The sequence below is a fragment of the Drosophila arizonae genome, chromosome 6 (assembly GCF_054131065.1).
Source record: "Drosophila arizonae isolate 15081-1271.41 chromosome 6, UAZ_ARI_1.0, whole genome shotgun sequence".
In the NCBI taxonomy this organism is placed as follows: domain Eukaryota; kingdom Metazoa; phylum Arthropoda; class Insecta; order Diptera; family Drosophilidae; genus Drosophila; species Drosophila arizonae.
In genome coordinates, this window is record NC_142926.1 from 864,125 (window position 1) to 922,594 (window position 58,470).

Genomic DNA, 58,470 nt, shown 5'->3' on the forward strand with positions numbered 1-58,470 from the left:
GTAAAAAACTTTTTATACCTTGAACCCATTTTCAATGCGAAATCAGGGTATAATGGTTTTGTTAAAAGTCTGTAACAGGCAGAAGGAGGCGTGGCAAACCCCACAAAGTATATATATTCTTGATCAGGTCGACAAGCTGAGTCGATTTGGCCCTGTCCGTCCGTCTGTCCATCTGTCCGTATGTTTGAACGCGTCGGTTTCAGAAGCTATAAGAGATAGAGACTTGAAATTTTTTTCCCAGGTCCGTGTATATCACGCGCATATCGAATTGTTCTCTAAATATCGATAACTGCTCCCGATATTTTATTATCTATTAAAACGCTTTTCGAAAACTAGTTATTTAATTATATCTGCTCCACCTTTAGAGCTAGAGCTTCCAAATTGTTGTATATTCAAATTAAATGTAGACTTATATGTATTTTCTATAATTTCGATTTTCGTTGTAATTTATCCCCCCCCCCCCCCCCCCCGATATCCACCCTCTCACCATCACCTATGTAAAAGACGTATTTCAAATACTAGAGACTTGTGCTTTGGCAGATACACGTACTTTAATGTTATATTAACGACCTGATAGTTTGATGATCATAGTTCATTAACAAGAAACGTTATGAAACAATTAAATTTCCATAGTAAGCCAACACTTCTGCCAATACGTGTTTATGCTTATGTGTGGGTGTTTCTTGTGTTTTATTTGTGGCTATTATGATAATTATAGTAGAATCCGATTATAACGACACTCAAGGGACCGTCATTATACCCGAAAGGCACTATAACCGTATAAGTTTGCTCATAAAAGTTTGTCGCTATAACCGTACAGACGCTATAAGCGGAGTCGTTATGACGGGAGTATACTGCATTTCAATGAATGAAACAATCTATGTGTGAAAAGTGTAAAGTTTATTAAATTGTAAGCAATACATATATTTTATGCAGCTATAGCTTTAACTTTTTATATTTACGTTAAAACTTTTTTAAATACGTATTTCCCTCAGTGTCCGTATTACGTTACTTTATTTTTAGCCTGGGCAATGCCTGTAGCTTTATGACGTTGCGGTATATTACTTATTTTTGGTATTTTCACATTTCCTACTAGTGGTCACACATATTCAAAGAAAAGAGTGAGCGAGAGCAACGATCGGTAGAAGTGCGTTTTAAATAGGTAAAAAGTACAAACTAAACTCATTTTAACAATATAATTAGAAGACTTGAAGCTCTAGAAAGTGTTTTAAGACTGTGTTCAAATTACGTAAGAAAATATCTTTTCACATGCATAACCGCAATTCCTCATGGATAACTTAAGTCTAACACATGTATATACATAAAAAAATATGCACATATTTACGTCTCTTTCATGTTCATAAGTTAGAAAGAAATGGATAGAATTTCAATAAAGAGTTGCCACGTTTTAATTATTTTATATAAGACAATAATATAACAATAATGCGTATGACAATGTCCACGTATTTATGATTGTAATTATTAAATAATATTTAAATATTTGTACAAGATTTATTGACCTGATTAATTTATTTATATGGAATATCCATAAAAGTGTAAACTCTTATAAAATGGGCAAGGTGGCAACATTGCGCGAGCAGCCATTTATGCAGTAGTAAATTGTCCCGTCCCATTGAGCGTGTGGTTTGATAATTTTCTCACTGAAAAATTAATTTTCCTAGTTGAATCAGTATTCAATGATTTTATTTCTATTATTTAATAGTTGAATTGTGCTTAAAAAAAATTGTCATAAAGTGTAATTTAATTTGTCTGTTCGAAATATAGTTAAATTTTTGTGCAGCACAAATTTATTTTCGCATGCAGATGTTCATCAAAAATTTTACATACATACATACTTTGTGAAATCGAAGTGGCTTGGCTTTTTTCATACAAACATACATGCAAATGTATGTGTGTATCTGTCTTTCTATACACCTACCTAACTACATATATGTGCAGAAAATATAATTTTAATCGATAAATTAAAAAAAAAAGTTAACTTATTAATATATTAATGTGCCATAGAATAGTATCTTTTAAAGTACAATATTTAAAAAAAAAGCCAATGAAAATTTGAGCATGCAGACAATATTTAATATGCGACCACTACTAATATAAATTTTGATTGATTTTTATATGTTGAAATGCATAAACAAAATATGTATAAAAGATCGCATTTATGTGTGAGTGTGCTGTAGCATATTTGTTGATTCTTTATGCTTATAAATATATACATATATATGCGAGTGGGCTTGTGCGTTTTTGAATGTTTTTTGTGTATCTGCAAATGTATGTGTGAACAAAAGTACAGAGTTAAAATAGGGTGATTGCGTCAATGACTACTGACCAGAGTTGTCATGTATGTTTATTACATCCGGACAAATGCACAGACACATGCATATGCCTATGATTACATTGTGTATACTTTTCTGCAGAAGTGTAAATATGTATTTTTTAATCAAAAAGTGCTCGGCCTACAGACAAAATTAATAACATGAGTTTAAGCATATGTAAATTAATATGGCAAAGAATGTTCTTATATACGAACCGCAATATTTTTTTTTCAGGCAATATCAACAAAGATCTGTGTTTCGGAAGCAGTGAGTATATATATATTTATATATATATATATATATATATATATATAGTTTAACAATTGAAACCAAGATTATTATCAACAGCCGTAAAAATTCATTTAATGACAATGACGATGATGACAATGCTAATACAAATATAGTCAAGACTGGATGTGAAAATTATAGGAATGCGGCACATGCTAGTCCAGCTAAATATCAGTTAAAACAATTGTACACAATGCGCGAGGCGCTTTTCTCCCAGGATGGCTGGGGATGCCAGCATGTTAATCAGGATACCAATTGGGAGGTACCCAGTTCCCCGGAGCCAGCCAATAAAGATCCATCGGTGCCATCAATGTGGAAGCCAAACATTAACAATGGCACCGATTTATGGGAATCGAATTTAAGAAATGGAGGCCAGCCACCTGCCCAGCAAGTGCAAAAGCCATCATGGGGCCACACGCCGTCGTCCAATTTGGGTGGTACGTGGGGCGAGGATGATGATGGTGCGGATAGCACAAGTGTTTGGACTGGTCAATCATCGAATAGTGCAGCTTCCAATGTTCCTGTGGGCGCCAACGTCCCGGGCGTTGGATCTTCAACGGCGCCCCAGTGGGGCCAAGGCGTCGGAGTTGGAGTGGGTGTTGGAGTTCCCTTAAATACAGCGGGAAATAATAGTGTGCCAACAACTGGCGCACTGCCTGTTGTCGCACCTGGATGTAAGTATGATAATATCTTCTTAAACGAGTTACATACATATATGGAGTTAATCACGATCAATATCCAAGGAGATGCCGGCTTAGATCAGGGCCTTTCAAATAGTCATTGAGCCTAATCTCCATGAAAGCATTAACATCGATAACAAACAATACTTATATACTTATAATTAACATGCTTTTTATAAATGTGAGGTGGATCCACTTACAATGGATCAAGTTAGATTTTTGTACTGGATGGATAAATACATCTAATGGGTTAATGTTGCAAAAAAGCTAAGTTGACTGGTTGGAATGTCGGCTATTTGAAGGGTTGAGGGGATCTCGTAGACGAGCAGACGCGACTAGAGCAGTCTTACTTGTTACTCATTGAGAATGATAATTTATTTCAAGTTTCCAATCAAAGGATTTCAAATAGGCGCCGTCACGATGAAGTACTTGGTTCCTATGCTGATTATACCTTGATTTCACATTTTCAATGGGTTCAGGGTATACAAATTGGGTAGCTTTTTCCATATATGGCTCTGGATGTTATCAGACTTCTAGTGTTTAATTCGTCTAAAACAATTAGTTCAATAGAATAAAGGTCATACATGTATAAAGGAAGCGTAATATTACTGGGTATATGATATGAGCAGGGCTCAGAGCATATACTACTTGCACACTCCATAATATTCCATGACTAGATTACTATTTCTAGTTAGTTTCAACAACTTACATACATTTTTTTTTCACATTTGTTGGTTTTGCTTTGGAAAGTTTATTAATATAATATCTAACGATTTGTAATAGGTGGAAGTAATGGAAATAATTTAAGTGGGACTGGAGCTGTTGGAGGAGGAGCTGGAGCTAATGTTGGTAATACTGGCAATGGCTGGGGAGATCCTCGTGATATGCGACCGTTAGCTGGAGCTGGTGGCGGTGGCCCTATTGACATTCGAAACGTCGATCCGCGTGACCCGATAACAATGCGTGGGGTTGGCGCACCAACTGGGGATCCAAGGGATTTACGCATGATTGATCCAAGGGATCCGATACGCGGCGATCCGCGTGGTATATCGGGTCGTTTAAATGGTACATCCGAAATGTGGGGCCATCATCCACAGATTGCCCACAATCAAATTCAAAATATCAACAAAATGGTTGGCCCTGTTGTTGGCGCTGCTGGAGCGAATATTACTAACTCAAATATTGGTCCAGCTGGCGTTGGCTCCATCTCAAGTAATATTGGAGCACAATGGGGTGCCGCGCCACAAGCTGTCGTTGGCGGCGGCGGTGGTACTGTTGGTGTTGGAGTTCCAAAGGACTTAGCGAAACAAATAACAGGATGGGAGGAACCATCACCGCCACCACAACGACGAAATATACCCAATTATGATGACGGAACTTCACTATGGGGACAACAGACGCGTTTACCCGGCAGCAGCGGCCACTGGAAGGATATGACGGACTCGATGAGCCGCAGTCATTTGATGCGTTCCCAAAATCCGTCGAGCCAAATTGTTGGCAGTAGTAATGTACCCGGCGGTGTTGGTGGGAATCCAAATAACACAATGGCTGGAGTTGTTGGGCCACAGTCCCGATTGTCGAGCACAGCCGGACCAAGTGGAGGAGTTGGAGTTGGTGGACAGCATGGCAAAGCGGATTCTGGTGCAATGTGGGTTCATCCAAATAATAGTGGAGCTGCTAGTGGAGGCCGAAATGCTCAACAACAAGTCAGCTCCTGGGGCGATGATAGTCACAATGTTGGTGTCGTTGGTGCTGGTGGTGGAGGTGGCTCTGTCGGCGGCAGCAATTGGGTCGATGATAAGCAGAACAGTTCACTTGCTCAAATTGGCGGAAATTCAACATCGTGGAGCGACTCTCCGTCTGGTGGCGTAGGATGGGGCAATAAACAAAACAAATTATCAACAACCGGTGGCGCCTCATCTGGCTGGAGCAATCCTAACACAGTTGGCGGCAATGTCGATGGTAATGATATATCTTCGGACTGGCCACATGGTGGCGCAATCGTTGGTAAAGCACAACAGCAACAGCAGCAGCAGCAGCAACAACAGCAGCAACAGAAGCTTGCTGGCATTAATGTTGGAGTTAGCATACTTAACACAGATATTGTTAAGCAGAGCAAGCAATACAGAATTTTGGTGGAGAATGGCTTTAAGAAGGAAGACGTTGAGCGAGCATTGCTGAATAGCAATATGAATATTGAGGATGCAGCTGAAATGTTGCGTGCCAATACAAGTTCGTCAGTGGCGGCAATCGATGGCTGGCGCCGTCACGATGAAGTACTTGGTTCCTATGCTGATCATTCAAATACTACGAATAGTGGTGGATTTCCGCAACGTTATCCAGCACAACCTTCAATGTCATTCCCTCCGGTAAAGATGGAGAATATACATCATTTTTATTTTCCTATTTGCTTATTTACCTTTGCTAAATTATAGAATAATCTTATGACGAATATGAGTGGGACAGCTGTAACTGGTGGCAATAATCCAAATATGGCTGCATTGCAAGTGCAAAAATATTTAAACCAAGGCGGTGGACCTCCACATGGTGTTGCGCTTGGGCCACAATCTGTAAACGCATCAAATGCATCGGTTGTTGGATTCTGCCAAAATCCACCGAATTCAGCGCCAGCGGTCAATATGGCATCAAATGCTAATAACCAACCATCAGGCCAGCATATTCGTATGCTTGGCCAGCAAATCCAATTGGCCATACACAGTGGCTTTATATCCAGTCAAATTTTGACACAGCCTCTAACACAAACAACGTTAAATTTATTGAATCAACTACTCAGCAGTATAAAGGTAATTTAACACCATACAGTATATCTTTTGTAAAATCATGTGACAATGATTTCATTTATGCCATTTAGCATCTTCAAGCAGCACAGCAATCACTTTCTAGAGGCGGCAATACCAATCAAATGGTTGCCAATTTAGCAATCGCCAAATATAAACAACAAATTCAGAATTTACAAAACCAAATCAATGCACAACAGGCTGTTTATATAAAGCAGCAGAATTTGCAACAAAATTCACAACAACAGCATCAATCCGGACATCTGAATAATTCTGGAAATGATTATTTAAGAAATCATGATGCGATCGCCACACTACAAGGAAACTTTCCGGAGCTTAATCTTAATAAGGTACGTTTGTAAATGTATAAATAATTTATGATTTGCAAATTATTTAAATTTTTTTTAGTCAAGTGGCTATCAGGGTGCGCCTAATCAGCAGTCCCGCTTAAATCAGTGGAAGCTTCCAGTATTAGAAAAGGACACCATTGCAGCAGATAGTACTGATTTTTCACGAGCTCCGGGTGCAACCAAGCAAAATTTATCTAACAACTCAAGCAACATGGGACCATTGGGTCTACAAAATGATGGGTAAATTGAGATGGAATATAATTTAATGAGCCTGTGCGTAATTGACGTTATTCTGATTTACCACGCTCTCTATAGTACTTGGTCTACTGGACGCAATATTGGCGATGGTTGGCCAGATCCATCAATTGATAATGAGAACAAAGACTGGTCAGTTGCATCAACAGCAGCTGCGTATACCGACTTGGTACAGGAGTTTGAACCTGGCAAGCCATGGAAGGTAACTGTAGACTTGATTTCTTATATCCAATAACTACCCAAGCAGAAATTGATTTTTTAAGGGTTCTCAGATCAAAAGCATTGAAGATGACCCAAGTATAACTCCAGGAAGCGTTGCTCGATCTCCATTGTCCATTAATCCGACGCCAAAAGATGCTGATATTTTTTCCAATACTGGCAAGAACTCACCGACTGATCTGCCACCATTAAGTTTATCTTCGTCAACGTGGAGTTTTAATCCAAACCAAAATTTTCCTAGGTATGTATTAAATGCATGTATCCTAACAATTCTGTATATATCTAACAATTCTGTATATATCTAGTTGGTCCGACAACACTCAACAATGTGCCACCTCAGAACTCTGGACGAGTCCTCTCAATAAAAGCTCATCCCGAGGACCTCCACCAGGCTTAAGCACAAATAAAGCGGGTGGCGTTACTGCTACTACAGCACCATCTCCTACGGTCGCCGGTAATTCCAACGGCTGGCTACCAAATCGAAGTGTACCCAGCACTAACACAACTTGGACTGGAGGCAACGCCAGTTCATGGAACTCGAGTTGGTTGCTTCTAAAAAATTTAACTGCTCAGGTATGTGAAAAATTGTTCTTGCTATTATGTATCTATATACATATATGTGGATCGAAACCGGTCGTGCATCTCCAACTAGACAATACTGATACTTGTATTTTAAAATAAATTATATCATTAATGTAAATAATATATATGCGAGATTTTATACCGTATTTATTTGAATTTACAGATTGACGGCCCTACATTACGAACATTGTGTGTGCAACATGGTCCACTTGTTAGCTTCCACCCATACTTAAACCAGGGGATTGCCTTATGTAAATATACAACGCGTGAGGAGGCTAACAAAGCACAAATGGCGCTCAACAATTGTGTGCTTGGAAACACAACGATTTACGCCGAATCGCCGAGCGAGAACGAGGTGCAGAATATACTGCAGCATTTGCCACAACAACAACAAGCTCCGTCCACCACAAACGCTGGCAGTGCAGTTGTTAACAATGGCACTGGTACCACTGGCGGTGGCAGTAGCTCTGGTGGCACAAGCTTATCTAGTGGTAGCAATAGTAGCAATGGCAATGGCAGTGGCGGCAACGGCGGCACCAACAGCGTATCAAATCCTGCCGGTTCGATCGGCGTGCCCAGCAGCAATGTCAGTGGTGCTGGTGGGGGCGCGGTCGGTGGTGGCAGTGCAGGTGGTAACAATAATAATAGTAACGGCAGTAACAATATGAATCAATCAACTATAAATGGTGCTACAACAAGTGGTAGCAATACCAATACCAAAAGCGTCGTTAGCAACAACACGACCAGTGGAAGCGTTGGAGGCAACAATATGACAACAGCCATGACTGTTGTTGGCCAATCAAATGTTGCCACTGCTGCGACCAGCGCCAATTCGACATGGCGCCAAACAACTCAAGCTCTACAGGGTCCAAATAGACCAGCCGGTAGGGAAGCAGACTATGATTATATATCTCAATTCGTTTGTTCCATTGTTGATGATTAGTGTGATGATGATAGTGATGATGACGATGATGATTGATTATAAAGTTATATGTGGCGAGACAATGGCATAGTTTTTCTGTCTATCCAAAATTCATACACATATACTAATATATATATATATATATATATATATATATATTTGGAAAAAGCTATGTTGTTGGAAGCGTATACACACACCTTAAAAGTGGATCGATCGACTGATAAACGAATGGACTTAGAATTTTTGTATGCCTGTAGATTTATTTTTTCTTCATCGTTCATAGTTCTTAGGGATGTATTTATGTAAGAAAAATTGATATATACATACATACAAACATACATACTTTTGGAAATGATACTTGAATTATATAATTACACACACACAAACTTTCCTTTCTAATCGTATACTGTGCAGAGTATATATATGCGATATGTTAAATTTTAATTTTTTAGAATAGCAGCAGTTACCCACAGTACTTTTATGTATATATATATATATATATATATATATATATATATATATATATATATATATATATATATATATATATATATATATGTGTGTGTGTGTGTGTGTGTGTGTGAATTTGAAAAGACATCCATTTGTATCTCTCGTTTGTTTAAGTATGTACTTCGTTCCATAAATGTTTGAAAATTTTATTATTTTCTTTGTATTTCGGAAAACAAAAATATACATGGAAAAGCAAGCACTCTGAAAATATTTAGCTGTGTTATATACATATAAATAGGAAGTATAATCAATTGCGGTTTTGCTTTCACTAAGCATTCCCACCGAAAAAATTCGGTTAAACATTACATAAACAAATTAGATCACAATAAAAACAAAAGTTAATTAGAAAATCAATTTGAATTTGACAGTGTATCTCTATTTGGGATGCATGTGTAAATCTATATATTACTGGGAATGTTACCCTCTCTCTATCTCTGTCAATCTTTCTCACACACCTTAAATTTACGAAATCTCAGCCATTTTGAAGCATATGGTCGCAACAGTTTTGTTGGTTGGAATTGACAAAGCTAAAATATCAGTTATATCATTGTATTATAAATAGATATAATTTATCATTTATATAGATTATCAGCCCTATTTCTATGAGCATTGCTTCCAAGAATAATTTTCTGAAGAATATTCGATCTATAGATTTGCACTGGCGATCGCTTTAAAAACTGATGCTTATAATGCTTCCAAAACATTCGAGATCAGATCAGATAAGTGCAGTTAGATTCGATACTATATGATATATGATATGGGTATCTGCTGGTCGGCCACCGACTATAGTTTTGTTACCTTAACTATGAACAACTATATGAGCTCAGAGACTTATACATAAGTGTAACTCAGATAAACGTCAACATTTATAAAAGGTATGTAAAAAATATGCAAGACTTCTTAAGCGAATAAATGTGATTGTTGACGGCTAGATAGTTGCACCGGTGTTCCTACGGTATGAATACAAAGGACCTTATTTCGAATTCGATAATTATCGAGACTTTCGATAAATGTTGTAAATTTGTATTGTAGTAGATTTATTTAGCTGTATGTGGTGATTAAATCTATCTACAAATATCCTTATCATATATATTGGGTTAATAATTATCATTTTATCAATTTTCCCTGCAACATCAAAACTGCCAATGTATGCAGTACATATTATGTACGTCTGTGGGCACCAAATAAAAGTATGTTTGTATGTATGTGCAAAGTAAAAAATTAAAATTACAGAGTTTAATTTAATTAAAAAAACAAAATTTGATTGGGTTTTTCGGAGATATTGATTGCTGTGAAGGTGTTAAGCGTTATTGGTTCACATATGTATGTGTACATGTTTAAAACTGTGATTTCAATCAAAATAAGAAAAACCAAAACGAGAAAAGAACAAAATAATTCTTTCTGTCATATGTATAGAGATAGAGATAGGAAAATTGCAAATGGACATATTTCAAAGAAGTAACTAATATATAATATGCTTGCATGAGTTCCATCACTAACAGAATAAGAAGACCGCATATTATGTGAACATTTGCCTACATACATATGTATGTGCGTATGTGTACGTGCGCTCACCACTAATGAGACAACAATATATAAATATGAGTATGCAGCGAGATTAAATGCTCATGTGTGTGTATATGTATGCATGTATATGGTCAGCAGTTTTATTTACATGTCTTACATGTGAATATATAATGCTCATCAGTAATAAGAACAGCAATGCTCACATTAATGTTATACACTAAAGTACATATGTGTGTGTGTATGTATGTATATACATGTCCAGCGTAACAATATGTAAAACCGACACATGTATGTATACTTACGAATATTTAACAATAGCTGTTCACAAAAAATAAAAAAAGCAAGGGATAAAATTTACCATTAATATGAAAATCCAGAATTATTTAATCATAGTATAAATGTGTTATCTGTGTAATTTGATTAAGTGCATACAACTATTACACAGTTTTAATGATCAGAAATATATATATATATATATATATATATATATATATATATATATATATATATATATATATATATATATATATTGTATCTTTTCAAATATATGTATATGTATATTCAGAGTCCAATGCACTTAGGGGAAATCAGTTATTTATTTAAGAAACAACAGAGACAATTTATCACATACATAATTCACATATATCTTATTTGACGTAAGTCTTAAATAAAAATATATATATTTAATCAAGTACAAATGATAATATACTAGTGGACAGCATATTTAATTTTGAGTGGCACCGATTTAAATCATATGGAAATGTGATCGAGGCTCTAGCGTCGATTAACGATACTATATGTGATGGTGTAATCGATATTCAAATACAGTTGGGATATGTCGAACAGGATTCTTCAGAGTACAAAAGGATTGCTCAACGGAAGCAGTGTTGCCAAATGTAACAGGCAGAAGGAGGCGTGGCAGACCCCATAAAGTATATATCTTCTTGATCAGGGCAACGAGCTTAGTCGATTTAGCTCTGTCCGTCTGTAATTCCGTCCGTCTGTCCGTATGTTTGAACGCTTCGATCACAGAAGATACAATGGAGGACAAAAGTAATTTGACAACGCATTGCAAAAACTCTAACCGCTTATTTCTGCGTGCTGAGAGAGGTAACGGTACCCAATATGTTTTTCAGAGAGAGCAAACATAAAAAGCTATAAATGACCAAAATATTGCAGTGATAACATAACTCATTATTTTTATATAATTATTTGCATGGCAGATTGTCATTATTTGGGTGGATAAAAGTATTTTGACATTCCCTTTCAAATTCATTTTCGGTAATTTGCTTGGATTCAAAAATACATACTTTTCTTTTTAAGTTATTTTTGGTGTCCTCTTTAATAATAGCCATTATTTGATCATAGTTTTCGGTAACTTATGGGCAAACAACGTGATTAAGCGAAATCATTAAAAAATTAGTCGCGAACGAAGAATTGTGCAGGTATTTCCGTGGAAAACCTTATAGCCTTATAAAATGCACCTCTATGGGCAATTTACAACTAAATTAACAAAAAATAAAAAACTGATTCACTCAAACAAGAAGGCCAGATCGGAAAATTCATTCAAAAAAACCTGTAGAAGGCCGCATCATATTGACAAATCTTAAAGAAAATGTGCGAATTTTCCTAAAAGTCATGTCGATTAAGCCCAAAAATAATCATAAATTATCAATAAGCAGAAAAACTATCACAAGTCGACGAAAGAAGACCAATTTTTCTACGTTATAGATCTACTCTTAATATCACTATAAAATAAACTAAAAAGGTATCGATTTGCTTCAATTCCTCTGGGGAAAAGTATTATGGATGGACGATAGTTCCTTTCGGTATCGATTTATAACAGGTTGCCAAAGAATATTCGCAAAAAAAGAGGCGTATGTACCCACGTGCTGAAGAATCGGTAATGCTCTGGGGGCTCGCATGTGTCAATAGCCTCTCCAATTTGATATTAATTACTGAAAAAATGAAGAGGGATAATTATTTACTTGTCCTGAATGACCACTCATCGAATTCCGGTTACCGGCTCATTGGAAAATCATGTATACTGCAGCAGGTAAATGCTCCATGCCACATGGTCCATATTATAACTGAATTTTCTGGGAATATTGAAGTCAATACATATGATTGGCCACCTCAGCGCTCTGATCTCAATATTATAGAGAATGTGTATGCTTACGCAAAAGTAAAACGTAGCTTAGACTTATCAAGAACGCCCGAGCAGACGGATTGCTGAGGTTTGAGGACCTTAGCAGGATTTTTCAATAAAACATTACAAAATTTGGTTAGATCGATCCCTAGACGCTTGCAGATAGTAAAGGAGGGTTTAATTCTTATTAATATTTTAGTTACTATGACCATTGTTAAGTTTTTGTCAATCTGCCATGCAAATAATTATATAAAAACAAGTAAGAAAGCTCCAGTCGAGACTGCTCGACTAGGAGATACCCTGAACTCTCCATGCTGATATTCTAATCATTCTGGACTTCTTTTATGCACACATACATACACATGCATCCACACGCACGCATAAGCCTGCGCTCTGCTAACTGCGCAGTAAGCAGCGACTGCGCTTGGGCTGCGCTGCAGTGTGGGCAATATTATGAGAATTTATTTGTTGAATAACTTCTTTTGTAGACAAACGATCTTAATGAAACTTTTAGAGCGTAATCATATGGTGAATATGTGTACATGCCTGAACCCATTTTCAATGGGAAATCAGGGAATAATGGTTTTGTTGAAATGTATGTAACAGGCAGAAGGAGGCGTGGCAGACCCCACAAAGTATATATATTCTTGATCAGGGCGACGAGCTGAGTTGATTTGGCCCTGTCCGTCTGTCTATCCGTCTGTCCGTATGTATGAACGCGTCGATTTCAGAAGATATAAGAGCTAGAGACTTCAAATTTTTTTTAAATGTCCGTAATTACAGCGCGCATATGAAGTTTATCATTAAAAATCGATAACTCATCCCGATCTTTTTTATCGATAAAAACCTTATCGAAAACCAGTTACAAAATTATATATTCTACACCTTTATTTCTAGAGTCTCCAAATTTTTAATGTATGCTTACATGCAATTTATACAATTTCGGTTTTTGTTAAAATTTACCCCCCACCCTTAAATTCACCCCCTCACCCTCACTTTTGTAAAAAGCGTATTTCAAATTGTAATTGCTTTGGCAATTACATGCATATCCATGTTATAATCATAAACTGAAAGTTTCATGAAGATCGTACGTCCACAAAAAAAGTTATTAAGCAAATAAGTTCTCATAGTAAGCGCTCACTGCAGCCCATGCGTGTTTATGCGTGGGTGCTTGTGTGTGTATGTGTTTGTGTATGTGTGTGTATGTGTTTGTGTATGTGTATGTATATGTTTGTGTATGTGTGTGTATGTGTTTGTGTATGTGTATGTATGTGTTTGTGTATGTGTGTGTGCATGTGAGTGTGTGTATGCGTTTGTGTCTGTATGCGTGTGTGTGTATGTATGCCTGTGTGTGTGTGTGTGTGTGTGTGCGTGTTTCTTGTGTAAGCTGAAAGACGCGAACAATTATTGAAATATCTATTGCTCCAAGGGTTCAGGGGATCTCGTAGTCGAGCAGTCTCGACTAGAGCTTTCTTACTTGTTATGTTTGCTCTCTCTGAAAAATATAATGGGTACCCTTACCTCTCTCAGCACGCAGAAACTAGCGGTTATCGTTTTTGCGATGCGTTGTCAAAATACTTTTGTCCTCCATTGTATAAGAGATAGACCCTTGAAGTTTTTGTTTCCCTAGGTCCGTGTATAGCACGTGCATATCGAATTTAGCTTTAAACATCGATAGCTTGTCCCATAGTAAGCCAACACTGCAGCCAATGCATTTTTATGCGAGCGTCTGTGTGTGTGCGAATGATTATTGAAATATCAGTTGCTCGAAGGGTTCAGGGGATCTCGTAGTCGAGCAGTCTCGACTAGAGCTTTCTTACTTGTTTATTTACTGAATAATTTCGTATTTTGTAGTGATAACTCGTATATAGAATGAAGTATTGTTCATTGTAGTTGAATTAAAACCAAATTGTTCAGTAGGTAAATTTGCAAGGACCGAACCAATCGATAATAGAGTGGAGCCACTACCCATAGAACACATAGAAAACAAATTGATTATAGAGGGATCTTTTGTTCAACAGTCGACCATCTCGGTCGAGCGCATGAAGCGAACAACTAACCAGACAACACATAGACTAGACATGTAGAACAAATTTTTTTACAGCAGAAAATGTTAAGTTGGCGGACCACTATACTTGGCACTTGATCGGCTCGTTCGCTGGAAACTCGAGTAGTGAAAATATTTCACGACAAAGTCAGTGCGCTGCAGGGCTCAAACGAAATGGTCTCATTCTTATATGAAGCACAGCTACGAGCTATTTGTCTTACGATCTCTCTCTCACTCTATCTCTCTCTATATAAAATGCATATGAGTCTACATTTAAAGTTTGGAGACTGTAGCTCTAAAGGTGTAGGAGATATAATTAAATAACTAGTTTTCGAGGTTTTTAGTCGATAACAAAATATCGGGAATATTTATCGATTTTCGGAGAAAAACTCAATTTGCGCATGACACACGGACATAGGAAAAGAACTTTCAAGACTCTAGCTATTATATCTGAGATCGACGCGTTCATACATACGGACGGACAGACAAACGGACAGGGCCAAATCCACTCATGTATGTGCCAAAGCATGTGGAAACTTAGTTTTATAGATGGTAATATGAACAAATATATGTACCTAACCTTTTTGAAGGAGAATCGTTCTAAAGTGCCGAAAAATGGGTCTTTAGGAGCGATCCCTATTTCATTTCACATTAATGACCCAAAACATAAATCGGGTATTGTCCATTCCTCTTTGATTTGGAAATGTCCAAATATGGCCCAGTGGTTATACATAAAGGTTATAGGACATTTGTGGGCAAAATTGGGCGTGGCCATTCGAAAAGGACAATATCCAATAACAGCCCTATTGGAGGAATGACAAAAAACTCGATGGAATTACGCTTAAAAGAGGTGATTAAACAAAAAGGAGGTAATAAGTAAGAAGGCTCCAGTCAAGACTGCTCGACTAGGAGATACCCTGGAGGGTTCAGGGCTGATATTCTAATCATTCTGCACTTCTTCTATGCACACATACATACACATGCATCCAGACGCACGTATAACAACGCGCACTGCTAACTGCGCAGTAAGCAGCGACTGCGCTTGGGCTGCGCTGCAATGTGGGCAACATTATAAGAATTTATTTGTTGAATAATTTAATTTTTAGACGTACAATCTTAATGAAACTTTCAGAACGTAATCATAATGTTCAAATGTATTTACATTCCAAAGCACAAGTCTCTAGTACTTGAAATGCGGTTTTTACAAATTGGGGGGGGGGGGGGGGGGGGGGGGGGAAGGGGGCGTGGTATCCAAAATCTATAAATTACAAAATGTTTTTATCCATCATATGTATATACACAATAAATCTGAAGGTCTCCAGGTCTAATAGTATTCCAATGAGGCTGAAAAAAACAAAATCAATTTTTCAATTATTCTCGATACAAAAGTTATCGTACTGCATATGGTACACACGAGTATGCATGCCAAATTTCAGCTCTCTAGCTCTTATAACTTCTGAGATCGGCGCTCTCGTGCGGACAGACGGACAGGGCTATATCGACTCAGCTCGTCGCGCTGATCAAGAATATATATACTTTGTTGGGTCTGCCATGCCGTCTTCTGCCCGTTACATACTTTTTCACAAAACCACTATACTCTGATTTCCCATTTTCAATGGGTTCAGGGTATACAAATGTGGAAGTTCAATCAGTCAAAGGGTTCAGGGGAGCTTTCTTTTTTCCATGAACACACTCTCTCTCTGTCTCTCTCTCTCTCTCTCTCTCTCTCTCTCTCTCTCTATTATCCTTCCCATTTCTTCCCCTTTCAGTAAAGCATATGGTTGATTTTTTATTTATAGATATACATACATGTATGTGTGTTTCAATTGTTTACTATGTGTATGTATTTATACAGAATTTGGTTTGTGCTTTCTTAATGGGCCATCAGGCGCCGTTAATGAGTTACATCTAAACTTACATTTACGAGTACAAATACAGTTCGATGTATACATCATCACTTAAGATATTCGAATATATGTAGGTGGTGCGCTTATTTAAATGTAAATCAAAATATGTAAATGTATGTATATGCACTTCAAGGAGTTCGCAGTCTAATTAAAAATGTTAAAATAAAGGTAAAACATTATTCCAACAACTTTTTATTTAATTTATCGAAAATTGTAACTTGGTTTTCGTGATCAATAAAATGAAGTACTTCAACGTAGTTTTCGTCTTAAATGCCTTTTCCACCCAACTTTGGAGTTTTTAATAATTAAATAATAAGATTGTAATAATCGAAATAACATTCACAAATACGTTCATGATAAGCGCTATTCGGAGCTCAAGGTAACATTCTCTGCGCTCTTGCGGAACCCACAGCAGTGCAAGTTGAGGGTAGATCAGTATGTACAATTGAACATAATATTTATGTACATATACAACTAAAATATGATAGTCAGTTATTCACCATATTCGTGTGCGTACATTTGTTATATTATTATTAATTTAAGTCTAGCATATTAAAATACACGCGATTTACAAGTTTTTGGAAAACTTGCATTGTAGAGTTTTTGGTTGAGTTTCTCTTAGTAAAGATTTTGGTTTCAATCCTTTCATTTACTTCATTTTTTAAAATATTTATTTTTTTAAATTATTACCTTTGTGGCTTTCACAAAAAAAGGGAATATTGCTTTTCCCTCAGATTTAGGATGTCGGATTTAAATTCAATGTCCCTTTTTAGCAATTTGATTTCGGAGACTTTTGGAAGTACGTGCGTTTCTTGCCTTAATTTCTCACGCCCACAAAGGCGTATGTAAAACGTTGAAACATATCATCGGTCATTGACAAAATCCAATATATAATCTTTTAACTAGGTGAACAAGTATCAGACAACTCGTTCACTGCATGAATTAACGTCCTGCTTGTATTTTTTTGTCCTAATACTTAATAATACAAAGTGTAGGGCTTCGGTTCATCTACCAAAATGCTAATGAGCTAATTATATTGAGAATTGTCCTCGTTGAGTTTTTCAGTTCATCGTCGATTAAAAAATAACACTTGGATGGGTTTTCTTTTCTAATAATTTTGCTCTTACCTACTCTTGATATAAATACCGACTCGTACAGTTAGATGTCAATATATACATATGTATATATGTAGTGATAATATATAGAGTGACTGTACGAGTAATAATGGGTCTTACATATATATATGTATAGCTACATATAAGTTTCTTTGGAACAACGATTAAAATTAAAGGATTTAAATTTAGACCTTTTGGTACTACTACACAAGAAATATATCTGATGTCTCTGATTTCGTGCACGCACTGCCTGTTGGCGATGCTGCTGAAACCAAAGAATTTGCTCTGGTAGCAGCTAGCGGCGAGCGTAAGTCCTGATTGAGAGATGCCTGATTTTGACCGCCTTCATAGTAGTACGATGAATCTGTAACAAAACATATATATATATATATATATATATTTGTATATAAATGATATATGTACTTGTTCTTAATATTTGGTTCCTTACTTATTAAGCCGCTGTTGGTTCCGTAACTGTACGATCCATAGGTCCCTCCATATTGGGTATATGCTGGACTATAGGCGTAATCAGTGCTTGGTAGAACTGATCCGCAGGCTGTAAGAAAAAAAATTTAATCTAGCATCAAAAGCATCAAATTAAAAGAATGTAAAATCAAATAAAAATAAAACCATAAGTGTGCAATACTCTTCACGCTAGAATAATAAAAAATACAATTAATACTAATTTATTTTACGTTTATCAAATTTCGCATGACATCATACTTTTGCAGTTAACAGATTATTTAGTTATCTATAGAGGTAGACGTATCTCATTCCTATTTCTGACTTTATTACCATCCCTCCACCATTAGAAGTCTTTAAGATAAACGACAATATGATATGAGATTCAGTTAAGCTCAGCGTGCAGCTTGAAGCTTTAAGTTTAGTAGTTCCGTTAATTTGATTTTTAACGAAAGACGCGTGCGTCTGGGTGTTAGGTACTTCGCGTAATCGTGTGTGCTAAAACCACCGGCACCAGCACCACCACCACCACCACAATCATAAAAGTGTTTGCTGTGCGGAAGATATAGCATGAGTGAAGAGAGACAGATAGATAGAGAGCGAGAAAGAGAGAGTAGCCAGGGGCAATGAGTGCGGGTGCGAGTGCGACAGGCAGTGGGAGAGAGAGAGACTTGCCTGCTGAGTAGTGGCTAAAACTGGGAAGCATTGTGGGCGTGGCATAAATAGCTGTGCTATTGGCAGCAATATAATCAACATCAGAGCGTCCGTCGGCCGTTGAGCTATTTGCATTGGCTTGTAAGACTATGAGAGATGAGGTATTAGCGCTTCCATTGCCGGACAGCTGAAGCTGTTGCTGCTGCTGGTGATGATGATCCTGGGTAGCTGATGAGTCAGGCATTAGATGATTAATGGGTATGTGCAAGTCAATGAGACTGCTCCCGCGCTGTTTGGCCATATCATTGCGTGCACTTTTGTTGTTGGTATTCTCATCGCTACACACATCATGAACAGGAGCTCTATCTACATTCTGAAGCTCATTAGCATTGGCATTGGCATTACTATTAGAGCTAGTACTACCATTAGCATTAGCATTAGCATTAGCATTGGCATCGACATCGGCGTTGGCGTTGGCGTTAGCATTATCATTACCATTAGTGTTAGTGGGCGAATCATTGCAGCTGCCTCGGCCGGCAATATTGCCACGTAACACCGTCGTCGTGTTGGCACTGTCCAGGCTCGTTATTGTGGGATAGCTGCTGCCACTCTCAATGGCGATTGCTGATCGTGAAATCGGGAATTGATATTAATTTTCATTTAGAATGGGGCATTGAGATCGGAATGGAGATCGCTAGGTGTATCGTCTACAAAATAGGCACATTTGTCCCTCTGGCTGAGCACAGAGAGCCAAGGGAGAAGCGAAACCCAAGCATATCTGCCAGTCGGTGAACTCTCATGGAACGTGATTACAATGTCAGTCCGTGCAGCCGTTAGGTACGTAAAGTCTGTGCGGTAGAAGTCTTTCCTCTTTTTGTGCTCGGTTAATCCATAAAACTAGGGTCTTAAATTATATGTATGTAGAAATTTTGCTCGTTGCAACCTAAGATATTGATTTGGAAATGTCCAAATATGGCCCAGTGGTTATACATAAAGGTTATAGGACATTTGTGGGCAAAATTGGGCGTGGCCATTCGAAAAGGACAATATCCAATAACAGCCCTATTGGAGGAATGACAAAAAACTCGATGGAATTACGCTTAAAAGAGGTGATTAAACAAAAAGGAGGTAATAAGTAAGAAGGCTCCAGTCAAGACTGCTCGACTAGGAGATACCCTGGAGGGTTCAGGGCTGATATTCTAATCATTCTGCACTTCTTCTATGCACACATACATACACATGCATCCAGACGCACGTATAACAACGCGCACTGCTAACTGCGCAGTAAGCAGCGACTGCGCTTGGGCTGCGCTGCAATGTGGGCAACATTATAAGAATTTATTTGTTGAATAATTTAATTTTTAGACGTACAATCTTAATGAAACTTTCAGAACGTAATCATAATGTTCAAATGTATTTACATTCCAAAGCACAAGTCTCTAGTACTTGAAATGCGGTTTTTACAAATTGGGGGGGGGGGGGGGGGGGGGAAGGGGGCGTGGTATCCAAAATCTATAAATTACAAAATGTTTTCATCCATCATATGTATATACACAATAAATCTGAAGGTCTCCAGGTCTAATAGTATTCCAATGAGGCTGAAAAAAACAAAATCAATTTTTCAATTATTCTCGATACAAAAGTTATCGTACTGCATATGGTACACACGAGTATGCATGCCAAATTTCAGCTCTCTAGCTCTTATAACTTCTGAGATCGGCGCTCTCGTGCGGACAGACGGACAGGGCTATATCGACTCAGCTCGTCGCGCTGATCAAGAATATATATACTTTGTTGGGTCTGCCATGCCGTCTTCTGCCCGTTACATACTTTTTCACAAAACCACTATACTCTGATTTCCCATTTTCAATGGGTTCAGGGTATACAAATGTGGAAGTTCAATCAGTCAAAGGGTTCAGGGGAGCTTTCTTTTTTCCATGAACACACTCTCTCTCTGTCTCTCTCTCTCTCTCTCTCTCTCTCTCTCTCTCTATTATCCTTCCCATTTCTTCCCCTTTCAGTAAAGCATATGGTTGATTTTTTATTTATAGATATACATACATGTATGTGTGTTTCAATTGTTTACTATGTGTATGTATTTATACAGAATTTGGTTTGTGCTTTCTTAATGGGCCATCAGGCGCCGTTAATGAGTTACATCTAAACTTACATTTACGAGTACAAATACAGTTCGATGTATACATCATCACTTAAGATATTCGAATATATGTAGGTGGTGCGCTTATTTAAATGTAAATCAAAATATGTAAATGTATGTATATGCACTTCAAGGAGTTCGCAGTCTAATTAAAAATGTTAAAATAAAGGTAAAACATTATTCCAACAACTTTTTATTTAATTTATCGAAAATTGTAACTTGGTTTTCGTGATCAATAAAATGAAGTACTTCAACGTAGTTTTCGTCTTAAATGCCTTTTCCACCCAACTTTGGAGTTTTTAATAATTAAATAATAAGATTGTAATAATCGAAATAACATTCACAAATACGTTCATGATAAGCGCTATTCGGAGCTCAAGGTAACATTCTCTGCGCTCTTGCGGAACCCACAGCAGTGCAAGTTGAGGGTAGATCAGTATGTACAATTGAACATAATATTTATGTACATATACAACTAAAATATGATAGTCAGTTATTCACCATATTCGTGTGCGTACATTTGTTATATTATTATTAATTTAAGTCTAGCATATTAAAATACACGCGATTTACAAGTTTTTGGAAAACTTGCATTGTAGAGTTTTTGGTTGAGTTTCTCTTAGTAAAGATTTTGGTTTCAATCCTTTCATTTACTTCATTTTTTAAAATATTTATTTTTTTAAATTATTACCTTTGTGGCTTTCACAAAAAAAGGGAATATTGCTTTTCCCTCAGATTTAGGATGTCGGATTTAAATTCAATGTCCCTTTTTAGCAATTTGATTTCGGAGACTTTTGGAAGTACGTGCGTTTCTTGCCTTAATTTCTCACGCCCACAAAGGCGTATGTAAAACGTTGAAACATATCATCGGTCATTGACAAAATCCAATATATAATCTTTTAACTAGGTGAACAAGTATCAGACAACTCGTTCACTGCATGAATTAACGTCCTGCTTGTATTTTTTTGTCCTAATACTTAATAATACAAAGTGTAGGGCTTCGGTTCATCTACCAAAATGCTAATGAGCTAATTATATTGAGAATTGTCCTCGTTGAGTTTTTCAGTTCATCGTCGATTAAAAAATAACACTTGGATGGGTTTTCTTTTCTAATAATTTTGCTCTTACCTACTCTTGATATAAATACCGACTCGTACAGTTAGATGTCAATATATACATATGTATATATGTAGTGATAATATATAGAGTGACTGTACGAGTAATAATGGGTCTTACATATATATATGTATAGCTACATATAAGTTTCTTTGGAACAACGATTAAAATTAAAGGATTTAAATTTAGACCTTTTGGTACTACTACACAAGAAATATATCTGATGTCTCTGATTTCGTGCACGCACTGCCTGTTGGCGATGCTGCTGAAACCAAAGAATTTGCTCTGGTAGCAGCTAGCGGCGAGCGTAAGTCCTGATTGAGAGATGCCTGATTTTGACCGCCTTCATAGTAGTACGATGAATCTGTAACAAAACATATATATATATATATATATATATTTGTATATAAATGATATATGTACTTGTTCTTAATATTTGGTTCCTTACTTATTAAGCCGCTGTTGGTTCCGTAACTGTACGATCCATAGGTCCCTCCATATTGGGTATATGCTGGACTATAGGCGTAATCAGTGCTTGGTAGAACTGATCCGCAGGCTGTAAGAAAAAAAATTTAATCTAGCATCAAAAGCATCAAATTAAAAGAATGTAAAATCAAATAAAAATAAAACCATAAGTGTGCAATACTCTTCACGCTAGAATAATAAAAAATACAATTAATACTAATTTATTTTACGTTTATCAAATTTCGCATGACATCATACTTTTGCAGTTAACAGATTATTTAGTTATCTATAGAGGTAGACGTATCTCATTCCTATTTCTGACTTTATTACCATCCCTCCACCATTAGAAGTCTTTAAGATAAACGACAATATGATATGAGATTCAGTTAAGCTCAGCGTGCAGCTTGAAGCTTTAAGTTTAGTAGTTCCGTTAATTTGATTTTTAACGAAAGACGCGTGCGTCTGGGTGTTAGGTACTTCGCGTAATCGTGTGTGCTAAAACCACCGGCACCAGCACCACCACCACCACCACAATCATAAAAGTGTTTGCTGTGCGGAAGATATAGCATGAGTGAAGAGAGACAGATAGATAGAGAGCGAGAAAGAGAGAGTAGCCAGGGGCAATGAGTGCGGGTGCGAGTGCGACAGGCAGTGGGAGAGAGAGAGACTTGCCTGCTGAGTAGTGGCTAAAACTGGGAAGCATTGTGGGCGTGGCATAAATAGCTGTGCTATTGGCAGCAATATAATCAACATCAGAGCGTCCGTCGGCCGTTGAGCTATTTGCATTGGCTTGTAAGACTATGAGAGATGAGGTATTAGCGCTTCCATTGCCGGACAGCTGAAGCTGTTGCTGCTGCTGGTGATGATGATCCTGGGTAGCTGATGAGTCAGGCATTAGATGATTAATGGGTATGTGCAAGTCAATGAGACTGCTCCCGCGCTGTTTGGCCATATCATTGCGTGCACTTTTGTTGTTGGTATTCTCATCGCTACACACATCATGAACAGGAGCTCTATCTACATTCTGAAGCTCATTAGCATTGGCATTGGCATTACTATTAGAGCTAGTACTACCATTAGCATTAGCATTAGCATTAGCATTGGCATCGACATCGGCGTTGGCGTTGGCGTTAGCATTATCATTACCATTAGTGTTAGTGGGCGAATCATTGCAGCTGCCTCGGCCGGCAATATTGCCACGTAACACCGTCGTCGTGTTGGCACTGTCCAGGCTCGTTATTGTGGGATAGCTGCTGCCACTCTCAATGGCGATTGCTGATCGTGAAATCGGGAATTGATATTAATTTTCATTTAGAATGGGGCATTGAGATCGGAATGGAGATCGCTAGGTGTATCGTCTACAAAATAGGCACATTTGTCCCTCTGGCTGAGCACAGAGAGCCAAGGGAGAAGCGAAACCCAAGCATATCTGCCAGTCGGTGAACTCTCATGGAACGTGATTACAATGTCAGTCCGTGCAGCCGTTAGGTACGTAAAGTCTGTGCGGTAGAAGTCTTTCCTCTTTTTGTGCTCGGTTAATCCATAAAACTAGGGTCTTAAATTATATGTATGTAGAAATTTTGCTCGTTGCAACCTAAGATAAGCCATTCGATAATTGAGTTACTGTTGACCTCATCTAATTTCGAGCGTATGTATTTGGATCGAATGCCAATAGTACTGATAAATATCGAGTTGGTCTCCTCGATGTGTCTTGAAGTGTATTCAAGTTAGGGATACCCCATCTCTACATGTTTTCCCATTGACTATTAAAGTATTAAAGTAGATATTTCCGCTTAAGGGTGGCACTTTAGATAGAGGGTCTAGACACCGTACTATCATTCTCATATACATTCACTATACTCGTACTTGCAGAACTATTCAGATCTCTTACCTGTATAAAAGGGCGATATGTTTTGATCCTGATTATTTGCATTGAATTTCATGTCTTGCAAATTTAAAGGCACAAGTGGAGTCAATGAACTGCTGCCTACTCACACACACACACACACACACACACACACATACATACAAAAGTCACATAGATTAAGAAAATGAATAAATAAATATATAAATACAAATAATATATGTATAATCATGCAAATAGATGCGTAGAGCAGTTGACTTACCAATCGACGGGCCTATTGGCGGCGTATAGAGCGAACTTTGACTTTGAGATATCGATGCGATGCTGTCGTACATCATGGCCGAGTCGTTGCCGACGCCCGCGCAAGGTATTGTGCTAGTCGGATATCCATTTGGTGCTTCGTAGTAGGCTGGCCCACTGCTAGTCGCCGTCGTCGTTGCCGTCGCTGAGCCTGTAAAGTTTCCCAGCTCTGAGAGCAGCTTATGCTCGTCCTTGATGCACCATTTGCCAGACCAGATCTGCCAACCAAACCAACAAGATTTACTACAATTACAATTTGAGGTGACTTCTGTGTATCGATAGACACCCTCTTCTAGAGCGGTCTATAAGCATGGTCAGAATGCCTCCATCCGCGTCTGATCTATCTTCAATACGAACATTCTTAACATTCACTTTTTGTTGTTGTAGCTGTATTGTCCCTCAAATAGAATAGCACTTACATTTGTATATATCTGGTCGCCGCCATAGGATAATCGCTGTCGCTTGACTTCCTCCTCAGAGTTCATATTTACATCGCGGTTCTCATCTGAAATATGAATAAATCGAAATATTCTTTAACTTTAACCCTGAAACCTCCTTGCTGATATTCTAATCATTCTGCATTTCTTTTATGCACACACACATACAGATGCATCCACGCGCTCTGCTAACTGCGCTTGGGTTGCGCTGCAGTGTCGGCAATACTATGAGAATTTATTTGCTGAATAATTTCTCTTGTAGAGGGACTATCTTTATGAAACTTTCAGAACGTGATCATGATCAGGAACGTGAAAATATGTGTGTACATTCCAAAGCACAAGTCTTAAGTACTAAAAATACGTTTTTAATAAATTGGGCGCGAAGGGGGCGTGGTATCCAAAATCGGTAAATTACAAAATCTTCGTATTCATCAAAAAATCCTGATCAAGGCTATATATACCTTACGGGGTCTGCGATGGTTCCTTCTGCCTGTTACATACTTTTAACAAAACCATTATTCCCTGATTTCCCATTCTCAATGGGTATAAAAATATAAATAATTCTCTCTCATGTCTCTGTTTCTCTCTCTCTCTCGCTTTCTGTCTCTCGCTCTCTGTCGGGCTCTCTTCCTAACTCCTTCCATCGCGCTTTCTGCCACCATCAAGTGCTTCACACCCACAGTGAACCCTCCTAATTGAATTACTGCTGTTACATTTATTGTCGCAGCTTTTCTTCTGGCGTGCCACGTGGCTCTTAAGTGCATTTACGCGTCGAGAGGATATTAGGGTAATATATATATACAAATATAAATTTGGGTGAATATGTAATCCCCTAGCATGCACATGTATGAATAAAAGGCTTATATAGTCACTCGAGCTCTATGTTAATAAGCTGTCTAAATATGATTGTAATGGGTTTCTTTAACTGACCACACGACTACCACAAAAAAAAAAAAAAAAAAAACAGAAAAATAATAAATTAATTAATAAAAACACGTGTCACAGCGCAGATGGAAAACAAATGACATGAGGAGAAATGCTTTTCCTATGTAGTATAAAGTGCCTAAAGCAACACAGAAGCCTATTGAAGAAACTTTATTGACTTTCAGGAACTTGCTTTCTCCTTTCTATATATATAAGTAAGGTAAGTTTCCGGAAGCTCTGCATCTGCAGTAACTCTGTTTCGCCGCACCCCCAAGATGCGCGGACAAATGGCTGCAGCCTTAGTAGGCTCATGTACATGAGTGGATCCCTGCATGGATCAAGCAGAGCCTTGATATTCGCAGGGCTACTAAGATCCACGAGCAATGGAATTCTATAGTTGGATCCTTATGCCTTATCGAAATATAGTATATTCACTGAACATAACGTTAGAGCACAATGGCATCGTGTCGACGGATGGGGCCTCTGAAATTTTAGATCTTAGAAATAGTCGATGGAAATTGCAGTGATGGACCAGCTAAATGATGTGATGCAAGAAGTTATATTCGACAGACATATATTCTTCCTAACTTGTTAAAGCTTTTGGACTATTTTATATAGAATTCGATGATAGGATCCCAACAAGGAAAATCATTACTGTGTACAGGCCTATACGCTGCCTTGTAAGGGCGTTACAAAGTTTTTTTACACATGTGGCGAAAAAGACATCAGACAACAGAGTAAAGGCAAATGGACACCAAATGTAGTAATCGCAATCGTAAGCGTAATGCTAGCTTTACAGAAGAAGGGGAGGGGACACGATGATGGGTGAACATGCTCACGCCCACTTTTCAACCCTAGCACTCGCATACGGCCTACAGCCCAGTGCAAATAAATGGGGGAGGCTGTCTAACGACATTTTGACCAGAGATATTCAGTTTCGTTCTGCCTTGAGAAAATCAAAAATGATTTGAACAAATTTGCCACAAATTCAAGCCTAAGTATCTAATAGACACACACACAGGCTCACAAATGCTTTTCCATCTATAGTCTTCCCTCGGGGGAATAAGCAATCTGTCGACTAAGAGAAGAGAAAAGCACTGAATGCTCGGCATGCTTGAATTTTGTAGGTTCAAAGTTTATTGCTATTTTATTACCCAGGGAGCAAGGAAAGGAGAGGAATAGTGATTGGGAGAGGCAGAGAGGTTTGGCAATAATTGATAAATTAATATATATATATATATATAATGTATATATACATATATACATACATACATATATATATATATATATATATATATATATATATATATATATATATATATATATATATATGTAAAGTTGTTATTAAAACATCATAGCCACCACATTGTTTCCTAAGTTCCGATTTCCATGGGCTGTGACTCGTTTGATACCCATTGGAAGGCCTTAGAAATAGTTAGAATGAGTGGGGTACATTGGGTACTGGCAAAAAGCATCATTGTGTCGGGCATGAGTTTCGTTCTCTGGGTTTGCTTGAAATATCAGGGTATCTTGTTGTCGAGCATGCTTCATTTTTACTGGGTTTGTTATTGAAAGCGACAAGTGCCAGTGGAATTGCATTTAAGAATCCCATCTGACATTATTACTTAATGATGTCGCTCTCTCTCTCTCTCTCTCTTTCTCCCTGTGATTCTCTGTCGCTCGCTGCCAACCCCCTTACGATTCTGAAATACGCCCAGATACTGTATACGAATTGTTCGTATCCTTGTTTCGGTATCTGTATCTGTATCTTTATCTATATCGGTATCTGCCTGTACCTTATGCCTTCTGCTGCTGTACCACTAACCATCACCCAATTAAGATGATATCTCACTTTGGCCTACTGCTGGGGTTTGATTTCAACCCATACACACATATGCTCTGCGGCTGCGGCTCGCAGATGGCCCTCATAATACGGCCACAAAGTGTAGCAGAGACTCCCTAGAACAACACCCCAGTAAACGTTATGCAAATGAATGCTCCTATTCCCGTGCTGTCTGTTTTTGCACCTACCGCTAAGTTTATTAAGTTCAAATTGAAGCGAGTCTGAGCCGAGTCATTCACTTGCCTCTCTCCAGCTACTGTAGAGTCTACATAGGGTTAGCCCCATAGCTGTGGCTTTTAGAGCGAGCTAGTGCGATGATAACCTATTTCGCGAGAGTCCTAGCCGACTATCGATTAATTACAACATTTGATGGGGTCAGTCTTAGTCATTAGTTTTGGATTTGCAGTATATTTAATATGAATTCATTTTCGATTCAATGGAGATGTTTGTGTGTGTGCAAGAGCGAGGGAGAGAGAAAGAGAGAGACATAAGATAGACTGAATGTGCCTTACCGTGGATATCATTTCGCTTGCGTTTACAATCGGCAGCTGGCGTATTGTTGTTGCTGCTGTTATTGTTGCTGTGTATGTGATGGCCATGCTGCAGACCCAAAATGCCATTTATGCTGTATCCTGAGCCAGACGATCGATGCTCCGTGGCAGTCGCTGCTACTTCCGCAGCCGTTGTGATGTTGTTGCTGCTGCTGCCGCCTGCGCTACCGCCTCCGCCGCCAGCGCCGCTGCTGGGGCCAGACACTGGTTCTGCCGTCGCGCCCAGACCGCCCACTGCACCTGCGCCCGATACGACCGACGCTGTGCTGTTATTGGTGTTATTGCTGCTCGAGTTGTTGTTGTTGTTGTTGCTGTTAGAGATGACAGCTTGCTGCTCGCTAATTGCGCCGTTGCTGCTGTCGAGGCTTTCACTTGCGATATGTCCATTGCTGAGGTTTGGTTGCATTTGCTGCTGCTGCTGCTGCTGCTGGTGGTGATGATGCACGTGTTTCGCTTTCTCAGCGGCTTTATTGCGAACAATTCTGCAAAAGATAGAGGCACCTATAATGAAATATCTGCTCATGCTAAGTTGACTGAAAAGCTCGCATTCAGTCCATAGGAGCTTTAGCTTGGATACCGCCAACAGAAGTCGATCGATAGCTCTATCTCTGATCTTGAAAGCTCTGACAATCAGTTCTGGCAAATGGAAATGAAAAATTGCACGAATCGGGCTTCGAATGGCTTCCACATCTAGACTTAAAGGGAAAGATCGCCGGAAAAAAGTCTAGCGTCGATAAAGAGGTAAAGCTGAAATTGAGGCCTTCTTTGAGAAAAATAATCATATCCATTCGAGGACGCGCATCCACTTCAGTTCTACTTTCCCATCCACTCCGCCACCCAATTGAGGTGTCCAGGTGTGTCATAATGCGGCATCTTCTGATGATGTGGGCACCTGGGGACTGCTTAGTGCGGAACATTTTTTTTGAATGAGCTCAAGCTTTACGTTTATGGTCGCGACTCCGATTAGGTGAGAATACATAAAAGGCGAATTTAGCCACCTCAGAGCTCTAGAAAAGATGTAATTGCGGGGCAAGTCTAGTCAGCGGTCTATTCCAGGGAACTGAAGAGGAGCGTTCTCCCTTCAGGTCTTGTATTGTACTTACTTATACAATATTTTCATGGGCATAAAACTGCATGAGTGTTTGATTAACGCAGAAATCGCTCGCCCGTCTCCCCTCGCGTTCAGAGGGTTGCAGATTGAGAGGGTAACTCAGGCGGAATCAAATCAAATTATATATTTCGAAAAGGACAATCTCACCGGGTTAAGAGAGAGAGAGAGAGAGAGAGAGAGATAGAGATGGATACTGAGGCTGGAATTACTAGTCGGACAGTGCACACAATTGGGACATATGTTTGGGCTGCGCGGTATTGTGCATTGCCTACACATTGTTCGATTTGTTTACTTGGCTTTGTTGGACGCCGGGGAGGGGGCCAGGCGATTGGCTTACAATGAGTGCTGCGAAAGTCACTTTATAAGTGCTATTCTCTAGGGACGCACTGTGAATGGGTAGCAGCAGCAAGAAACAAAAAAACGAAAAAAAGAGCAAACAAAAAAACAGAAACTGGACTGGAATTACGCCTGATACTTGCTGGGAGAGAGAGAGGGTCTGTCGCACACACGTACTCTGCTGTGTGCATGAGTCTGTGTAAGATTGAATCTGCGTCTCAATCATCGCTCGGGTGACATGGAATCACACATTGTCGCATTATTGCAAGTTAATGTTGATTATCCCCTGGAATTACCCTCGGCCACAGGGTAAGCTCTGCGATTCATCCCGACCACTCATCGCATCCTGGCGCTTTGCATACTCCTCGTCCTAGTCGTAGCGAATTGATTCTGAATGGCTGCACGTGCCGCGTGTGGTTGCAGCGCCCCAGCAAATATTCAGCAATGTGTTTTAGATGACTTTGTGGCGGGTAGAAGGCTGCGTGGGATGAAGTGTGTAAGTTTGTGGTGTGGTATAGGGTGTGTGTGTGTGTGTGTGTGGGTGTGGGTGTGCTGAACAAGTGCGCGTTGACCTTAGTCACCTCTCACTCTTCCACTTGACAACAAACGCCGTCGCGATCTACCGTCCGGCATCCGTCGCACGTCGGCCGTCGCTCGGAATTACAGTTATGGTGAGTTGTGCACAGCTAATTTATGGCTTTTCGTAGAGCCAACGGCGGCGGCGACGGCGACGGCGACGGCGATCCAAGCCTTGAGCAGCTGCCTTCTGGCATCCTTAGCCAAATAAAATGAATTATGGTCAAAGAGGAAGTGCGTACATTACAATCCGCTAGGATGCCGGCAATGCTGTGCTGCGGCTCTGTTGTTGATGAGTACGCGATGGCAAGGAGTGCCGCACCGGAATCCGAGAAGGAAGCTAGCTTTTGTGGTGGTCGTGTGTCAAGCATTGTGCCGCAATTATGAACGCTGAAAACTACTTAGATATTTTTATTAGCCGTCTCTCCACAGTGTGTGTTGGGGCACCCATCGCCGCACCCATCATCATGGATTTGGCACACGGATGCGGATGCGGATGCGGATGAGGAAACGGATTCGGATTCGGATTCGGACTCGGAACTAAGTTGCATGACAGCAAGCAAGCATTGCGACACTCAGCCAGACCATAGCTGGGAAACTAACAATTTTGCTGGGTTATACGATACACGATATGCACACGATTCGAAATCAAAGAAATCCTAAACATACACTCAGGGTCAAGGATATCCTTTTAGCTATTGTATCTACGCCCTTCCAATTGTGATACAAGCAGTCATTGCGCTCGCAGAAGTTTCTAAGCTTAAGAACTACAAACATAAAGCTTCAATATTGAGTCTCAATATTATCTTACCGATTTATGGACGATACGCTGGGCACATTATCTTGTGAGCAAATGCCTTCTGCCAGCAGCCGATCTCGTATCTCCCAGGCGAACATCGTCGGGTTCTCCCGCTTGTAGTTGGCGATCGCGTCAACGACTGGCGGCGTCGCGACCTTTGGCTTCGAGCCGCCTATGACGCCAGCCTTAAAGCTACCAGTTTCATAATATCTGAAAAAGTAAGAGTGGAAGGGAAGTGCGTCGATGGGCATTATGGACTAAAAGCCAGACAAGAAATTCTAATGAGCTAACAGGTACCATTGTGTATTATATTTGCTTGCATGCATATATAAATACATACATACACACATATGTATGGGCACACATAAATAAGGAAGTAAAATCATTTGTTTCACATTTTCATTCTAAATTTAAGTTTTTCAGATGGATGCAAAAAAAAAAAAGAGTTATGTATGCAGTTATGCTCATCTTAAACTTTTTCAAAATATTTATGTCCTGCTGAAACACGACTTCTTCCTCGGGAGACGCACTATTATCCACAAAATCGGGTAGGTGGGTCTTAAAAATATTCAGATAGTCTTCCTTCAATGTAATTCCATCTATCTCAACCAGCAGGTCGATGCTCCACCATGTGAAGCAGCCCCACATCAGGCACACTCCACTATGCTTCTTGGTCATTTTGACCTAATGCTTTTGCAGATTTCCGCTCGGCTCAAATTCCGCAAGGACCATAGAAATTGAACTAAATACGATTGCAAGAAGGTTATTTGCTCAGATGATACCAATATAAATCGCTACCAGAGTGACGAGGCTGCAAAAGCACTATGCCATAAAGAATCTGAAATACTTGAATTTAGAATCAAAAACAGAAACAAATCGTCGCATTCCCGCTAAATAATCGTATGTTTTAATAAACTGCTGTTTTAAACAAAATTTCCCATAATTGAACAAAATTTTATATGCTTTCGTTATTACAACTACGAGCCCAAGCCACTAACAATTCGAACCGCATGTTTTTTTTTGGAGTGCGCAATGCTTAACACACTGTATTATCAATACTAGTAAATATAACACATACCAATGCATTTCACCTTAAAGAGAATTATATTCCCTTCACGATGAACAAAAAAAGTTTCGCTTTATTTCCAAAAACAACAACAATATGAGTAATTTATTTAATCGGTTGAATTAAGAGATAAGAAAAAAGTAAGCACGTTGCAGTCGGGCGATACCGATTGCAGAATACTCATTCACAGCCCAAACGCTGTGAGCCAGAGTATATAGTGCAATTTTCAAGTCTAGTGCGCAACAAAAATCAGGGCATGATCCCATTAAACCTGGAAAATCATCGATAGCTATTGCTATCGTCATTGCATCATTGCAGCAAGGATCTTCAAATTACATATACAATTTATACAATTTTGATTTTTATACCCTGAACCCATTGAAAATGGGAAATCAGGGTATACTCAATAACAGCAGCACCATGAATTAAGACTTTATGTATCGCAGCAGGCAAATAATATTAAGGATAGGCAGTTATTAGTTCATTAGCTGTACCTAGCGCGAAAATCTTGAATTCTTCAGCATTAATTTTATAGCCCGATGATATTGCTTGCAGTAAAACATCGTAAAAATAATACAAAATGGACAGTTGGGCACATATCTACAAACACTTATAACTCAACAGCATAATCAAAACAACAAAGCATTCACATTACCTTAAAAAAGTCAACGGTTGAGGCTATGTTCTGCGAATTTTGCCACGAAGCCGGGCAGATTCTGGCAGCTAAATTTTAAAGTTGCATAATCTTAATGGATCAACAAATGCCACAAAACAACAGAAACTAGAGGGGGTGAAGGGGGGATCACAATTATATTATAATATTAATATGAAGACACTGACAAAACATACGATTTATTAGTAAATCATTATATTATGCACTTAGCCCAAGCGCAGTCTTTGCTAACTGCGCAGTCAGCAGTATGTATGTGTGTATGTATGCACAGATAAATGCGTACTCTAGCATATTCTAAGAATCTCAGTTGCGATTGATTTGTCTTTGCATTGATTTTGAATTTCCAGCCTCTACTCTGCCTTTTCTTTTCTTTTCCATGCAAGTGTCTTCCCAGATTTAAAATAATCTCTAATCAATACTCTGAATTCGTTTCAAATAGGCTTACCACTCACCAACGTTGCTAAACTTTCACTGAGCTGCACCAATTTCAAAATTTTTGCATTCTGTATTGCTATATTATTCGCAGACTATAACTAGAAAGTGATTCTGTTGCATTGGTTGCTTTGTTTTGCTTTTCTTTTGAGATAAAAGTAAGCTTACGCAGCGTTCGAGTTAATAGTGGTAAATTTGTTCTTATCTTTTAAGTCATATGTTTGAATAAATTACTCATATTGTTGTTTTTGGAAATAGAACAAAACTTTTTTCATCGTGAAGAGAATAAAATTCTCTTTAAGACTAAATTCATTGGTATGTGTTATCTTTATATTTAGAGTATTGATAATATAGTGTGTTAAACATTGCGCACTGAAAAAAAAACATGCTGTTCGAATTAATAGTGGTTTGGGCTCGTATACAACTTATGAAAAAACGCCACTAAATATTTGGAAAAAAAAAAAAAACTTCTCCTGTACAATTACATTTTTCGACAAACGACCATTTCGCGGGAATGCGACGAAATGATTTTATTTTCTTATTTAAATGTATCAAATGAATCTAATTCCAAAATTTCAGACAGATTCATGCATTTTTAAAGTTATTACAGGCATTTTAACGTCGACTTGGTCCGTGATATTTATATAAAACATATATATATATATATATATATATATATATATATATATATATATATTATATATATACATATATACATATTTATATATATAACATATATATAGATGTATAGTCATCTGTCAGCAGAGACGCCTTGATTAATGCAAGCATTTTGGAACGGAACCACCGATTTTACCATTTCAATTACAAACAATTTAAATGTCAGCCAGCGTTTAGGTCGAGGATGCGAGCTGGAGGCTGACATATGAGTCGTGCATGGTTCTGCAGAGTCCTTGCACAGGGCCCACCCATGTCCATGCGACTGAAGAGATTTATTGGTCTTATTTACATGCCATGCTGTAGCTGCATCCGTCGCCCATCCACGTCGCTGGCCATTCCCTAAAGTGAGAATGTATGTATTTGCTGGCAGGTAGAGAGAAAGTGAGCTCCACATAATTAACCAAGCCAGTCGTAATCACCTGTGCTTACGACCTGTGCATCGAGCTGCCGCAGCAGCGGAGTCGCCATTTCAGTCGGCATTTACAATGGGACTTCCCCGTGCAGGACAGCACATGTGCGTTGGCTATGAGTGACTTTAGACTTCAATATTCCAGCTAACCTGAACCCTGTGCTGCCTTTCACATACTTGACAATCCATACATCGATGTATTTGTTTGACTTAGACCTAGACATCAGACTCAGCTGAGAGCCTTGCTAATTTGGGGGGTCGATGTTTACGAATATCTAAGATATACATATATAGGATCCCCATTGTGCGTTGATTCTAGACCCGGAACAGCTACCCATTTGCCGTCGGATGCGACCGACTGCATCGTTCACCCTGCAAGAATAGTCCCTTATCGCCCTATCGAAATCTGAGCTTTAGTCAGCTGTAGAGCGGGCATTAGCTGCTAGGCACATTCAGGTTAGTTGATCCTTATTCACTTACCTGGACAATATCTTCGAGACGCAGCCATGGCTAACGCGCAGTTGACGCGATATGTCGCAAGGACGAACGCCGTTGTGTGCCAGCTCCACGATCCGCTGCCGGACTACATCGGGAAGGGGGCGTCCATTAACGAACACGCCTCCCAGCTGATTGACGCCGCCATGACCTGCAATGCAATTATGTTTAACAGTAAGTAATCCTGGCAGATACCATCAAATCAAATATATAAATCGATTTTGTATTCGAATAAGCAATTTAACATAACGCAAGCCACAAATGGGTTCAGCGTGGATTTGATGATTCTCTTGACTCCATGTAGTCCGTGGATCACTCATAGTAGATATATATGTGCAGTACGTGAATCTTGTTCCTGGATCTAGTCAATAAACATATGTATATTTGCCGATCAACGTTCATGGGCAGTTGAGTTGATCAGCCGTTGCTTCATTGTCGTTACGTCCGTTTCAGAGCATCTGAAGAGGACGACCATAGCAAAGCAAGACAGCTGTAGAACTTGTTGATTTCAGCCGTAAAGCTGCAGATGTCGCTTTGCACATTGCTCACACTTGATAACGATAGGCAACAGTAGGTCACACATATGTAGGTCTGTGACAGCTCCGACTTTGCTTTAGAGAACTATAGAAACATAGAGAGCTATTTGTGTATTGGTGTCATCATACCCCCATCAGCGAGGACAGCTTATGAAAAGTGCAGGTCGGCCAGGGTATCTGGTATTCGATCACCTGCTAGTCTATATTTATTTACTTTGAAGAAAAGGTGGTTTTCCCTTTACAGAAAGTCTCCTAATTATGTACGATTTTTGCTCGCCGAAGCAGACGAAGCGTCACGGGTGAGCAACAACAAAGACGATCTGAGAAGATCTCTCTTAATGACAAACACGAGAAACCGTCAACGCAAGAGTCGACAGTAAGAAGCTGGGAACGGAGTCGGGAGTGGGGAGTAAAGAGGAGGCAGTTGGATCTCGGAAGATCTCGATATCGGCAGTCTTTATACATCATTTATTTTCTTGCACTTAAATTTCGCACTTGATATGCCAGTTTTAATGAAGATCAAAAATTGTTGGGAAGAACGTCAGGCGCAGAAGCTCCATACGTTCAATGCTGCTGCCCGCTGGAGTCGATGTAGGTCCGTCTCATCGGACGGACATTCCGCCCTTATGTATGAGCACTTCAATCGCTGAACACCAATGACAGCAAAAAAATTTCAAATTTACAAGTTAGCCCCCTTAAAGTATTCCTACTCCAGCGGAAAGGCGGTCAAGGAAATTTATCTATACACGATACACGACAATATATTCCCAATTTCAAAAGTCCAGGAGAATTTGTAGAAAAACCTATGCAGTCAGTCCCGACTCGTCACGCTCCTTGAGGGAGCCGTGTAGATCTTCACCAAAAATCCAATATGCCAAATATAAGAATTAAGCATTAAGGGGGCTATCCACAGACGAATTTGTTACACGAACATGTTCGCCGAGTTTGTCTACTAACTATGCGAACATTTCCACGAACATCATTTTAAAACAAATTTTGGAATTCATAAACAAAAGAATTAAGATATTGTAATTGTAATATATATCTATATATATAACAAACTCGAGTTTGTTACAAGTCTTATAACTCGAGATCTGCTGGACCAATTTTCATGGTTTTTGATTTGATGGATTTGTCTCCGCCCCGAATAGCAGAATATATCTTAACAAGTAAGGAAGCTCTAGTCGAGACTGCTTGACTACGAGATCCCCTGAACACACACATACACATACACACAAACATACCCAGACACACACACACACACAAGGGGGGGGGGGGGGGGGGGGTAAATTTTAACAAAAATCAAAATTGCATATAAGCATGGATTAAAAATTTGGAGACTCTAGCAATAAAGGTGTGGAAGATATAATTTTATAACTGGATATCGATACGGGGTTTTATCGATAAAAAAGATGGGGATGAGTTATCGATTTTTAATGATAAACTTGATATCCGCGCTGTAAATACGGACATTAAAAAAATTGTAAATCTCTAGCTCTTATATCTCCTGCAATCGACGCGTTCATACATACGGACGGACGGACAGACAGACGGACAGGGTCTACCACGCCTCCTTCTGCCTGTTACATACATTTCAACAAAACCATTATATTCCCATTGAATATGGGTTCAGGGTATACAAATAGTGGAAAATTGGCAAATACTCGAAAAATGAGTTCTTTAATTTCGGAGCTGTCTTTGCATTGTCATTTAGAATTTTTTTAGAAGGCTTGATACCAATGACAGTTTTCGGTCATGCTCTTATTTAAAATAAGTAAGAACGTTGCAGTCGGGCGTTACCGACTGCGGAATACTCATTCACATCCCATTAGCAATTTAGTAGTTCAGTTTCGCTCTCATACTGTGCAGTTTTTCCCGACTTTCCACGCCCCTATTTGGTCAGTTCTTAGAACGAGATAACGGTAACTGCAAACTTTGAATGCTTACCCTCAAAAAATGTTAGAATTACATGGTATTTCTCGGTATGCCGGGCCCCTAAAGAAGCGTAAAAATTATTTTTGGGGCATCGATTGTAACTCAACTATCCAAATTTAAAGCTTCTGGCTCTTAAACTGTGGGAGATATAAACTTTTTTGGTTTGCCACGCCCCCTGTGGGCGGACATATATCCGATAAAGCTTTTTGGTCTTAGGTGATCAGCCCGAGTATATATACAAAATTTGAGGTCTCTGGCATCAATACTGTCCAAAATATAGCAGAATTTAAAAAATCACTATATCTTCAGGTCCGATTTGTCACACCCCTAATAGAGACATATAATTTTGTCATTAGACTTTATAGAATCATAGCATTAGCTGACGTGCAAAATTTCAGCGCTCTAGCTGTAAAGCTCTTGGAGATACAGTTTTATTCAATTTGCCACGCCTCTAATGGGCGTAGATATATCCGCCATAGCCCGTGATCTTGAGTGGTCGATGCGGATCTATATTCAAAATATCCGCTTTTTAGCTCTTCACTTAATATGATTTCTGGCATATTGGAAAATGCATTTTCCGATTTGCCACGCCCCTAGTGGGCGGATCTGGAAAATTTTAACACTTTATAGATCGGAGATATACACGAGCATGTGTTCCAAATTTCAAGTCTTTAGCTTCAATAGCGCCAAAATAGATTGCGCTCATACGGAGAGACGGACGGACGGACAACAAGACGGACATTGCACAAAACCAAAATACTAATTCACTTTCGTGAATGAGTATAAAAATTATTCACGCATATTCAGTATTACTGTTGGTAAAATTGCCGCGTCCTAGAAGATCTAATCTTTCCCAGCGGATGCGGAATGCGATTTGGCAACGGAATGCCGCAAGTCTATTATCTGACAAAGAACGAGAAATCGCCGGAGGAGAGCGCCGCGTTAGCACTCAGCAAAGAAGGGCCTCAATTCGTGCTTCTCAAAAACAAGAGCAAAGAGACGCAGCCCGTGAAACGGCTGGATTAGAAACGAGAAATCGTCGAGCTTATCGTACAAATGAACAGAGGAATAATCTTCGAAGTGCAAGAAGAAATGGTTCAAGCATTGATTTGAATCGAGCAGCGAGCAGGTGCAGTGTGCGCTTACTATGAGAAGTTAATTGTTTAATAACTTTTTTGTGGACATACGATCTTCATGAAACTTTAAAATCCTAATTATAACCATAATATGCGTGCACTTGCCAAACCACAAGTCTCTAGTATTTGAAATACGCCTTTTACAAATATGTAGGTGAGGGGGTAGATATAGGGGTGGGGGGTAAATTTTAACAAAAACCGAAATTGTATAAAATGCATAAAACTATACATTGAAAATTTGGAGACTGTAGCTTCAAAGATGTAGGAGATATAATTATACCCTGAACCCATTTTCAATGGGAAATCAGGGTATAATGGTTTTGTTAAATGTATGTAACAGACAGAAGGAGGCGTGGCAGACCCCATAAGGTATATATATTTTTGATCAGGGCGACGAGCTGAGTCGATTTAGCTCTGTCCGTCTGTTCGTATGTTTGAACGCGTCGATCTCAGAAGATATAAGAGCTAGAGACTTGAAATTTTTTTCCCTAGGTCCGTGTATAGCACGCGCATATTTCAACTCGCATATCGATAACTTGCCCCGTTATATTGTGCATTTTATACAATTTCGGTTTTTGTCAAAATTTACGCCCCACCGCTAATTCCCCCTCTCGCCCTCACATTTGTAAAAGGCGTATTTCAAATACTAGAGACTTGTGCTTTGGCAAATACTATATCTATGTTATATTAATAATCTGAAAGTTTCATGAAGACAAGAAAAGCTATTAAACAATTAAGTTCCCATAGTAAGCCAACACTGCAGGCAATGCGTGTTTAGGCGTGGGTACTAGTGTGCGTGTATGTATGTGTGTGTGTTTGTGTGTGTGTTAGAGTGTGTGTTTGTGTGTGTGTGTGTGTGTGCGAAAAATGATTGAAATAGCTATTGCTCGAAGGGTTCAGGGGATCTCGTAGTCGAGTAGTCTCGACTAGAGCTTTCTTACTTGTTTTATAACTGATTTTCGATAAGGTTTTTTTATCGATTTTATCGGGATGAGTTATCGATTTTTAATGATAAACTCGATATCCGTGTTGTAAATACGGATATTTTAAAAAAATTTGAAGTCTCTAGACAGACGGACAGACGGACGGATAGACAGACGAACAGGGCCAAATCGACTCAGCTCGTCGCCCTGATCAAGGATATATATACTTTATGGAGTCTGCTACGCCTCCTTCTGCCTGTTACATACATTTCAAGAAAACCATTATACCCTGATTTCCCATTGAAAATGGGTTCAGGGTATAAAAAATTAGGCTTCTAGCTTTATTTTTAGACTTTATACCGCCAAAATCAACAAATCGGCTATAGTGCAGTGGTCATGTAGCCTAATTAAATACCGCTCTGCCGTTTTTTGTATTTCCTCTTTGATAAGAGGAAGTTTGAGGTTCTTATGGATGTCAAAGTTTGGAGTTCAAACCATCTGGTTCTATAATTATAGTTTAAAGAATTTCTTATTGTTTTATATAATAAATAAATAAAATGAAACATATCTTTTGTTATCTCAGCATATAATTCCATATTTTTAGAGATGAATATGTTTTTTGCTCCCAGTCCCATTTCAGCCGTGCTCTGTTTTTGTACTTCTGGCACACTAGTATTGGTATGTAAATTGATATACCACAATTCCAGAATAATATTAGTATATTACTATATCATAAGTCATTCAATTCTTCGAGATATTCCTGTGTGTCAACTATTGTCCAACGAATCTATATAGAGTTGGCATATATAGAGCTCGAATCAGAAGGAGTGTGTTAGGGAGTGCGCGATTGGATGGCCAAATGGTAGTCCTTATAGAGAGGACACGAGTGCTTGAAAGTAATATTCATTGCTATAAAGACTTCCACGGCGCAGCCAATACAGTTGAAATATGGGCGGAATGTGTCAAAAATATTCATTTTTTCGGTCCATCGATAGTGGCGGATACTTGGCGAAGAACTTAAACTACTTGTTGAGAATTCTCCGGGACAGATCTGTTGCTTTATGGACGAGTTAAGGACTTAGAGCAGATCTAGAGAGATATAGAGATCTGCTTAGAGTTTTGCTAAGAAGAAGCTAAAGAGAAAAGCTTGACACATTCCTGGACTTCAAGCGAAAAAGTGGAACAGTTCAGCAGGTCGATATCTATACATATATTTACATATGTATATCTCGCTGGAGTAGGACACGCTCTGCAACAACTTATTCGAGATCAAGAGAATCAGCGCAAGCAGGAGTCGCAATTCCATTTAGAGGACACCGCACGAGTCCATGAAGCACAAAAGGATCTTTGAGTGCCTGACAGACTGCCAAATGGCAAATGCCAGACTGCAAACTGCAAACGGCAAATAGCAAACAGTAAACAGTAAATAATAAATGGTAAATGGAAAATGGTAAATGGTAAATGCGATTGTCATTTAATGAACTATTGACTATCAATGGGTCTCACAACTAAATAGATATTGTTTACCTAACAAAGGAGGACCCTAGAGGGAAACAAAGTCATGTTAGTGAAACAGAGACGCCGACCCTCGTCTACCCACATTGTATAACTATTGTACTACTATTATACATATATATGTATATATATTCTATTGTCTTTTATTTGCGTCAGTTTGTCCCTTTCGATCCCATTCAATTTTCGGGCGACAAGGAACTCGTATTATTATTCTTCTGGTCCATCTGCACGTAAGTCAATTGGAATACGACGTCTGTCTTGAAGACAAGTTAGGGATATCACGATACCTTTCGGCATGTATTACAGTCCTTCGCTGTCGATACGAAACTGTTATCTCTTATTGAGTCATATAGAATGAATGAAGAGTTCAAAGCGTTATAAACGCATTTATTTGGACGTCAGAAAGCGAAGGGTATTTGATATTGGATATATGCATCGGACTGGCTGGCATACGTATTGACCCACTGAAAATGTATTACCTAGATCTAAGCTTGAGTCAAAGAGCTCTGACTTTCGACTTCCACAGATAGTCGGAGAGTGGCAGGCAGATAAGAGCTTGTGAAAATGTACGTATATATAGATAGGTTTTAATTTTCGTAATTTATATACATGTGTAGTATTCCATCATGTTTTGATTGTAACGATACGCTGTAGAGAGATCCATGTTCGGCTGTGGCGAGTGCTATCGATGACTAGTTAGGCCTCGAATATAATAGTGCTGATGTGTCGAAGGACTCTCAGTTCTATTTCTGATGCATGTGGGCAGGAATTACACTAATGCACGACACTGATGAGATAACTTTTGGGTATGCCCGCGCGCGAGATGCCCAATTATGAGCCGGCAAGGGCGACGAAACGACACCGATAACGATAACGATGGCGATAACGATAACGATAATACGCATTCACATCCCCCGATTTTCACGATCCGCTACTCCGGTGGCGTGGCGTGGCGTTTGCTGCTGCATTTGTATCTAATTTTGTGCCTGGCATTCAAAGAAAGACGAACCCCGAGCCAATTTCCTTCTTTACAGTTCTATTCTTTTTTTGTGTACTCTAAATTTTTTCGTCGTCGTCGCCGTCGTCGTTTGCTGTTGTTTTACTTATTATAAATTTTGCGATTATTTTTTTGTCTTTCTTTTTGTGTTTTGTTTTTAGTGCCGTGAAATATTTCAAGCCATTTTTTCCGGACTGTTTGCGTTCAGTAGCTGAGATCCTGCGCACGTTTTGTTTCTTATCTGTGTGCTTCTGTGCGTGTGAGTTGTGTGCGTGTGAGTTGTGTGCGTGTGTATGTGTCCGTGAGAGTGCGACTGTGTGCGAGTGCTCTGTGCGTCTGCGACTGCAGCGCGTGTTTGTGTGTGCACTGCGTGCTGAGCGTGTCCTTGGTCCTTGTTTCGCCACCGCACTCGCCCAACCACATCGGCATGCGCATACTTCACGACTGCCCGACTCCGACTGCAGCGAACCAATGAAGACGAACCAACAGCCGAGAGACACAACCAGAGCGAAGCGTCATTCGCTTCCTATTCTACAACTCGGCTCTGCATACTGGATTATGTTACAATTGCTTTTGCTTCTGCTGCTGTGGCAGCGACAGCGACAGCGACTGCCGCTACTGCTGTTATATTCATTAAAGGCAGTGGGGGTGGGGGTGGGTGGGCTGCTACAAAAGTTGTGGTGGGCAGTTGGCTTCGCCTTCTTTTGGATTGGCGCTAAATGCTTAAGCCCACGACTTATGGTCAGACACTGTCTCTCGAAGTGCGGGGGAGCGGGTGTAGGAGTGTCTGTGCCTGGGTGTGTCTGTGTATGCTATAGCAAAATACAATCTTTTCAATTTAGCGCATCGCTATGTCTCCCATTTATCCCGAAACCTGGATAGAGAACTGGACATGCGTTAGTTTAATTGTTAAGTTATATCTTTTGATACAAGCGGAGCTTGTGCAATTAATAATATACGCGAAGTTCCATAAAAGTGGACTTCAATCGATATCACATTTCGACATGGACGTCAAAATTTCATTTTTTGCCCTTTATCTGTTATATGAATACTTTGCCCCGACATCAGAGCAATATTTGTATACAGAGCGCGGTTTACTGTTACTGGCACGCAGTCAGAAATGACAGCCCACGCAAACACACCACACTACACCACACCACACCAGACAACGCCACACACCACATCAGCCAGAGAGAGAGTGAGAAAGAGTTAGTGAGAGAGAGAGGAGAATGCACCAAACATGAAGTCGATGCCCGCCAATCAGCACTAAGACCAAGATGTGCCTAGCACCAATCACAGCGAACAGTTGACGTTTCTCGTTTCTACCACTTAAGCACTTGCCGCTCTCTGTGTTGTATTTCTTTATCTTTCCATCTCGCTTGCGCATCCAACGTTCACGCTTTCTTGTGATTGCTTGTTTCTGTTTTCGTTTCTGTTTTCGTTTCTGATTCTGTTTCTGTACGTGTGCGTGCGTGTGCTTTGTGATTGTGTGTGCTAGTGTGTGTGCTTGGGGGCTACGCGATATACTAGAAATGATTGCCTTTTCGTATTCTATGAGCACGTATGATGATGACATCAAGTTGTCACATAAAGACAAAGTAATTATGAGGGCGACAAATATATTAACAAATGGCTTTCTCCCACATTCATTCATAGCTATATCGACACATACATATGTATGTATATACATTTATGCCAGTCGAATCATTCTAGTGATACTGGTGTATATATCATATATACATATATCCGTTCTCGCATTGTTCAGTTCTCAGTTTATACATAGCCGTATCACGAGACTAACATCTGTGCCTATCGAAGGCGCGATAGCACATTTGGTTCAAGATTATATTCAGCGTTTGACAGATGAATAGGACATTATTTAATACATATTGCAATATATAAATAAAAGTGTAAATGATCTCTAGCTCGACATGCAATTTGGAATCCCTCGTTGCCTACTATTACTATTACTATTACTCCCCCAGGGGTATGACAAATCGGAAAAGCCTCTATCTCCTATTCCAGAAAGGCGATTCACACATCCACACGGGCCACACATTGACAATTAACGGGGAATCTTCCATGGTTTTCGAATCACACATTCAACCAATTTCAAGCGGAATTTGATGACCTTTCAAACTAGAGACTTCCCAATCCGAATGAAAAAGCCTGTGTGGGGATATGTTCTTCATGGCTCTAGCTTAACTCTGCTGCCTGGCAGTGTGATGGAATCGCTAATAACGTGACCAGATGTTACCTCGCTTCGAATTCCCAATTGTGTGTTCAAATGTTATGAGATACACCGCAGTCGACCTTGCTGCTTCCCCCAATCTGTGCTCATTTTGTTTTGACAAATCACTTTCAACTTATGTTTTGACTTTCGAGCAACATCGCTGGGGATTTGTTTTAATTATTATGGCTCTTTGCATTTGCCTTTACCCCCACTTCTACCCCTACCTCCAGCTCTACCTTTGCATTGCTTCTGCCATCGGTTTTGCCCTCTCTCTTCGCGTCTGCTTCTGCTTTTACAATTAAAGTCGAATGACGTTTCGCACTGGGACTTATCTATCCAAATCAAAACTGCAATTACAATAACCATTACATAATTTGCATAATTCGAAATCCGAATACATATATATACATATGTCTATGTGTGCCTTTATATGGAGCAGGCCTTGAGCACTTTTTTTTTGGGCGCACTGCGTCAGGTCTTTGATTGGAATCTAAGTTTGGATTTGGGTAACTATACGATGAAAGCTGATATTGTCTATTAAGATCACGTTGAGATAATCCAGCAGTCGACAATGACCGACTAACAGATACTCTGAACAGCGTTCCATTGTGATGAACCATCGCGAAATGAATTAAACTCTTCTGTCTCACGCTTGCCTCCATGCGAACGGACGGACGGAGAGACGAACCGACGGGCGAACTGACGAGAATGTTGCCAACTCCAATTAATTAAGTAGCGTACACGGATCTACATGGTTTGAGAGACATCAGTCCATCACTGGACTGAAGTTCAATAGGGTTTCTTATTATTCACATCTTTCCCATTGGCAATGAGCTCAGGCGAAAGAAATACGCGTTAAATAGGAGTAGAATTCGATCCATTCCCATGTTGATTTCTTTCGAAGAGGAAGGAAACCGGATTTGGGATCTTGCGGCTTTTTAACTTGAGCAAACGCGGCAAAGAGTCAAGAGTAATGTGGAATAAGTGAAGACTGAGGAGTGGAGAGGAAAGATGGAAGAGGGAGAGGGAAGAGGGAAGAGGGAAGGGGGAAAGTTTTTTGCACTCGTGCGGTTATTAGCTTAGCCTTATTGCCAACAGTAGAATGTATTTATTTGTTCTGTGTTCTCCTTATTCTTGCACTCGTTTCCGCTCCTCTGCCGAAGCACGAAGTCCAAAATTGTAATGCATACTCATGGAGCTGAGAGTAGGCCTCTGGTCTCTGGCCAGAGCTCTGGCGAAGGTTGCTTGATAGCCATGTGAAGGCTAACAAAAATATTGCCCGCAACCCACAACCGGCGGATGCACAGATACAGATACAGATTCAGATACATAGATTCAGATACATATACCTGTAGAGCTACAGGTGTATATTCACTTATCCAATACCAACGCAGAGGATTACAGAGAAAAGTGCATTTCGATTCGGAATTAAAACCTGACAATCCCAGCGATCTAGAGTTGAAATTGAAACTAAAAACGCCTTTGTGGTCGAGCTCTGCGTTTTTTTCAATTAAACACGTAAGTTACCTGAGACATTTTGCGCCTAACCACAAATGCGATTAGCCCATTCCCTCACCTCACTTCACCACACTTCAACTCAGCTCAGCTCAGCTGCGTCAATCAGATGCGGACGCCAGGGAAGCTTTCCAATGTCCAGTTAGTTTTGATTATTTGTCACGAGAGATAATCGATAGCCTACTTAAATGTGCCTGGGAATCTTGTCGACATTTACATACCGGCTGCACTTGAATCTGTCCGTCAGTCAATGAGTATTAGGTGACAAGCTCACCTGCGAACCTAATACACCCTTACTTACCATCGCCTGAAATGCTGCCTTGCGAGCTGTGCGAATCTTCTGAAATGCAAAGAGGAAGAATAAGAGATGAATCACAGATATATTATTATGTGTATTTTTATTACATATATATATTACTATATATAAAATACGTTGCTCAAATCCAAATTGTGAATGATTCTTTAAAATATAATATTAATATTAAAATGTTTAAAAAACAAGTAAGAACGTTGCAGTCGGGCATTACCGACTGCCGAATACTTACTTATTCACATCTCATCAGCAATTTAGCAGCTAAATTTAGCTTTAATATTGTAGAAAAGTATGTGTTTTAAATTTCAAATTTCTCTAGCTTCAATAGCGCCGAAATAAACTGATTTCATACGGACAGACGGACAGTCGGACAGACGGACGGACAGCAAGACGGACATTGCACAAAACCACAAATTGAAATAGCTATTGCTCGAAGGGTTCAGGGGATCTCGTAGTCGAGCAGTCTCGACTAGAGCTTTCTTACATGTTTTACCAGTTCCTAGAACAAGCTATAAGTAACGTAACTGCTAAACTAGATACTACCCTGAACCAAACTAATAAAATGCACATTTAGTATGGATAAGATTTCAATTTCGGTGTATTTAAAAGTATAAATGAAATGGGAAACTCATTTAATTGAATATATAAATATTTTTAAACAATTAAAAAATTAACATCCGTTGCGGGCTCTGGGTTTGAACCCGCGACTCTTATATCTTCTGAAATCGACGCGTTCAAACATACGGACAGACGGACAGGGCCAAATCAACTCGGCTCGTCGCCCTGATCAAGAATATATATAATTTGTGGGGTCTGCCACGCCTCCTTCTGCCTGTTACATACATTTCAAGAAAACCATTGTACCCTGATTTCCCATTTTCAAAGGGTTCAGGGTATAAAAATATGACAATTACAGGTTATTTTTCAGTGTTCTAGTTTTAAAACTGTAAAGATACAGTTTTACCCAATTTGCCACGCCCACGCATTGGTCGCAGATATATATATCTGATTTCTGACATGTTGGCGGATCGGGAAAGCACGATAAATAGAGGGTATTACGAGAATATGTTCTAGCTACGTGTAAATATAATTCACCTTTAGGCAGTATAGTTATTACCTGCATTATTTTGAGCATCATTCATGGCTGATATCCATTCGACATTTCCCTGTGAGTGAGCCAGAAAACTGCTTGCAGATAGAGTCGGGGGAGATTCCTGTACGGCGGCTGGCGTGGACAGTCCTCTCACCAAGCCATTCGAGTATTCGTCATACTTTTGCACTGCAATCGCATAGTGATACATTGGGATGGGTAAAATCAGATAGGTCTATTCTCGGCGGGTGGACGTGCCGGACTAAGAGATACCCTGACACTCTGGCTCTGCTACTTAGACTTTTGATAACTCGATAACGATTTCAGTCGGAAACTGTCGTCTATCGTGGTCGACAATATCGACTTGTTAGGGAAAGAGGAGGTTTTCTGCTAGGTCTGAGGTTATCTTGCATTTAGAGATAATTTCAATTCTGAGTTGCGTCCAGACTTCCAGTCGTCCAGTCTTCTAGTCAATCCACAGCGCATTCCAGTTGCAATTTTATTGCGCAATCCGTGACTAAACTTTTTTTGTTTTGTTTTATTGCTTTCTTTTTTGGTTTTTATACCCTGAACCCATTGAAAATGGAAAATCAGGGTATAATGGTTTTGTTTGTTTTTTTTTTTGTTTTTTTTTTTTTTTTTTATTTAATTCGTAAATGAAAACTCAGCAGGAGAACAATGTCTTTTCGGGTGCATGTGCTCTACTCTTTTCGACCAGAACACTTGCCTTTCGGACGAGTGACTCTTCCTCCCAGTACCCCTGTCCTAGTTGCAGGCTTAGGCTATTGTTCTTGAGCAATATTTGTGCTCGAATTCCTTCAGTGCCCCTATACGTTCCTCCTCCTTTCGGCTGAGGCTCCTAAATAGACCCCAATGTTAGCTTTTTTGTATACACTCGCTCATCTCAAAGCGGGTATATACGGATTACCTGCCTGGGCACTTGGGACTCGGATCACAAGGGACTGGCGGACGGCTTTTATTTGTTTGAGACTTTGAGTAAATAGAAGTCTGTCTCAGCGTGGATCTGGGCCCAAACAGTCGATAGTACCCGACATGAGCTTCCCTTACCTTTGCCGTGGAGTCTTTTCGAAACTTTGATATGTAAATGTAATCTTTTGTTTGGCTGGAATCGAATCGATTAGTATAATCACACACTCCTAGAGAGAGATTGAGTGATAGAAAGAGGGAGAGAGAGAGAAGCACATTGACCTATTGCAATCCATTGCCAATAATGTTGCTGTTGTTGATTCTCATAAAATGATTCATTTTGAAATCAGTTTAAATTTCATTAAAGAATTTATTTCAGTTCTGCTCTCTGATCTACAAATTTCCTCCTTTCTTTCTCTTTTCTCAGACCCTAATCATTTATCTTCCCTTCTCTCTCATTCGTGTCACATTTCGTAAATATGCGTAAGTATGTGTGGGTGTGTGCATGGGGTACTACGTGTGCTTTTGTGTGTGTGTGCGTAATGTGTGTTGCTTGACAGGGTATGTGCTAGCCGAGCTTGCCTCCAGCCGCACTCTCCCCAATTCGCACCCTCCGCTTACCCCGCCTCAACTTACCCTTGGACTTGTCATCCAATTGCGCTGAGGTATATATTTGCTGATGCTGATTCTGATTCTGATTCTGATGTACTGTGCTGTGCTGCTCGCCAGGCGCAGAGCTTTGGAGTGAGTGCAAAGTTGATGACGCGCTGCTCATCTGCTGTGGTAGATGATGTTGCTGTTGATGCTGCTGCTGTTGATGCTGCTGCTGCTGCTGCTGCTGTTGCAGCTGCTGCTCTTGCTGTTGCTGCTGCTGCTGCTGCTGTTGCTGTTGCTGTTGCTGCTGTTGTTGGCTGCTGCACAGCGACAGGGGCTGAGCTTGTGATTGGGATTGGATAATATGGTGTTGGTGCGTATGCTGATGCTGAGGCTGCGTCTGATGCTGATGTGGATGCAGATGTGGATGCAGATGCGGATGCGGATGCGGATGCGGATGCGAAAGCTGATGTACTTGGATCGGCGAAAGTGCCGCTAGCCCATGGCTAAGATGTGGCGACGTCTGCATTTCCATTATACGCATGTCATTAATACCTGAAAGAGCGAACGAAGAAACGTTTTGGCATCAGTAACTCAGCTTCTTGAGCTTTGTCTCTTCTTGATCTGCGGATCGGCTCATCTGCTTTTCACTTTCTATCCTATATCCTATTTCCCGCACGTGCACAATCCATCTCTGGGATTGATTCGCACAGGCCTAGCCGAAAAACAGCTGAATGAACACCACTGGCTTCTGCTATGCTGGCACCTGTGGAGTGTTGCATATCTCAGGATCTCCTAAATGCTGCGCTTCGGCCAAAGGCTAGACCAGCTTGTAGATATATGGGCTCTCAGAGACCGCTGTTCTATATATACATACACATAGATTTATATATTTTTATATATACATCTATATTTTCATAATTATAGATAACTAGACAAAACTGTGCTCTACTTAGAGCTCCGGTCGTCCAGGCAGCTGATGATGGAGATGCTTAGAACAGTTCAATGACCATGATCAGCAGCCACAAACAAAAAACGAGCTGCTATAAGGCAACGGACAAGCAGACAGACCGGCGGGGACGGCGAGCAGAACAAGATTGTAGTAGGCAGCGAAAGAATGGCAAAACGAGAAAGAATGTTTAAGTCTGGCGCTTCCGAGTACTCTGGGTGGGGTGCACGGCTGGCTGATACCTTAAGCTGCGGCTGACTTCAGCCCAGATCTATTGGAAAGCCCCATCTAAGATTGCCAAAAATGTATAGCTGGGCGTAGATACCTTATTTTTAGTCAGAACGAGGTGACTACAAAATTTGGATGCTTACGCTCCAAAAATGTTAAAATTACAGGGTATTTTTCGATATTCCACGCCCCTAAAGAGGCATAACAATAAAGGAGGTTACTAGTAAATCAACTATCCACGCCTGAAGCTTCTAGGTATTATACTTAAGGAGATATACAACATATATCCGTTGAAGCTTTTTGCTCTTGGGTGGTCAGCCCGAGTAAATATACCAAAATTGAGAAGAAAGAACCATTACATTAGCCTACGTGCGAAATTTCAGCATTCTAGCTTTATTCAATTTGCCACGCCTCTAATGGGCGTAGATATATCCGCTATAGCTAGAAATCTTGGGTGCTCGATGCGGATCTACATTCCAAATTTCACCTTTCTAACTCTTCAATATATATGATTTTTAGTATATCGGAAAATGCATTTTCAGATTTGCCACGCCCCTACTGGGTGGATCGGGAATATACAATAAATCGGGATATACACGAGTATGTGTTCCAAATTTGCGGACAGACGGACAGTCGGACATTTCTCAAAACCAATATACTAATTCATTTCGTGAATGAGTATAACAAGTAAGAAAGCTCTAGTCGAGACTGCTCGACTACGAAATCCCCTGAATCGATGAATTGATATTTCAATAACTCTTCGCGTTTTTCTACTTACACAAGAACCACACACACACAGACACACATGCATAGGCATGCACGCATAGATCGTGATCATAACATTGAGATGAGTGCATGTGCCAAAGCACAAGTCTCTAGTATTTTCTCTAGTAATACGCCTCTTACAAGAATAATGGTGAAGGGTGGATAAAATACATATACATAAGTCTACATTTAAAGTTTAAAGACTCTAGCTCTAACACTTTAAGTCTTTAGCTCTTATATCTTCTGAGATTGACGCGTTCATACATACTGACTTCCCATTTTCAAAGGGTTCAGGGTATAAAAATAAATCTGATGTAGGCCACAATAACACTTGCCTTGATTTGTTTTACGTGGCGTGTACCCTATTGGCGGTTTACTACCACGTGTATCTTATTTCCTACAAAGTAGGGAATATACAGCCAGTTTGGATTGCGCCCCAAGCTAGCGCCCCCAAGGTTCCATCCGAAGATTCCCCCCTGAGGATTCCAAACAAATGTACATGGTTAGGATGTACATCCCGCCTTGGTAAGATGCGAAGCACCTAGCCAACTTCATCTGTTCAACGGGAACAGCACCGTGCTGGGATCCATATATAAAATACATGCTGCACATAGCCGGTAGGCCACAATAACATCGAAGTGTGTCAATTGAACGATGCTAATATACCGCTTGAATCGAATAAGAACATCAACACGCGGCAATCAGTAGCGCGGGCCGAGCGTACGTTTCAGTGGTAGCCAAGAGCAGTTATTGCTTATAGTTAACATATAAGAAAGTAAAAACGAGGCAAGCGACGAGGATGCTCCAGCATCATTTAATGAGATTGATCGTAATGAGAATATGATGATTGCCGCTAAGCTAAGCAGAAATCACAACAACCTAATTTAGCTAGCCGCCGGATCTATATCTATATCTATATCTATATCTATATCTATATCTATATCTATATCTATATCTATATCTATATCTATATCTATATCTATATCTATATCTATATCTATATCTATATCTATATCTATATCTATATCTATATCTATATCTATATCTATATCTATATCTATATCTATATCTATATCTATATCTATATCTATATCTATATCTATATCTATATCTATATCTATATCTATATCTATATCTATATCTATATCTATATCTATATCTATATATATCTCTCTCTCTCTCTCTGTCTACCTCACTGTGTGAGATGCAACAATGTAAATAAATGTAATAAAAATTGTCGCGCTCATTTCAGAGCAGCCGTTCTCCTATATTTCCCGCCTTGTTCTTTGGTACGAGCACGAGCTATGCAAGTGCCTTCGGTATAAGCGCGCGCTGTCGCGGGTTTTATGCACAGCTCACCTGTTGTTTGTTAATTGACCTTTTTAGGACTCGTCCTCTTCTAGAGCCAAGTGCATGTGCATGTTACATTCCTCTTTAGTGTTTGGTGTCCGGTGATTAAGGTTCGTCGGTCGGGGCTCGGGGCTCGGGGCTCGGGGCTCCGTATCAGTCTGTCTATGTAGTTAAATATATTTCTATCGCCTTCCCATATACTGAATGGTCGGAAACATCTGTTGACCATGAGCTAAAAAATAGTGTTACCCTGCATAATTTAATATCCATCTGCCAACTTCTTCATCATCCTCTATTTCTTTGTTTTCCGAATTTGTTTCTTTTAACTCAATTCTTGGTTGAACTTCAAGCCGAGATATCTATGTGTGTATAAAACTAGTTGAAGAATTTAACCATGAACCATACAGAACACGCTCTGCCGGCTCTGCCAGCTCTGCCTAAAGGTGGCGGGAAAATATAAAAACAAAAAATACAACACAAACTAAACAAAAAACAAAGCTAACAAGCTCCCAGCTCAAGACTTTTTACATAGTTCAAGTACAAATGAAGGACTGCTTCTTCCGAAAGAAACTGCAATCCACGACTAGAAAATACCGTTCTTTATGAACTGCACATATCGAACCGCCAAATCCTTCTGTATTTACTTGAGCTTCAAGAACTAAGCTATGTACAACTCCAGATGCAATAAATAGGATAACCAGAGATGGAGCTCTATTTGATAGCACTGGAATTCGCTAAGAAGCTCACGGCTCCATCCCCCTTTTTATCTCTCTCTCGTTCTCTCATTCGCTCGGTGTGGCTGTTTTACTCAGACCCGCTTAGATCACATTTTGGCCGCGTAATACATTCAGTTGTTGAAAATAAAAGTGGGAAAATAGAAACGTTTTTTCACACGAGTCGCGCGCATAATGGCGGCGACACTGAAGATGACGACGACCTAGCGCAACACGAGGCATACACATATCCACATACATATATATATATATATATATTTATATATATATATATATATGTATATACATACATAAATAAGCTTCACTAAGAAACGGGAAAACAAGCTCAAGGTCAGTAGCGTGGGTAAATTTTACAGATAGCTCGGCGTCATGTTAATACAAAGACACCTACAGCACTTGATGAGTGTATGTATACAACAGTTGAGGTCATTAGGCAGATGAAGCAGCAGGAAGAAGTGCACAGCTTAAGAACGGTTTTACTTTTGGATACTGCGAATCACTTCAGAAATTTTCAACACTTTTAATTTCACTGCATAAGAGGAATGTATAAGTGCTGCGTGTATAGATAACAGCTAGTCGGACTTGCCGACTTGATCCACCTTCTTCAATTTTCGATATATTAAATACACTTTGTATACAAGCACTTTTGCAATCAAAATGCTTCTGACTAATTTTATGGCAATTCAACTAACATTAGCAACTGTACCTGTTTCTTTATCTGCACAGATCTAAATCGAATAGTATGTTCACATTTACACGCACATACAATATCTATTATTAAATGCAGGTCTGACCAAAATTTGTACTAAAAATGGATCTTCAAAGATTTCACTTTTTACTTTTTATTCACTAAAACAAATGAGAAGCACGCAACTCAATCACTTACTGTTCTCAATTCATTTTACTTCAACTGAAGTTGGGTTTTAATTCAAATTATTCACTGTTCGGTAGCCAATTTGACTCTTATATTCACATTCTGAACGAGAGAGTACTAGCAGTAGAAGAAGAAGAAGAAGAAGAAAAAGTGGTGTTTGTTTCACTTAATTTGCAACCAGCGGCGATCGCGCCTTCTTTCCGCCAGGTGGATCGTAGACCGCGCTTAAAGAGTTCTTAGGTGAAACTGTTTGGCTGTTGAATGTGAATGGTCGGCGGAAGCAAGTCGAAGCCGCACTCTTCACTAGCTACTCTCGACGTGAACATACATATAAACTGACTTACACACGTGTGTGTGTGCGACATGCACTAGTGTATGTGCGTGAAAACTAGCCTGTTGAGTGAGAACTGCTTCGGCGCTCTGTCCATATATACAAGTGCATATCGGTAAGCATGTATTGGTGCATAAGCATTCGTCTGTCGTGTGTGTGTGTGTGTGAGTGTGTATTCTGAGCTGCTCTCTCAAAACCAGGCTTGAGCGCAAGAGACGACGGCTCGTGGGGCTTTACGGTTGGTCGGCTTCGTTTTCACTCAAGCGGGCCGACGACTAATCGGGAACGTTTGCCGTTGCTTTACCTGCTGCGCGAGCGGTTTTGTTGTTGCTGTCGCAGACGCAGTCGCTGTAGCTGTTTTTGTTGTTTTGTTTACTATTTTATTGTGCTTACACGATCAACAGAGGCGCGATTTCCGAGCTTGTACACGTACATGCACATTTATAAATGCGTGTTTCGTGTCTGTATGTGTGTGTATGTCTGTGTGTAGGGAGCTTAGAGAAATGCGTGTGGATATCTAAGTCGACAAGTTAATATGTACATATGTGTATGTATGTATAGCACACCAAGCCCGCCACATCCGCTGGACCTATGTATAAGCATAACCAAACATATGTACATACCAGTATATGTACATATATGACGTTATGTTTGTATAAAATATATGTAGGTATATGTGTATTTATAAATATATATATATATATATATAATATCTAAACAGTAACATTGTGGAAAGAATATATTTCCATTCTATGATTTTTTATACCCTGAACCCATTGAAAATGGGAAATCAGGTTATAATGGTTTTGTTAAAAGTATGTAACAGGCAAAAGGAAGCGTGGCAGGCCCCGTACAGTACATATATTCTTGATCAGGGCGACGAGCTGAGTAGTTTTAGCCCTGCCCGTCTGTCCGTATGCTTGAACGCTTTGATCTCAGAAGATATAAGAGCTAGAGACTACAAATTTTCCTATGTCCGTGCATACCACGCCCATATCGAGCTTATCTTCTAAAATCTGTAACTCATCCCATTATCGTTTGCTATTGATTAAAAACCTTATAGAAAATCAGTAATAAATCTACTACATCATTAGAGCTAGAATCGCCAAATTTTAAATGTACATCTAATATATGGATTATTACTTATTCGTCCGTTCATCATCCACATAATATACATATGTATATACTAAGGTCAAGTACAAGTACAAGTAAGGAGGTTCTAGTCGAGACTGATCCAGGGTATTCACTCTGAACTCTCCAAGCTGATATTCTAATCATTCTGCACTTCTTTTATACACACATTATTTAAAATTTTGATGCTTACGCTAAAAAAAATATGAAAAAATATAAAATAAAAAGTCGTATCAATTATTTTTGGGTCATCGATAGAGAAAATTACCAGTAACTTAATTATCCAAATTTGAAGCTTTAAGCTCTTAGTTTGTATGAGATATCAACATTTGCGGCAGCCCCACTAAATATACTAAATTTGAGGTCTCTATCATCTGTAGTGTCCAAAATAAAATTTTAACTCTTTATAAATCGGAGATATACACGAGTAATTGTCCCACATATCATGTCTCTAGCTACGATAGTGCCGAAATAAACTGCGTCTATAGGGGCCAGGCGAACATTGCACAAAACCAATATACTCATTTCACTTTCGTGAATGAGTATATAAACAAAGACTACAACAACAACTGCTGCGCCAAAATATATTAACACATACACACATTGTATAGGCATAACGCTCTCCACACGCATACATACACACACTCACGCACACACACATGCAAAGAGGCATCATATCGGTGTGTAACAAAATGTGCTGTGATATATGTATGTATATCCGCTCTCTTCACACTCATTGAGCAGGTGTTGGTTCGCTAGCATAGATTGACAAGACGGCGCGTGCCAAGCGAACGGCGACTACCGTTGCACAAACCACAGCCGAAGGGTAAGGGAGACAGAATGAAAGATCGACAGTAGGAGAGAGGGAGAGAAAGAGATAAAGACTGATCACTGAACCATCTCCAACTTTGCTGCACTACAATACATTCGTTCATTCTACGTAGTCCAATAATTAGCAAGGCCTACATACATACCTATATAGGAAGTCGAAGCAATACTCTTATAAGTGCATAATACAACTGTATGGTGTATCTTATGAGAACAGGAATAGTTCAGTTCTTTATCAAAATCACTGTAGAGGTGCACAGCAAGCGGCTGTTATCGATGAAATTCGAAGTCTTCAAGTGCATAGCCGAAATAGCTTTCGCCTATGATAAGATACTATGATTATGGAGTTGAGGTCTCAAAAGGTTTCTACGTTCATAAGGCGGGTTGGTTGTCCACGTTAAAGACGCAGCTGCTGGCTTGAGACTCGGGCTGCACACATGTGTTGTACATACATATATATGCATACATACATTCATACACAGTGCTTGTCTATACATACATACATTCAGTTTGTTTTCCGTGACCTTTCATTTTTACAAGTGAAAACCTCTTTTATGCTACCCAAAGCCCGCGCTTTCTACACAGAACACCTGTTTGATAGATGGAACCGTGACGCCGATCTGAAAAACCACCCCATGCATTCCCTATTTGGTTACCTTTACCCTCCTTATTCCTTACTTCGTTTTTTATACTCATCCACGAACGTGAGCTGAGTATATTGGTTTTGTTCAATGTCCGTCTTGCTGTCCGTCCGTCTATCCGCGTGGCAAATCGGAAAATGCATCTTCCGATGTGTCAAAAATTATATTAGTTGAAGAGCTAGAAAGCTGAATTGAGGAATGTAGATCCGTGTCGACCAGCCAAGATCAAAACTTATGGCGGATATATCTACGCCCATTAGAGGCGTGGCAAATCGGGCTATGGTGGATATATGTCCACCCACAGGGGCCGTGGCAAATCGCAAAAGCTTATATCTTCTACAGTTTAAGAGCTAACAGCTTAAAATTCGGATTATTGAGTTACTGGTAAGCTCCTCTATCGATGACCCAAAACATATTTGTTACGCCTTTGTAAGGGCGTGGCATACCCTGTTATTTTCACATTTTTTGAGCGTAAGCATTTAAATTTTGCAGCTACATTACCTTCAGCTCGCTCTACAGTATTAGAGCTAGAAGCTCAAAACTTAGCTACTCAATTGCTGTTGGGTTGTGAATGAGTATTATGTTCTTGGTAACGCCCGACTGCAGCGTTCTTACTTCTTTTACCTTTAATACGTGATACTAAAGTCTTCAAAGAGAGGGTCTGGGTTCAACGCTCGACTCAGGAGTAGAAAACAGCGACCACACCAAAAAAAAATTAAAAAGAAAGAATATTCAAGTTGTTTAACATTCCCGTCTATATATGTATATATATATATGTGTATATATGTATACAGATAATAGATCTACCAATATAATAGATTTGTAATAGAGTCTAACTCATTCACGAAGTGCCTACTCATAGCATGGCTGCTTAGGTAACTGGTACAAATATTACATATGTCAATGGAAGGATACCTGGGTCCAATTCTAATCGTGTATCCGTAGATCGCAATGGGGTAGCAAATCTTCTTAATCTGCATTAGATTGATCAATAAGTGGTCCATATATTTATACATACGAATGCAAGCCCTATATATATGAGCTGCTTATATTGGGATTTGGGCAAGGAGAGAGAGAGAGAGAGAGAGAGAGAGAGAGAGAGAGAGAGAGAGAGAGAGAGAAAGAGAGAGAGAGTAACGCCGTACGATCGTACTGTACCATCAGAACTGCTGATTACGGCTCAAGTCGTCATATTGCCTTTGGCCATATGTAGGTACATATTATGTAAAGTACAGGCCCGACTACAACCCAGCTCCGCTTTCTACTTGCCGGATCACAGCTTATCCCATTGGAATATTTGAGCACTAGGATTAGTTACGCTAATTACTTAAAGTACATATTTTATGTTTCAAATCACTGTCGTGTTTATCAATTAGATATACGTATATATGTATATGTATATGTGTTTATGCTGTATACAGGTATGTACAATGTTTTTTTACATTAAATGTGATACTAGCTATTTTTAAGATGTCAATGTTTGTATGTATTAAGTCGCTGTTATGATTCGATAACTTAGCTAAATACTGAAATAGTTGTATTCTCTTCTTCCATATACATACAGTATATACCACACACGCATACGCATACGCATACGCATACACATATGTATGTATATGTACATACATTCATGCATATGCGTGCGTAAGTATGTACATATGTACATATATGCAAACATATTTATGGACTGTATGATGTGAGTGTATAGTATACATATGTATGTATGTGTGTATGCATGTGTATCATATGTCAAGATGTACGTACATATCCCATATAAATACATATGGATGTGTGTATGTATGTATGTTTATGACTCTATTAATATTCTACATATATGTGTGTGCACTCGTGTGTATATGTATGTACATACGTACTTTAGTTAGTGGACATTCGA

At 39.4% G+C, this 58,470-nt stretch overlaps 3 protein-coding genes across 22 annotated transcripts; 1 reads left to right on the forward strand and 2 right to left on the reverse strand.

Moving 5' to 3' along the window:
• Positions 1–1,058: 1,058 nt before the first annotated feature.
• Positions 1,059–10,836, forward strand: gw (trinucleotide repeat containing adaptor protein gawky). 14 transcript variants are annotated; one of them, XM_089472597.1, is made up of 11 exons: positions 1,059–1,162; positions 2,568–2,600; positions 2,682–3,295; positions 4,085–5,670; positions 5,737–6,105; positions 6,174–6,449; positions 6,508–6,689; positions 6,765–6,906; positions 6,968–7,164; positions 7,229–7,496; positions 7,669–10,836. In XM_089472597.1, the coding sequence occupies exons 3-11, from the start codon at positions 2,815–2,817 to the stop codon at positions 8,446–8,448; spliced, it is 4,281 nt and encodes a 1,426-aa protein (XP_089328723.1). In that variant the 5' UTR covers positions 1,059–1,162; positions 2,568–2,600; positions 2,682–2,814; the 3' UTR covers positions 8,449–10,836. The 14 variants fall into 14 exon arrangements, with proteins under 14 accessions (XP_089328723.1, XP_017869096.1, XP_089328731.1 ...); XM_018013607.2 differs by having other exon boundaries at positions 1,060–1,162; positions 2,668–3,295; XM_089472605.1 differs by having other exon boundaries at positions 1,099–1,147.
• A 5,600-nt stretch (positions 10,837–16,436) lies between these two features.
• Positions 16,437–20,270, reverse strand: LOC149268310 (uncharacterized). 2 transcript variants are annotated; one of them, XM_089472639.1, is made up of 3 exons: positions 18,820–20,254; positions 18,131–18,238; positions 16,437–18,046 (listed from the first exon to the last, which is right to left on the reverse strand). In XM_089472639.1, the coding sequence occupies exons 1-3, from the start codon at positions 19,097–19,099 to the stop codon at positions 17,886–17,888; spliced, it is 549 nt and encodes a 182-aa protein (XP_089328765.1). In that variant the 5' UTR covers positions 19,100–20,254; the 3' UTR covers positions 16,437–17,885. The 2 variants fall into 2 exon arrangements, with proteins under 2 accessions (XP_089328765.1, XP_089328766.1); XM_089472640.1 differs by having other exon boundaries at positions 17,884–18,046; positions 18,106–18,238; positions 18,820–20,270.
• Positions 20,271–20,826: 556 nt separating this feature from the next.
• LOC108617816 (uncharacterized) lies at positions 20,827–53,912 on the reverse strand. Of its 6 annotated transcripts, none has more exons than XM_089472631.1 (14): positions 53,658–53,911; positions 52,047–52,269; positions 48,788–49,300; positions 47,252–47,413; positions 46,123–46,161; positions 35,017–35,182; positions 31,291–31,488; positions 28,418–28,938; positions 25,121–25,206; positions 24,664–24,919; positions 24,429–24,524; positions 23,210–23,812; positions 22,521–22,628; positions 20,827–22,436 (listed from the first exon to the last, which is right to left on the reverse strand). In XM_089472631.1, the coding sequence occupies exons 3-14, from the start codon at positions 49,287–49,289 to the stop codon at positions 22,276–22,278; spliced, it is 2,898 nt and encodes a 965-aa protein (XP_089328757.1). In that variant the 5' UTR covers positions 49,290–49,300; positions 52,047–52,269; positions 53,658–53,911; the 3' UTR covers positions 20,827–22,275. The 6 variants fall into 6 exon arrangements, with proteins under 6 accessions (XP_089328757.1, XP_089328756.1, XP_089328754.1 ...); XM_089472630.1 differs by lacking the exon at positions 52,047–52,269 and adding an exon at positions 53,478–53,588; XM_089472628.1 differs by having other exon boundaries at positions 53,478–53,911.
• Positions 53,913–58,470: the final 4,558 nt, after the last annotated feature.

Coding starts and splice junctions, on each gene's coding strand:
- gw (XM_089472595.1), top strand. CDS start 2,137: ATGTTGAAATGCATAAACAAAATATGTATAAAAGATCGCATTTATGT. Junction 2,184..2,567: donor ATAAAAGATCGCATTTATGT/GTGAGTGTGCTG, acceptor TTTTTTTTTCAG/GCAATATCAACAAAGATCTG. Junction 6,907..6,967: donor AACCTGGCAAGCCATGGAAG/GTAACTGTAGAC, acceptor TGATTTTTTAAG/GGTTCTCAGATCAAAAGCAT.
- LOC108617816 (XM_089472627.1), bottom strand. CDS start 49,289: ATGCGTATAATGGAAATGCAGACGTCGCCACATCTTAGCCATGGGCTA. Junction 24,920..25,120: donor GCGACCAGATATATACAAAT/GTAAGTGCTATT, acceptor TTTGGTTGGCAG/ATCTGGTCTGGCAAATGGTG. Junction 22,629..23,209: donor TTTTAGCCACTACTCAGCAG/GCAAGTCTCTCT, acceptor TTTTTCTTACAG/CCTGCGGATCAGTTCTACCA.
- LOC149268310 (XM_089472639.1), bottom strand. CDS start 19,099: ATGGCCAAACAGCGCGGGAGCAGTCTCATTGACTTGCACATACCCATT. Junction 18,239..18,819: donor TTTTAGCCACTACTCAGCAG/GCAAGTCTCTCT, acceptor TTTTTCTTACAG/CCTGCGGATCAGTTCTACCA. Junction 18,047..18,130: donor AACCAACAGCGGCTTAATAA/GTAAGGAACCAA, acceptor GTTTTGTTACAG/ATTCATCGTACTACTATGAA.